Raw genomic sequence first — 60,948 nt, 5'->3', positions numbered from 1 at the left:
TTTATGAGAAATATTCAGTCAGACACACCCAGGCTTTAAGTGTCAGTAAAATGCTACTACTACTACTACTACTTTAAAACAATCAAAATACTTTTATTTTTGTTATTTTTGCTGTGGTTCTTTTGACTTCTTCAGAGAAAAACAGAAGTGAAACTGTGAAACTGAAATATCTTCATGGCAGGCTGGCCCTCAGGGTGGGTGTAACAACATTAGAAAAGACTTCCCTTCAAGCTTTTGTTTCTTTGAAATACGGAAATTCATCATTCTCACAGCATGCTTTTAAATCTCTGCAGTGAATCTTTGAAGTAAGTCATTGTTTTCATCATGACACCTTTTTCATGGTTTTTCTTCACAGCTGCTCTGAGCTGTGTGACAGATGCAGCAGTGATCCATGTGTCTGGATATGAGGGGAGTGATGTCCATGTTTCCTGCTCCTATGATCAGGGTTATGAGTTTTATGAGAAGTACCTGTGCAGGAACGACTGTGGAGACAGTGATGTTCTTATTACAACATCAGAAACAAAGAAGAACAAATACTCCATCTATGATGACAAAAGAACAAGAAAATTCACAGTGACCATCTCTGATCTTCAACACAAGGATGCTGGAAAATACTGGTGTGGAGTGACGAGGGCTGGGAAGGATATCTATACTGAAGTCAGCGTGTCTGTAGTGGCAGGTAAGTCAGAATTTACCACACATGAAAATAAAATCGAAGGAACAAATGAGATAGATTGAAAACAGAGTGTTTTTAGTCTTTTTCTGAACTTGATTATCTTCCTGACAGACAGCTGCTGTGACAGTGTGACTAAAATCCAAAGTTATGATGGAGGTTCAGTGTCCATCAGCTGCCCATATGAGTCTGTGGACCAGAACAACCTGAAGTACATCTGCAGAGGAAACCAGCCCTCCACATGTCTGCAGCAGGCTGTGGTCACCCCTGACAGCAAACAAACCACACAGTTCACACTGACTGATGACAGGAAGTCACAATTCACAGTGACTATTTCTAATCTGACCCAAAAGGATTCTGGGTCGTACCTTTGTGGTGTCCATAGAAACACTGGACTGGATGTTTTCTCTGCTGTTGAGCTGGAAGTCACAGGTGAGGGTTATACATCATGCTGTTGTAGTAAAACTGTTTTTTTTTAAATATAGTAATTAACACATTGGTAGGATAACAGAACTCTTGAAACATGCATGCAAGCTTTTAATGACCTATAGGCTGCACTACTATTCTTAAATCATGACAGCCGTGGATGTTAAGCTTCTGTCCGGACATTGATTTGACTAATTCGGCAGTTTTTTTTAATTCAACCCTGCATTATTGGGGATATAGAGCCTACAGATAAAGACAGGGTAGCAGCTACAAGTACCAGGTAGAGGTCTAAGCTTGCTCAAAATACTGTGCGACTGGATAACATCCATGGGTTCCCAGGACATATCTGAACAATTGACGGTTAGCTGACAACTGAAGTAACATCAGTAGCTAGCTCACTAACCATCAGTGTTGCACAGGACTAATACAGCACTTTGTCAATCATTGGTATCATGCATCACATTAGCTTGTGAAGTAATATAACAAGCTAGCAAACTATCACTTTGTTAAAGGGAAAGACAAGCTAACCTTATCCAGCTAACAGTTTTAGTTACACTGCATTTTAAGTTAATCATAAGGTAAACCACAAAAGCAATCTAGGCTCTAGGAATTAGATGCCATTATTCACTCAGCATAGCTTTCACTGAGGCAAGGTCCATGAAAGTGAATCATTTCCTCTGAATTCTCTCTAAATAGACATTACTCATATGATTTTAATAGAAATCAGCTGACAGGGTTTAAGCAACTCAGTTTTGCTCACCATCTTCTTTTTGAAGACATGTGACATCACACTGAACCAATACAAATAATAGTGAAAAACTATAAATACACATAAATGTGTTTGAATCCTTACTTGTAAAATTTCTAAATAACGTCCCCTTCACTTTCTGACAGAGTGGTGCTGTGTGAGATCCAGCACTGCAAATGGCTTTGTGGGACATCCAGTGACTTTACAGTGTCCTTATCCACCACAACACCATGATAACAGAAAGTTCCTCTGTAAAGGAGACCATCGCAGCACCTGCACAGACATGCCGAGGAGTCAGAGTCGATACACACTGCAAGAAGATGCTTCTTCCAGCTCTTTCTCTGTAACAATCACAGAGCTGGAAGCAGGTGATGCTGGGACATACTGGTGTGGCTCAGACTCACAGTGGAGTGTTGCAAACTACACAAAAATTCATCTGTCAGTAGGTAAGATCAATATCAGTGAGCTCAGGTCTAAGACATGGTGTTTTAATGTGTTACTAAAGGGGACTGTGCTAAAAATAGGAATGAGAGGCCCACAGAAACGAAACCTGTCAAAACCACTCTATCACCTCTGTATCAGGATCTGTGTCAACAGCTAGTTTTAACAAAGGTATAAGCTTCTCTGTCTCATTAGTCATACTTATGTTTTAAGGCATTTTGTGACTTCCCTTAAGAAGTCTGTATTCTCTCTCTTCTCTGGTAGGTTTTTAATTGGCAAAGCGAGGCAGCTGTATTTGCACTGCAAAATTTATCACAATTGTCCATGTTCAAAAGTCGGGAATTAGTTACCAACTAATAATAACTAGTTATTAGTTATATAGAGTCAGGGCCTATCATCATCTGTGAGTTTACTCCAGGTTTTTGTGGCATGAAAGTGAAAGGCTGTTTCACCATGTTAGTTCTCCCTTACTTGTGGCGACCGGCAGGTCTGTGTCAGAGACACACAGTATGTAACTTTTAAACTAATAAGAGATCTATACACAAGCCAGTTCTGTGCAGACAGAGCCGGTGTAGAAATTTTAGAACAGGAATAATGTTATGTGGATGCATCTTGTTAAGTCTTATGACATTAGTGATGGTAAAAGTCTGTTGAAGAACAGAATTTAATATGGCTATGAAAATTTTGGTCCGAGTTCAGGATGACTTAAAGATCATCAATAATACACTCAACAAAAATATAAACGCAACACATTTGTTTTTGCTCCCATGTTTCATGAGATGGACTTGAAGATCTAAACTTCATTCCAGATACACAATATTACCATTCCTCTCAAACATTGTTCACAAATCTGTCTAAATGTGTGATAGTGAGCACTTCTGCTTTGCTGAGATAATCCATCCCACCTCACAGGTGTGCCACATCAAGATGCTGATCTGACATCATGATTAGTGCACAGGTGTACCTCAAACTGCCCACAATAAAAGGCCACCCTGAAATGTGCAGTTTTGTCTCACAGCAAAATGCCACAGATGCCACAAGCATTGAGGGAGCGTGCAATTGGCATGCTGACAGCAGGAATGTCAACCAGATCTGTTGCTCGTGCATTGAATGTTCATTTCTCCACCATAAGCCGTCTCCAAAGGCGTTTCAGAGAATATGGCAGTACATCCAACCGGCCTCACAACCGCAGACCACGAGTAACCACACCAGCCCAGGACCTCCACATCCAGCAGGTTCACCTCCGAGATCGTCTGAGACCAGCCACTCAGACAGCTGCTGAAACAATTGGTTTGCATAACCAAACAATTTCTGCACAAACTGTCAGAAACCGTCTCAGGGAAGCTCAACTGCATGCTCGTCGTCCTCATCGGGGTCTTAACCTGACTCCAGATCGTCGCCGTAACAGACTTGAGTGGGCAAATGCTCACATTCGATGGCGTCTAGCACGTTGGAGAGGTGTTCTCTTCACGGATGAATCTTGGTTTACATTGTTCAGGGCAGATGGCAGACAACGTGTGTGGCGTCGTGTGGGTGAGCGTTTGCTGATGTCAGTTTGCTGATGTCAATGTTGTGGATCGAGTGGCCCATGGTGGTGGTGGGGTCATGGTATAGGCAGGCATCTGTTATGGACGAAGAACACAGGTGCATTTTATTGATGGCATTTTGAATGCACAGAGATACCGTGATGAGATCCTGAGGCCCATTGTTGTGCCATACATCCATGAACATCACCTCATGTTTCAGCAAGATAATGCACGGCCCCATGTTGCAAGGATCTGTACACAATTCTTGGAAGCTGAAAATGTCCCAGTTCTTGCATGGCCAGCATACTCACCGGACATGTCACCCATTGAACATGTTTGGGATGTGCTTGACCGGCGTATACGACAGTGTGCACCAGTTCCCACTAATATCCAGCAACTTCGCACAGCCATTGAAGAGGAGTGGACCAACATTCCACAGGCCACAATAGACAATCTGATAAACTCTATGCGAAGAAGATGTGTTGCACTGCATGAGGCAAATGGTGGTCACACCAGATACTGACTGGTTCTGAGTCCCCAGACCGCCAATAAAGCAGAAACAAAATGCACATTTCAGGGTGGCCTTTTATTGTGGGCAGTTTAAGGTACACCTGTGCACTAATCATGATGTCAGATCAGCATCTTGATGTGGCACACCTGTGAGGTGGGATGGATTATCTCAGCAAAGCAGAAGTGCTCACTATCACACATTTAGACAGATTTGTGAACAATGTTTGAGAGGAATGGTAATATTGTGTATCTGGAATGAAGTTTAGATCTTCAAGTCCATCTCATGAAACATGGGAGCAAAAACAAAAGTGTTGCGTTTATATTTTTGTTGAGTGTATATTTGAGCATAGCCACTAGCCACTTCCTGCTGCAAGATAAATGATCACATCCGTTTTTGATAAAGATGATTGACATTCACAGGTATAATTTTAGTGGTGTGACTATACTGCTATTGACAATGTGACAGTGTGCAAAAGCAGCTATTGGTTGAAGTCTGCAGATATGTTTTCATAACACCCCCCCCTCTCCCCTGCCGCCTGTTAACTGCTATGTGTGATAAAGTGTCTACATTAGAATGTGTAATTTTCTCTGACAGTCTTTCCACAGCACACCAGCACTGTGATCCCTTCCATCTCTGTGGAAATAACCGTAACACAAACCCATGGGAAACCTTTTAAAGGTACATGTATGTCTTTAAGGGTGGTGTTAATGTTAAATTCATGTTAAACATTCATTGTGGTTACACTTGATAGTTTATGAAGCGGCACTTCTAATCAACTTCTGCATTTAATACCCAAAAGTATACTGTTACTGTGGTCTGTTATGAAATAACACCCCCACTGTTTCTGTTTTTTCAGATGGCGTGTGGCTCTATGTGGCTGCTGGTGTACCTGCCGTGCTGCTCATACTGATAGTAATTTCCATGGTCACAGTCTGCAAGTACAAATGCTACAGAGTGCAAGGTATAGTTTTCATTCATATGCACGCGCAGGACAGTGCATGAAACCAAAGCTTAACCATGAATTATCGCTGTATGTTTTCAGAACCTGAGGTCACAAGTGGCAGATCCGGGCCAAGCGGGGCACACTGTGCAGCAGATGTAAGCAAAACCAAAACATAAAGTGTTCATAGCTGACAACAGAACTTTCCATGTTTATCCCACATCTCATTTAGAATATAGTGGAGATAATAACTTACTGACAAATGTAATATTAGTCGGGCTTACGTCACAAGTTACACTGCTGATCAAAATCTTAGAACCCAGAGGAAAAATGACAAGTATTCAAATTTTGCTCTGGTGGATTGAAACCAGGCTGCAAGTTAGAGCTTCAAGATGCAAAAACAGAAGATTAAGATAAGGAAACCCTTTATTTATCCCACAATAGGGAAAGTGCATCAATGCAACAGCGCAGATACAGCAGTAGCAAAAATAGGATAAGATAAAAATGAAAGATACAGTATACAGTAAAACTGCCAGCAAAGATACAGAAGAGAAAAACAATTTTTAGTAGCCAAGTTATTTTATATTTGTATTTCATCGAAACTGAAAGAGGCTGGTCAGCATGCCTATGCAAATTTTTGAAGTGATCGGCAACAGTGGTGGGGCTATTAACTACTGAGATCTGTTTTCACAGTTTTTATTTCTGTTTTTCACTTTTAAAGGTTTTGATCAGTTGCTGGACCGCCTCTTTTAGTTCCGGTAAAATGAAAATAAATTAGCCACTACATTTTGATTGTCTCCTACTCCTGTTTCTGCTTTTTGAAGTTCTACTCAAAACTGGTGCTCGATCCACCACAGCAACATTCGAATACTGTTTCCTTGATCCTAGGTTTTTGTTATTTTAGTTTTTTTGTTTGAATAAACACCAAGTGTCCTCATAAGTGTGTGTTCTTTTTTTTAGGTTTATGCAAATAAAGAAGCAATCATGTACTCAAAGCAGAGGACTGGACAGGAGAGTGCCTGTGACCACACTGATGCAGATGAAGACCAGCCAGACTATGAAAACTTCACAGTAACAGAAGAAATCTACTGTAATCAAAACTTCCACAAAGCCAATAATGTATGAAAGACTTCAGAATTTCAGTACATTTTAATTGCTTGTGTTTATATAACTATAGAACAGAATAGAATATACTTTATTAATCCCTTTGGGAAGGTCCCTTGGGGAAATTTGGGATCTGCACTCTATCTATGAAACTGTGGAAAGGAAAACTTTTGGGAAGAGCAGATAAAATACAAGATCCTGTAAATGATATGAATGTATGATTTCTTCAACTCCTGTGGACTTTCTCTAATATATATTTGTACTTATGATCGTTGTGTAGTATTCATGAATCAAAAATCTGCACTCTGCATATGAAGATATGGGTCATCTCTCTCTTTCTATAAATAGTCCAGAAAGTCAGTACAGTTCTGCTTGTAATGTGCTTTTCAAGGTGTTCACTCTGTATTTTTTTAAATTGTATGATGCTTTATAAACAATGACAAATAAGCACCATCTAGACTCTTTTTGCCCCAGGTCATATTTTATAACAGTAGCAGTGGCTTCATCAGTAAAGAGGTAAAATGTCTTGATTGACAGCATCTAGAAGCAAACAATTAAGGCAACACTGAAAAGAAAACCTCCCTGTTTAAGAAACCTGGGCTGGAACCTGGCTTAGAAGGGGGGGGGCATCCTGCTGATGGTCAGTTGGATGATAGAAGGAGTCAGAAGTTATCAAGAAGTTAATATTTCCACTTTGAGACACTTTTAGTTTAGATAAAGAGGAATCTTTGGCCAGCATTTGGGCCACTTTAGGGCCACATACACAATATAGTGTAAAGAAAAACAAACCTTAGCCAAAGGGATTTTGAGCCACATTTGCTCTTTTACATGTTTGCTCACATCTATTTCATCAGAGCCAGATGAAGGCCATCGGTGCAGTATCAATGCCAGAAGTGGGCACATCCACTGGCTATCTGGTTAGTCTGTTAGTTTCTCATAAGAGCTCTACACTTCCTGCAAACAACTAGTCTGACAGGTGTCACACTGCACCCTCTGCTGGTACTGTTTAAACATTACACTCAGTACAGACACCGTTGATGCTGCAGTGCTATATGTAGACTAAAACTCAAACTGCCTGCCATCCAATGTGTAAGCCACCACTTACACAGTCACTTTAAAACAAGCACTGCATTGCTCATGTCTAGTTGTGGTTGTGTCTGCACTTTGGCCCTCCTTCAATACAACAGGAAGTTACACAGCCAGAAAGACCACCACAAGCACACACAGAAACGGAAGCAAAGCAGCTTCACTCTGCTGGAGGTGATTCAGAGATAACACCATGAGTTCACAGGTAAGATCATCATATTCTCATGTACACCCTAAAACATGAGCTAAATATATACAATGACTGAAGACTTAATGTACATTTTATCAAACAGAAACATATCGTATCTAAAAAACAGAATAATGTTACAAAGTTTGATAGTAACAACATCTAATGTATGATAATCGTATATGGCAAAACAAGAGAGATGTGTCGGCGCCGTTACATCATCTGACGGCACAGAACTGCTTCTTATTCTTTGTCAATAGTGTACATAAGAGGATGACCAGCACTGTAAAAAAATAATTTGAGTTCTGAGTTTTTCTAGAATTCTAGAATTCTGAGAAAAAAAGTCAAACATTCTGTGTTGCTGCATTTTCAGTTCTTATTTTTTAGTGTTCATTTGAACACATGTGGGGACTAAAAAATGTACTCAATCGATATTTTTTTAAATATTTGCTTTAGTTTCTGCATTTTTTTATTAAAAAGGTGAAGATGAAGATCCCTCAAAACCTGCTCTTCATCTTCTGCAGTAAGTAAAATTAAAGTAACGGTATGTGTGTGGTGGACATCCCCAAATATTTTGGTCTTAACACAGCTTTAATTATCTCTTGATAATTTATCTCTTTCTTCAGTTTCTCTGACATGTGTGACAGATGCAGCAGAGGTGATCCATGTGTCTGGATATGAGGGGAGTGCTGTCCGTGTTTCTTGTAATTACAGTCAAGGTTATGAGTTTTATGAGAAGTACATGTGCAAAAACGGCTGTGGAGGCAGTGATGTTATTATTACAACATCAGAAACAAAGAAGAACAAATACTCCATCAATGATGACAAAAAGGCCCAAACCTTCACAGTGACCATCTCTGATCTTCAATACAAGGATGCTGGGAAATACAGGTGTGGAGTGGTCGAGGGTGGAAGCAACATCGGTACTGAAGTTAGAGTGGATGTTTTTCCAGGTGAATAAACCAAATGACTATTATTCTTCTAATGCCTGTAGAAGTCTATCAAAAAGTTATTCTGTGGCTGGTTTCTGATGGTGATTATCTTCCTGACAGACAGCTGCTGTCACAGTGTGACTAAAATCCAAAGCTATGATGGAGGTTCAGTGTCCATCAGCTGTCCATATGAGTCTGTGTACCAGAACAACCTGAAGTACATCTGCAGAGGAAACCAGCCCTCCACATGTCTGCAGCAGGCTGTGGTCATCTCTGACAGCAAACAAACCACACAGTTCACACTGACTGATGACAGGAAGTCACAATTCACAGTGACCATCACCAATCTGACCCAAAAGGATTCTGGGTCATACCTTTGTGGTGTCCATAGAAACACTGGACTGGATGTTTTCTCTGCTGTTGAGCTGGAAGTCACAGGTGAGAGGTCACAGTGACACACTTTACAATTGAAACCTTTAAACAGTTGGGTTTTTTTCCCCTCATGGAGCAACACTGTGAAATGCAGCACTGTGTAACCTGACACACACAGTCAATCGCATCACATCACACCACAAACTTCCTGCACAAACCACTGACATTTGTGTGTATAAGCAACTTTTGTATTAATAAAAAAGTCTCTTTACTGGCATGGTTCAGAATCTCCATGTGAACATAGGATTACTTGCATTTTTCCAGGTTCTGTGATTACAGTGAGGTCTTTCACCATCGAGGCAACATCAAGGCCTCATTGTGAGGTAGAATAGGTTCATCTGTAAGCAAGAGAAATGGCCCTAACAGACTTTGACAGGCCCTTTAAGGTGCAGCTCTGGAAACAACTGATCAGTTTTCTAGAAATCAGCTGTTCCATCACCCTTTACATATTTAGGAGGAGCAACAGTTGTAGACATGGCTGTAAAATGGAGTAAGACTATGTTAATATGTCACATGACTGACACAAAAACAGGCTTGCCTTAATGCGTTGCCTGAGCTACACAGGTATAGGTTAGTGCAACCAGGAAGTAAATTATTAACAGTCTGTGTAACAGTGTGAGTGTGTGAATTCTCACAAAGAAACAGAAACATGGCATACAATTGTGGGTGTACATTTGGTTCTGCTTATTTGTCTTTTCAGATGTGACATACCAGGATTATATTCTGCCTGCAGCTCTAACTCCGCTCCTGATTATAACATTAGTCCTTGTTATGGTTTTGATAAACAAAATCTGCAAACTAAAAGGTACATTTACACACAACAAACACACACACACTCAGATCAGCTGTAAAGTCTTTGTTGGTTTCTTTCAGGTGTCTGTAGAGGGGAAAGGAGGACGTTTAATCATGTAAGTAAACACAGACTAATCGATTCCTCTGGTATGGTAGCCTTTTGACACTAGCTTGTGCTGGAGCCACTTAACACAGAATAGGGTCATCACTCCACTGAAATCACAGTGGATGGTTTTAGTTAAAGTGTGTATCCTCTGACTGCACACCCCAATGCTTCTTTAATAGCAGACCACTGAGCAAACAACACTGTAAGACTACTCTGGCCTAAAACTTTGGTCCAGTCATTGAATCAAGTCACCTCTTGGACCCGATGTGCACCACAGTGTACCACCATTACGGCATTAACATAATGTGTTCCTTGTTTTTCTTAAGATTTATGCAAACCAAGATGTTGTAATGCGGTCAAAGCAGAAACAGAAAAGTGCCTGTTAATATGACAATGCAGATGGGGAGCTACCTCACGAGGAAAATGTAAGAGACATGTGCCATAAACTTTTTTCTACATTTACACAAATGTACTACATCTAATCAAAAACTGCTCAACTTTCAGCTTCCTCTTCACACAAACTCTGGCTTGAAATATTGGCTGACAGAATACATAAGGATCTAATGAACGATGCAGCCTGCCTGTAGTGCTTCCTTGTTATTGCTTTTAGCCTGGCAGCTAGGCCAGCCAGCACCCCTTATCTGGTTTCAATCAGACTCACACAATGCCTATAAAGACTGTACGAACAGCTGCACTGACTTCAGCTCTGCATTACACTGTTCACTGGGATCACTTGGCATTCCTCCTGCCCAGTGCCAAAGAACCAACTCCCCTAGGCTGAGGTGGTTATCCACAACCACTGGACAGGATTTTATTTTTGAATCTGTGCGGCTGTACAGGTCATGTTTGTGTGTATTTTTTAATGGGACAGTGTTGACAAAGTTGAAGCACACACACATCAACATTTATATGCCCCATGTCATCACAGCCAAGACAGCACTAATGATCGCAATAATTGACCCGCCATTCGCTTTTGTAGAGAACTCTAAAAGTATCAGATTGGGACTTGATATTGGCAGATAATCAAAATCAAATGAGGCAAAAAAAAAATGATCGGAACATCCCTAGCGACAGATATCCTAAAGAAAAATCCTGGACAATTTTTGGAAATTTGCAATGCACACTGGTCCCAGTGCAAGTGGCAGACACCACACGTCCTGTTTATACACTCCAGATCATTGTTGATCATAAATCAACAATGTTCATACACCACAGGGTGAAATGTATATGGCCTTGCTGTTGAAAGGCTTGTGTGCACACATTCTGGGACTAGTGTACACACTGGACCTCATAGAGGCAAGAGCTACAGGACAGTCTTGTCCTGACGACCTACTGACTGCTGTTACACTGTAGTAGGTAAGCAGTCTCAGCACAGCAAACGATTTGTATAATTGAAAATATGACGTATAAATGGCGTTGTATAAAAAAATCCTCCAAACTTTGTGAGTATACACACTGCTTCAGCATTGTTAGCTTGCCACAATTTAATGGCTTGAAACGAAACTTCTGCACCAGCATAGCACACAGTTCCTATGACAGGGCTGCACAGTTTTAACCCTATAAACTCAAGGTTGTCGCTGCTGTGTAGGCCACAGCTTTAACCTGTTCAATTTATGTTATCTTAAAGTTTATTTAGCTTAACAAGGTAACACACCTGACAACAATTAAGCAACAATTAAGCATTAGCGGCTAACGTAGCTTGCAATCAAGTTATCACTAACCTTTAAGTGAGAGATACAGCTTCCCTTTGAAGTTTGGAACACATCATTCCGTCCCACTCACTGTGGAGCTCCCGCATCTGATGTCCTCACCTGTGGTAGATAAAATTCCCGTAAAGATGTGTGAAGCTCCTGGAAACTAAAACTTCTTCGTAAATGTAAAATGTCGGCGAATCTTGATTTGTGCATGACAAGCCACTAACATGCGAACTGTGTACACAATTTAATGACTTCAAATGAAGCGCCATCAGCTACGACAAAACTAGCAGCTCCTGTGAGGGAGGAACGCAAGAGCTACTGCTAATTACTCATTAGCATAAGCAACGTGATGACGTTGCATGCGTGGCCATACGCACAACTTCCAGGACATAAAATACAAGGAAATAGAATAAAAAGATAAATAAATTATTAGTTATTGATCCCACCATCAGGTGAATTCAGCAGGAAAACAAAATAAAGATAAATTATAATTTAAAATGCAATGAAAAATAAATAGAAAACATAAAATAAAAAATTAAAATACCATTTCAGTAATACGTTAAATTAAAATAACATTTCACTTATACATTACATAATTACATAAAAATAAATTTAAAAAAAATGTGATGAGAACATATAAACTCTGAAAGATAACATTATATTACAAAAACATATATATATATATATATATATATATATATATATTAAAGGGAAATATACTGCCTCCCAGTGGTGAAAAACTATGATGTCTCTTTCAGAAGTGTCCCTATACATATATATGTATACACACACACACAAACACACACACACACATATATATATATATATATATATGTGTGTGTGTGTGTATATATATCTATATATATATATATATATATACACACACAGAGAGAAATTGCGATTACTATATATATGAATATGTATATATATATATATATATATATATATATATATATATATATGTCACACACAGGAGTAACATCAGACCTCTTTTATTTCAATCTCAGACAACGACATGTGTCTTTAGGTACATTGTGGTTTTGGTTAATAATAACATAAGAGGTTTAAGAGCTTCAGACTTTTACTCCATTGCTAGTAAGAAGAAAGTGACCATCATTGGTCACGGTCAGATGCGACGTCAGGTTGGGGCTGCGTCGTTGTGTGTAGGTGCCAGTTCTCCAGACAGGACTGTATTGTTTTGTGTACATCACCAGGATTCTGTCCGTCTGCCAAAGGATTGTACAGGGTCGAGCCAACTGTGTTTGTGGCCCAAACCTTTGACCAGCCGTACAGGACAAAGTTTCCATCTTCCTGTAAATGCAGAATAAGACATACTGAAGTCTCATGTTGCTGATAATATTGCAAAGCTGAATTTATACTTGACAGTACTCTGATTAGCTTGTCTGGCAGGTTCCTCATGCTCTTCCTTCTTCCTCATGTATGTTTGTGAAAATACCTGAAATCAAGGTAAAGAATACAGATTACAAAAAGTGCAAGGGAACACATGAGCCCTGGAATGCTGGAATGCTTGAAGATGACAATGAGGAACATTCTGATGCCTGATGGAGCAGGTTTTACTAGGTAGACACAATGATGTGATTATTGTGCAGCAACGTCTGGTGGCTCTCTACTCATCATTTACAAAACTGTTGTGTGTGACAAGACACACACACACACACACACAAACTTCCTTAGATTTCTCCAGTATCATCCTCTCTCCACAGACTCTTTCATAAAACAGTACATTTAATTGTGTTGTTTTTTGTTTGGATTGTTTCCCCTGATTCACTTTTAGTTGTAACCTAGGTCTATTCAGCATCCAAATGCACATGGAGTCAGCTCCAGACATTTTAACTGCTTAATTGATGACAGGTTAACGAGAGAAGAGTCCATGCAGCCTTGTTATTTACTTATTTTATTTAGTTTGCAGCCTCTAAGTCAATTGTCAATTTTTTCAAGGGACAAAAATTTTCTTTTTGTCCCTTGAAAAAGAGGCAGCCGTGTATTAACTCTTCCCCTTGTTTTTTAGCAGTATATACAGTTAGGCCCAGAAATATTTGGCCAGTGACACATCCAAATTGAAGCAAGGTTTAGGAATTACTGCTCTTTAAAGAACACCATGTACCTCCAAGCCAATCACACTTCTGTGAAATCAGCCTGTCCAGTTAGGAAGCAACACTGACTGTGAATCAGTTTCAGCTGCTGATGTACAAATGGGACAGACAACAGGTGCTGCCTGCAACATCTTCCTGCATGAATATTGTTTTCTAACACATACTTGAGCATGAACATTTGATGCATGGGGTGAGCAATAAACAAGGATGAACAAGAAGGAGAAGGAGAACTGCTTCTTACACAGCCTGAGCGGCCTGGCTGTCACGTGACAAAAGAACGAGGACCTGAGGACGAACGAGTCGTGAACTAATCATTTCTGTTTATGCAGCTGCCTGCCATGTGGCGAGAGAAGTGACCGAACCACTCAGTGAGGGGAAACCATCCAAACAAACAAAAACACAATTAAATGTACTGTTTTATGAAAGAGTCTGTGGAGAGAGGATGATGCTGGAGAAATCTAAGGAAGTGTGTGTGTGTGTGTGTGTCTTGTCACACACAACAGTTTTGTAAATTATGAGTAGAGAGCCACCAGATGTTGCTGCACAATAATCACATCATTGTGTCTACCTAGTAAAACCTGCTCCATCAATCTGCAGGCATCAGAATGTTCCTCATTGTCACCTTCAAGCATTCCAGGGGCACAGCATCAGTTTCCCCTGACTCTAAAAATTCCCCAAGGAAGTACAAACAGTTTTTCTCATTGGTGTAGAGGTGTAGTTAGGGGCTCATGTGTTCCCTTGCACTTTTTGTAATCTGTATTCGTTGTCTTTAATTCAGGTTTCTTCACAAACATAAATGAGGAAGAAGGAAGAGCATGAGCAACCTGCCAGACAAGCTGATCAGAGTACTGTCAAGTATAAATTCAGCTTTGCAGTATTATCAGCATCTGCTTCTCTGACAGGAGGACTTCGCAACTACTGGTAAGTGACACAATGGATAAAAAAGATAATGGTAGTTTTTTATTAATTCCACCCATTATTATTTTAACTATTACTGGAGCCGGCTGGACACATGGTACAAATGGATCCATGTGTGGATGATCAGGTTGGCAGCACCACCACTGTCTCATTTTGGGTCAGGAGACACCCTGATGTGTGAAGACTTCGTCCTCCATCTCAGCTCGTTCTGAGTTTAAACACTCAGCTACAGGAGTCACCAGAGAAGAAAGATTTACAGAGTCACAGTTTGTTCCTTTTTCTTGTTAGAATCATGGCAAGGAACTCCATCAGTACTAACCAGGAGCTGTTCAAGGGAGAGACCCTTCTCAGTGGAAATGGACAATACAAAGCTGTCTTCCAGGTAAGGACACAGTTCTTGGTTTTTATTTTTCTGTCATTTCATTCTTCTAGTGTGAATACACGAGAAACACAAGACTTCAGTATGTCTTATTCTGCATTTACAGGAAGATGGAAACTTTGTCCTCTACGGCTGGTCAAAGGTTTGGGCCACAAACACCGGCGGCTCGGCACCGTACAGAATCCTTCTGCAGTCGGACAGAAACCTGGTGATGTACACCCAACAAAGCAGTCCTGTCTGGAGTACTGGCACCTACGTAACCCAACCTCAGCTGACGATGCGTCTGACCGTGACCAATGATGGTCACCTTCTTCTTACTAGCAATGGAGAAAGAGTCTGGAGCTCTTAAACCTCTCATGTTATTATTAACTAAAACCATGATGTACCCAAAGACACATGTCTTCATCTGAGAATGAAATAAAAGAGGTCTGATGTTACTCTTGTGTGTGTGTATATGTAAATATAGTTATTGACTTATATAGTTATATTTAAATATATACTGCTAAAAAAACAAAACAAGGGGAAGAGTTAAAGAACACCATGTAACTCCAAGCCAATCACACTTCTGTGAAATCAGCCTGTCCAGTTAGGAAGCAACACTGACTGTGAATCAGGTTCAGCTGCTGATGTACAAATGGGACAGACAACAGGTGCTGCCTGCAACATCTTCCTGCATGAATATTGTTTTCTAACACATACTCGAGCATGAACATTTGATGCATGGGCTGAGCAATAAACAAGGATGAACAAGAAGGAGAAGGAGAACTGCTTCTTACACAGCCTGAGCGGCCTGGCTGTCACATGACAAAAGAACGAGTACCCGAGGACGAACGAGTCGTGAACTAATCATTTCTGTTTCCTGTCCTGCCAACTGAGCTTATGCAGCTGCCTGCCGTGTGGCGAGAGAAGTGACCGAACCACTCAGTGAGATGACTTTACACCCAAGTGATATAAAAGATTAGTTCATATTGAACAAGATGTTCACAAATGACACATCAATAGATTCTGTACAGTGTTACAGAAAGTTGTCAAACGATGTACCTGCTTTGTGATCATCTCTTTTTGGCTATGTAAGAGCAGAGTTGTTTTCATCTCACATCATCATTTGGGGTTGTGTAGGCGCCAGTAAGATTAAGATTAAGATTTACTTTATTAATCCCTGTGGGGAAACTAAGTACTCCAGACAGGAATGTTTTTTCAGGTGTACATCACCAGGTTTCTGTCCGACTGCAGAAGGATTCTGTACGGGGCAGGGCCAACGGTGTTCGTGGTCCAAACCTTTGACTAGCCGTAGAGGACAAAGTTTCCATCTTCCTGTAAATGTAGTATGAGAGACACTGAAGTCTCATGTTTCTCGTGTATTCACACTAGACAAATAAAAACCAAGAACTGTGTCCTTACCTGGAAGACAGCTTTGTATTGTCCATTTTCACTGAGAAGGGTCTCTCCCTTGTACAGCTCCTGGTTAGTACTGATGGAGTTCCTTGTCATGATGATCAGGTTGCTCATGCTCTTCCTTCTTCCTCATTTATGTTTGTGAAAAAAGTCTGTTTGTGCTTCCTTAAGGAATTCAGGGGAAAGTTGATGCTGTGCCCCTGGAATGCTTGAAGGTGAGAACGAGGAACATGCTGATACCCATTCCATAACACACTGCATTTAATTGTGTTGTTTGGACTGTTTTCCCTGATTCACTGTTAGTTCTCACATCGGCCTATTCACAACACAATGTTAATGCATCCATCAGTCACACAATTAGCCTTCCTCTTCCTTATTTCGTTTTCTATGTTAATGTTAAAAAACCCTAAAATGAAATTAAAGAAATGAAATCAGTGAACATATGTGCACATTAAAGTGTAGCATAAGTGCAAGTACACACACACACACACACACACACACACGTAAAAGACAACAATACTTCTGCCTTCTAACCGATAAGTCACTATTTACACAGTTTGAAAGCTCTGCTTTATTCTTGTGTAGTTGTGGTTGCGTTCTGCTCTGTGGTCCTGTGACAGGAAGTTATTCAGTCAGGAAGACCCCTGCAGCAGGTTTACACACAAACAGAGAAGCAAAGCACCTTCAATGTACTGCAGGGTGATTCACTGAGGACATGAACATAACGAGAGCCATCTCTTCATGGGTAAGATTTTTAGGACTATTAATCTGTACATGCTAAATTGTCAGCTAAATAAATACAATACACTTACAGATTATTGTTCGAAATGAATGCAGAAATGCTTTGAGAAACCAATGTGAATGGTTTAGGAGTTCTTCAGTAGAATATTGTCATTAGGTTTATACATAGATGATAAGATAAAACTAACTGCTCTTACATCGCTAAAAAGGGATGATCTCAAAGCAGGTACATCATTTGACAATATAGATCTGTAAGACTGTACAGAAAAGTCTGAACTCAGTTATGATTTTAAACAAGGAAATCTCTTTTGGTCTTTTTGTCTCCGTGGTTTCTCTCTGAAGGTGAAGATGAAGATCACTCAAAACCTGCTTTTCATCCTCTGCAGTAAGTTAGTAACACTTGTCTGTGAAAGTTGGAGCTGTGATTATGTCTGCATTATAAAGTAAAAGTTTAGCACATCTTTGTTATGTTCTTTTAATAGATTTAATATTTAAATTATTAAATATCTATCTCCAGATCTGATTTCTTTCTGATTTTTCAGAGATCTTCACAGCTGCTCTGAGTTGTGTGACAGATGCAGCAGAGGTGATCTATTTTTCTGGATATGAGGGGAGTGCTGTCCGTGTTTCCTGCTACTATGATCAGGGTTATGAGTCCTATGAAAAGTATCTGTGCAGGAACGACTGTGGAGACAGTGATGTTCTTATTACAACATCAGAAAGAAAGAAGAACAAATACTTCATCTTTGACTACAAAACAGTAAGAAAATTCACAGTGACCATCTCTGATCTTCAACACAAGGATGCTGGAAAATACTGGTGTGGAGTGACAAGGGCTGGGCAGGATATCTATACTGAAGTCAGAGTGGATATTTTGAAAGGTGAATAAACAAAAGTTCAAGCAATTCTTTATTTACAGTGCATCAACATGGTTATTGATGTGTCTATCAAAATGTTATATGTGAGTGTTTTCTGAACTTGTTTTTTTTCTGATGTTGTCTATCTTCCTGACAGACAGCTGCTGTCACAGTGTGACTAAAGTCCAAAGTTATGATGGACGTTCAGTGTCCATCAGCTGTCCATATGAGTCTGTGTACCAGAACAACCTGAAGTACATCTGCAGAGGAAACCAGCCCTCCACATGTCTGCAGCAGGCTGTTGTCACCTCTGACAGCAAACAAACCACACAGCTCACACTGACTGATGACAGGAAGTCACAATTCACAGTGACTATTGCCAATCTGACTCAAAAGGATTCTGGGTCGTACCTTTGTGGTGTCCATAGAAACACTGGACTGGATGTTTTCTCTGCTGTTGAGCTGGAAGTCAAAGGTCAGATGTCACAGTGACAAATTTAACATCCTGCATATGGAACTTTTTATTAATTGTGTTCTTTCTTTCTGACAGTGTGGTGCTGTGTGAAGTCCAGCACAGAGAAACCTGTCACACACACACAGTCGACAATAAACACCACCAACAAACACATCAACGGTACGTGTTTCTGTGTGTGTGTATCTTCCCTTTACTGCTGTGTCTCAGATTCACAGCAGACTGTCGGAAGCGATTCTAATATTGAAAAGAACATGAAGAGATTAGAGAGAAACATTATTTTGAACAAAGCAACTCATTAACAGTCAGTGTGACAGTGTGATTGTCAGGGGGTTGCGGACGGACTCAAGCGCGAGACGGAAGGCAGGGAGGAGGTTGAGGCTCTTTATTAGACCTGCATCCCCGGAAAAAGTTTATAGGCACAAAAAATCCACAGGGGCAAACAACACAAAACTCGAAGCAAGCCGGCAGGAGGGGAAAAACACACATCAAGGTTGAGTCTATGGTTCTCAAAAAACACATAAGGCCAAACAAGGACTCTAGACACAATAAGGCAAGGTAAAATGTTACTCAGCTGCTGGAGAATAGGTCGGCTGGTAAGTCAGGTAATAGACGAGACGAACTGGCACCGAGTGAGGGGAGGATGCAGAATATATACACAGGGATCAAGGCTGACAAAGGGACACAGGTGATCACCGGGAGGAGGAGGGAGAACATGAGGAGGGGCGAAGTCAAGACCCCTGAAACGAGAGGAGAGTCTGTGATTTTAAAATAAGACAAGAAATAAAGCAAGAACAGACATAATCAAACCAAATACAAAACAAACGCCCTGACTCACGCTGGGACCGTGACAGTGATTGTGTCTTCAGTCGGATCTATTTTAGTTTAGCTGAGATCATGTCTTTTGTCTTTTAGATGTGACTGACTTCCCACATCTGGTTTACATTCTGCCTGTGACTCTGCTACTGATCATTACATTGGTCCTGGTTTTTGTTTTCAAAAACAAAGTCTGTAAAACTCAAGGTACATTTTACACACAGAAACACACAGACAAACTCAGATCAGCTCCAATATTCATTGTTGTGTTCTTTCAGGAGTCTGTGGAGGAGAGAGGAGAACATTTAATCATGTAAGTAAACATTGTTGCCTCCATGTGCTGATATTAAGTTTCAAAATAATCGTTTGTTCTGACCCTATGCCGGACATAGTTATAGTGTGCAAGAGCATTTAGCAATACTTAAATCCTTGGCCCTGAACCTATTCTCACCAGGAAGATGGAGCATGAAGTCGATATTTCAGTACTAGTTGGAACATGTGTCCACATCTGTATGTGTTGATCCTGATGGTAGCTAAAAATGGTTTCCTTGAAAATGAAAATGATGTTTAATTGTATGAATTCATGGGATGATCTTTATCTAACCCCTTACTCTGTTTTTAATGGCTAACCTCATCCAGAAGTTTTTTTTATCTCAAATTCAACTGCGTTAAAAAACACAGAATTAACACTGAGTGAAAAGAAAACGGTTTGCGTTGTCAGGGTGACTAGAACTCAGACTTAAAATTGTATTGGTCTCATGATCGATGGTGATCTGTTGTGGTTCCACTTAGGGGCTGGAGTCATCACTTCACTTCTGCTACATTGTACACAGCAATGTTTTTTTTTTTTAAAGCAGCCTGAATGTCCCTCCATGATAGAATTAATAGAATTTGTTTTATGCTCTTTGTTTTTCTTCAGATCTATGAAAATGGAGATATTGTAATGTCTAAACAGAAAGAGTAGAGCGCCTGTCACCATGACGATGCAGACAAAGCCGTACCAAACTATGAAAACATCACAGTGACAGAAGAACTCTACTGTAATCAACATTTCCATGAAGCCTAATAGCACCAAACTATAAGGATGGCACACAGTCTCTGTTTATTTACTGTAGAGAATATAAAATACTTGTTTCTTAGTTTTAACAGAACAAACTGCATTTTGTTTATGAAACTGTGGATAACTGCTCCAAAATAATACTCCATACTGTAAGTTACTTTCTTATATGAAAGCTGTTACTGAGAGAAGGGAAATAACTGAGCACACTGCACACAATGTGCTCTTGTCATGTTACACTTACAATACTTGTACATTCATTTTAATTATGTGTCAAGTTATGCCTGGTTTTTTTCCTCACCTTCTGCCCAAACTTGAAAAACTGCTCGGCTAACACTTAATTCTCTTATTTTCCTTTATTTAGAAGTCAGTTTGAAGGAATAATAGGTTGATAACCTTTAAAAATAAAGCAAAAAAACAATATTAAATATTTTTAAACCAACACATCACAACAGGACTTAACTAAAAAACATGGCAATGTAGCTCTAATTAAACAAATAAACAATCTTCATTGTTAAACATTTCAACTTAAATTTTCTATATGCATTTATCTGTTTATTAAGTCCAGTCTTTACCAGTTGTATCTTCAGTGTCTTGCCTTAAGCTGAGAGAGTTGTTGAGGTGAGGGTCTGCTGACAGGTAAGGATGGTCCTCTGACACCCGAGGCTTCGACACATGCGCGGTAGCTCATAAAGCAATTGTTTCGAACCACTGTGCCGAGGCTTGCTTTGGTCACGTGACTAGTGACGTTTGAACCACTTCAGTTTGAAGCAGTTGAGTGCTTCGAACCATGTGATTGGTTCGGTTTGTCATGTGAATCACCAATGAACCCCAAAACAGACTTTCCTATGCATTTCAAGTATTCTTAACACAACATATGTGATTATAATTATTATTTTATATTATCAGTAATTATCCATGTCAAATCCCATAGCAGTGCAACTGAAATGTGATATTATTTCTAGGTCCGTCATAGTCACACTTACAGTCGAACGTAAGTGCCTGCTTTAGGAAAAATCACACTTCACTCCTTTACACAGGATCGAAACCCTGTCACTAGGTTTGTGTTACTTACTGCAATTAAACATCTAAACAATATATTAGTATAATGGTAATAACATCTTTCTTTAATATATGTACTGTATTGTGTTAGCTTGAAACCAGTGAAACTTGGAACGAGACTGTGCATGGGCAGTCAAATCCCAAAGATCCATGAACCAATAACACACACCGCAGTTCATTTTATTCACCACTAGATGTCCTACTCGAGCTACTGTGTCAATGAAGCCTCGAGTAATGAACCTTTTTCTTGAATCAGGTGTCGAGGCTTCAACAAAGCCTCGAAAACCCATCACTACTGACAGGTCTGTGTGTCTTCCTTTGTTCTCAAACATTTCCCTGTGAGTAGCAGGCCAGAAGAAACCTACTACAGGAAGTGGGATTCAGGAAGTCCAGCAGTCAATACATTCCCCCACTGCCCCCTGCAGGTTCGGAGGCTTTGTGTGAGACACTTTAATGTCTTGAGTTGGAAACTGACATGACAGTATGAATGTGGAACTTGAACCTGTGTTGGAATAATTTTACAGTGTTCTTTACACTTTTTCCCCAAGTGGTAACCATAACCATACATTCTAGAAAGAGAAGGGAGAGCATGCAGACATGGGCCATACCAACCAGCTTTTCTTAGTCTGATTAGCTCTCTGCTGGTGCTGTTGACTGATACATTCAGTTCAATCATGAGAGACTCAGCGAACTGAATGAGAAAGATTTATTAAATACGAAGTTTGAATGTGCATTGGCGTCCTAGACCCCATCGTGAAGACCACATCCGGAAAGGGGGGAAAACGCAAGAGGAGAGGCCGCTGGATCATAAGATCCCCCCCGGGGTCTAGACCTGGTGGTGGTGGAGAGCTGGAGGGCCGGAAATAGGAGGCCTTACTGGCGTGGATCTGGTGGTGCTTGGGGTGGAGGAGGGTTGCCGGGTTCGATCAGAAGACAGCTGGAGAAGAGACAAAGACTTTTAAATTTCGTGCTAAGCTGTGATTGGTCAGGAGAGGGATGGAAAGCGACAGCTGATTGGTGAGGGAGGTGCTTTCTATTAAGCACCTGACTAAGAGAGTGGAAGAGAGGGGGAGCAGAGGAGTGAGGGATAGAGGGAGAAAGATTAGGAAGCGGATAGGGATAAATGGTGAATGATGGGAAATAGAGTCTTCCTGATTGAACTTACGCTGAGAGCTACATTAGTGTTAGACAACTGTGAACCTGCTTGTACCTGTATCAATCACTTCACAAATATTGCAAATAGTGTTCATATATTTTGTCATTTTGATTGATCCATAGGCAGCATTTTCACAGTCAAAGGTAATCAAGCACTGAATTGTTTCTGCCAACAAGTCATGTTTTATATCACAGTTTTATAATTTACAACTCCCTGCATAACTGGGGGTGTTTTTGTTTTCAGGTTTTCTGTCTTCTTATTGTGAAAATCCCACCATAATGAAGTTTATTAATACACTGTTACTCATAAAGTTTGGATTTGAATTGTGTTTATATTTTACATTGATGACGTTTGGTGCAACTTTTCAGATGTTTTTGGCCATAATTAAAGAATTACTGTGTTATTAGTGCTTATGAAGGGGGAAAGGTCACATGTTCTAATGGAATAAAAACATCTCAAAACAAATATACATAATATTCAACAACATTTTTAGCACAGATTGTCAGTCTGTCTGCACTGCAGCCCTACACACAGATAACAGGAAATTACTACAGAACTAACTGAATGTTTGTGGTGACGAGTGATCACAGCTTTAGTCTGCAAGGCGATGTTTCTTCCGCCTCTTCCACTTCTTTCTATCTGACGATCACACAGCACAGATCTCACAGTGGACTGTTGGAAACTACAGCAAGGTTCAGCAGTCAGTAGGTAAGACCATCACTGCTGTTTATTATAGTTCATAAGATGTTCACATCTTCCATCTTTGTAGGAGGATTTTTTATATGCTGTCAAATAACAACAGAATAGCTGTGACAGAGCAGAAACAACACGTCCATGTTCTTTTGCATATCACATGAACACCACAGGGAAACAGCAGCACATTGTTAGGTTTGATTATTCAACAGGATCAGAACATGATGATGTGTGTGATCCTCAGAGACTCACAACAGGATGAGAGCAGGATTATCCAACATAAAGTGTGTTTATTTCTGGAAGCAATGTTTCCACTCACAGTATGGACCAAATGTCATTTGTGCAGAATCAATACATTGGTGATCAGAATGTTAAAATGCACAGCCTGAATTAACCACTACAGTTACATAAAGTTTATGAAAATATGATGTAGAAATACATGAGAATGTCTAAGGTTGAGCTTTATGGTATGAAAATCAGGCATTATGTTCATGTGTTATTAAACTTTTTTAAAGTGTGTATCTCGGTCTGTACCAACCTCACATCTTAAGAGACCCGGATACAAACACTGTGGTCATTTGACCTAAATGCAGAACTATGAAGTTCTCACATTTACAAACCTGATGATCACACAAACTGTTCCACACACTAAACGCTGAAAAGACTTGAGAGGCTTTAGTTTGTGTGTTTTCTCTCTGAAGATGAAGATGTGGATCCTTCAACACCTGCTCTTCATCCTCTGCAGTAAGTTATATTGTTTCATTTAAAACAAATACAACCTGACTTTACTGTGTAATCATTTTGTTTCTCTCTTCACAGCTGCTCTGAGCTGTGTGACAGATGCAGCAGTGATCCATGTGTCTGGATATGAGGGGAGTGATGTCCGTGTTTCCTGCTCCTATGATCAGGGTTATAAGACTCAAGAGAAGTACCTGTGCAGGAACGACTGTGGATACAGTGATGTTCTTATTACAACATCACAAACAAAGAAGAACAAATACTCCATCTATGATGACAAAAGAACAAGAAAATTCACAATGACCATCTCTGATCTTCAACACAAGGATGCTGGAAAATACTGGTGTGGAGTGACGAGGACTGGGAAGGATATCTACACTGAAGTCAGAGTGGAAATAAAGCCAGGTAAATAAACAAGACAGTGTGTGGACAATTCAGTTTATAATGAACTAATGAGCCATTTATTTAATATTTCAGTCTTTCTGATGTTGATTATCTTCCTGACAGACAGCTGCTGTCACAGTGTGAGTAAAGTCCAAAGTTATGATGGAGGTTCAGTGTCCATCAGCTGTCCATATGAGTCTGTGGACCAGAACAACCTGAAGTACATCTGCAGAGGAAACCAGCCCTCCACATGTCTGCAGCAGGCTGTGGTCACCTCTGACAGCAAACAAACCACACAGTTCACACTGACTGATGACAGGAAGTCACAATTCACAGTGACCATCACCAATCTGACCCAAAAGGATTCTGGGTCGTACCTTTGTGGTGTCCATAGAAACACTGGACTGGATGATTTCTCTGCTGTTGAGCTGGAAGTCAACGGTCAGAGGTCACAGTGACAGTTACACATTTTTTAGTCAAACATCGTAAATGTTGTAAAAGTAAAGATTATTTCTCTCGACAGTTTTTTCACAGCAAACCAGCACCATGACACCAAATAACATCACAGTGGAACCTGTCACAACACAGTCAACATACATGACCAGCAAACCTTTCAGAGGTATGTGTGTCTGTGTGTTTCTTGTGTGTGAGGTGTTTAATAAGTGTATATATGTTCTTCTTTTCTTACAGATGTGACTCTTTTCACCATCTTTAATTACATTCGAGCTGCATTTCTGGCTCTGCTGACACTGCTGTTCATAATGTTCATCTTTGTCATGGTCTATAGAAACAAAGTCCGCAAATTGCAAGGTAGACATCACACACACACACACACACACACACACACACACACACACATAAAAACACACAGAGACAGATCAGCTGTAATCTGTTCTTTGTTGTGTTGTTGCAGGAAGTGAAGTCAGTGTGATGATGCTGAGCAGTACTGAAGCAGTGGAGCAGAGGACGATCAGTCCTGTACGTAAACATGCTTGCAGCACCACAAGTGTTCCAGTTCCTCCTAAAGGCTGTGATGGGGTTCTCTTGAGCACCTCAAACTTTTTCAATGAGAATCAGACCTCGATGGGTGCATGGTGTGACTCCGCTGACCCCCCTCTCTCTTTGAGTATCTTTGGAAGCTTTCATCACAGCCAAGTTTAAACATCTACAAAACCTGCATGGCCTTTCTGAACACATCTGCACGTGTGTTTGACAAAGTGTTGGCCAGAAACACATTGATTTACATGAGTCGCACTAAATGATAACACAGCTGAGGTCACCAGCTGAATAAATCTCTTTTTTTCACATCATGCGGCATATAATCAGCCGGCCTGACACTAGTTTAGTGTCTGTGAGAGACAGAGTCACAATGTAAACTCTTTATCAAACTTCATAAACTTTATAAGGCAAATTTTTAAAACCATAAATGTCTGCCTTGTCTCCATATCTTACATTTCTACTTTCAAGAACAAACCCAGAATTAGTGTCTTTAAAGTAACCACGTCTTCTTGTGTTTAGACATATGAAAATCCAGAGTACACCGCCTGCTGATGTGGATTCAAAGGAGGAGCATCAGTCACAGTGACAATCAGCTGGAAGTGTGTACCAAAGCCTCACTGCAACACACAACATCGACTGTGTTTGTCTCACTGAAAGTAAAAACTATGCTGTACTATAGTGTAGCTGAACTTTGTATTGTAAGATTTTGTACTAAAAGAAATCAACAACAACTGAGCTACTGTCAGTATATTTATGTAAAACTGTAGTTCAACTGCTTTATTGCTGAATTTTGAACAAGGTTTGTCTTTTATTCAAGGATTGTAGCACATTAGCATGTTGACAGAACAGATTTACTCCTTATAATAAAGTTAGAATAACTGTCTGTCATCTTTTTCCAAATTCCTTTTTTTACACATTTTAATAATTTTGACCAAATCAGCAATCTGACCCCAAACTGGTCTGGATAGTTTCTCTGTCACAGTCTGGTCCGTCAGTTTTTTAGGTCCCTTGGAAACATTGTGGTCTCCATTCTTCAACAGTTTTTATTAGTTTCCTTCACTCCTTCATGCATTGTGCAAGCCTTACTGGTGGTGATCTTTGTATGTGAACCTGGGCCTGGTGCAGTGCCATTAAAAAGGCCTTTGGCCCTCAGTTCTCTCTCTCCTTCCTCATCTGTCCAGACATGCTGGATCGCACGGCTGATTTCTTTCTAGATTGCTGGTTTTGTTTCGCAAACACACACACACACACTCCATCAGGCATGCATACATTACTAATACTGATCGTTATTATTAGGATTTGTTATGCTTTCTAATAAATAAATAGTTCAATAAGCACTTAACTTTGTTTCTGCTCCCGTTCTTGTTTGCAGCATTTGAGCCGGGTTGTAACACAATACACCCAAACAACACACATGAGTATTAAAAATAATACATTTACATAAGAGATACAGTTTTTTCTGAATGCTTAAACACTAACAATAATTCTTATCACCGATTTTGCAAAACTAAAAGCAAAATCGCTGCTTTACACTGTAGAGGCACAGGTTGAACCCGTTGGCCAGCTTCTCTCAGGGTCATTCCATGGTTGATCACATGATCCATTATTGTAGCTCTGATGACATCGGTAATTCTATTTCTTCTTACCCTTCCTCCTCTTCCTCTAAATTCACCTCCTAGTCTTCGTCCTCCTCCTCTTCCTCCTGCTTCTTCATGTCCTCATCCTCCTCTAATTCTCACTCTTCTCAGTCTTCTTCTCCCTCCATTGTTCTCCACACTGAAGCTTACCTGTGGCTTATTTACAGAGCTCATGCTGATTGCAAAGTGAACTAATGATGTAAAACAGTTCTCACATGTGACAGTGTAGCCAGACAGTTGGCAAAATAGTGTAAATACCAGCCATAAATGTGTGTAGTTTTACTAGGAGTGTGTTGATCATTTGGAAGTTGTGTGTAAAGCAGTGAGTTGTGTTTACAGTTCAGCAAAAAGAGTGCTGGGAAGTGGATTATATTTATACATTTGCAAATTGTCTGTTACAAAAGTGCAAATTGAGTGTGAAGCAATGTTTCTGCTTTTAGTTTTGTAAACTCAGTGAGTGATTTTTGCTATAACTATTAATAGTTTTAGAAATTGTGCTATAAGAATCATTGTTAGTGGACCAGGCATCATGTCAGGCCAGGTATAATAATAATAATATAATATAATAAACATTCATACGTGAAATTTGAATCCCTGTGTGTTTATAGAACTATTTATGACAAAAGTTTGACCTCACATGGACAGACCTTGTGCACAGAGATTAGCTTTTGCAAGAGATCTACAATATTTTTGCTGATTTGGTGTAAGGTTTTTTTATTTGTGTGTAGAGTTTTGCACAAATAGCCAATAGTTACAGAAATGTGCTTAAGCAATTAGACCCCTTAAAGGCGAGCGCACCAATTTTTAGCCGTATCAAGCAATTCCTCTAGAAGGAGTTCACAGAAGTGCGGGGTGTGCAAATTGAAACATGGCAGGTTTTTTTCAAAATGGCAGACTTCCTGTACGTCGTGGAATTTTCGTCCAAGAGGCTTTAATTTGGTGAGTTTTTGAGTACGTTCAGGAGGTCAAAAATCGCGATACCGGTGCCGGAACCAGAGTCAAGTATAAAGTATAATAAACGCTTGCATTTCAATAGGGCTCTCGCATGTTTCGTGCTCGGGCCCTAATAAGAAACGCTTGCATTTCAATAGGGCTCTCGCACGTTACGTTGCTCAGGCTCTAATTAACAGTAAAACTAACCATTTTTTACCCCTGATTAACATACTCAATCAAATAAAATGAACAAAGCCAAGCAAATTATTTATTTCAAGCAATACATTTGTCTGTTTATGTTCAATAAATCTAACTCTATTCAGTTTACCATCAAATACCCCAAAAATTTGAGACTATGACATATAAATGTTATCCATCCATTAATCAGTGTATCTACTACTTGGGAATGTACTTGGACCACAAACTGCACTGAATGTTGTGTATCTGTGTTGAGGGTGTTGGTGTTCTGTGTTTTTGGGGTGTTGGTTGTTCCTTTTTCCCGTAGGGGGCGCTCGGTCCCCATGGTGGGAGTGCAGTGGAGCTTGGCTGGAGGCGGATCTATGACACCTCACTTCCTGTCGGTCTTCCTTTAAAGCTGGAGCGCGACTTACCTTCGACGCTGGATTGTCTCTTTTTGTGGTACACTCTTGCTGCTGTTCTTAAGAAGGAATTCTATGATCAGTTGTATTTTTGGGAAACAGATGCTGAACAGATGGTTGCTACCGCTATTAAGGTGGATAACCTTAATAGCGAGAGAGAGAAAAGTCGAGAGAAAGGAGCTCCTCAGGGAGCTAGTGCTAATCGTCCATTCACCCGTACTGGCCCTATTGTTCCGGTTTCTACCTCTCATGTTTCTCCGGCGACTGCAGATGAGGAGCCCATGCAGTTGGGCAGAGCTAAGCTGTCTCAGGCCGAGAAACTCTGCCGCTACGAGGAAAAGCTCTGTTTGTATTGTGGAAACGCTGGCCATTTCAAATCCGTCTGCCCAAACCCTCCTGGCTCACCACCAGTAGAGGGAGCTCTGGTGAGCCGAACAGCCTCCCTATCCTCTCCTGTGCAGTCAGGTTCACAATTGACCTTACCTTTTTCCTTCTCAGAATTTTCCCTTGTCGGTTTTGATTGATTCCGGTGCTGATGAGAGTTTTTTGGATGCAGGGCTGGTTTCTAGTTTAGGATTATCTGTGGAAAGATTAGAAACAACTACACTCAACAAAAATATAAACGCAACACTTTTGTTTTTGCTCCCATGTTTCATGAGATGGACTTGAAGATCTAAACTTCATTCCAGATACACAATATTACCATTCCTCTCAAACATTGTTCACAAATCTGTCTAAATGTGTGATAGTGAGCACTTCTGCTTTGCTGAGATAATCCATCCCACCTCACAGGTGTGCCACATCAAGATGCTGATCTGACATCATGATTAGTGCACAGGTGTACCTTAAACTGCCCACAATAAAAGGCCACCCTGAAATGTGCATTTTGTTTCTGCTTTATTGGCGGTCTGGGGACTCAGAACCAGTCAGTATCTGGTGTGACCACCATTTGCCTCATGCAGTGCAACACATCTTCTTCGCATAGAGTTTATCAGATTGTCTATTGTGGCCTGTGGAATGTTGGTCCACTCCTCTTCAATGGCTGTGCGAAGTTGCTGGATATTAGTGGGAACTGGTGCACGCTGTCGTATACGCCGGTCAAGCACATCCCAAACATGTTCAATGGGTGACATGTCCGGTGAGTATGCTGGCCATGCAAGAACTGGGACATTTTCAGCTTCCAAGAATTGTGTACAGATCCTTGCAACATGGGGCCGTGCATTATCTTGCTGAAACATGAGGTGATGTTCATGGATGTATGGCACAACAATGGGCCTCAGGATCTCATCACGGTATCTCTGTGCATTCAAAATGCCATCAATAAAATGCACCTGTGTTCTTCGTCCATAACAGATGCCTGCCCATACAATGACCCCACCACCACCATGGGCCACTCGATCCACAACATTGACATCAGCAAAGCGCTCACCCACACGACGCCACACACGCTGTCTGCCATCTGCCCTGAACAATGTAAACCGAGATTCATCCGTGAAGAGAACACCTCTCCAACGCGCTAGACGCCATCGAATGTGAGCATTTGCCCACTCAAGTCTGTTACGGCGACGATCTGGAGTCAGGTTAAGACCCCGATGAGGACGACGAGCATGCAGTTGAGCTTCCCTGAGACGGTTTCTGACAGTTTGTGCAGAAATTGTTTGGTTATGCAAACCAATTGTTTCAGCAGCTGTCTGAGTGGCTGGTTTCAGACGATCTCGGAGGTGAACCTGCTGGATGTGGAGGTCCTGGGCTGGTGTGGTTACTCGTGGTCTGCGGTTGTGAGGCCGGTTGGATGTACTGCCATATTCTCTGAAACGCCTTTGGAGATGGCTTATGGTGGAGAAATGAACATTCAATGCACGAGCAACAGATCTGGTTGACATTCCTGCTGTCAGCATGCCAATTGCACGCTCCCTCAATGCTTGTGGCATCTGTGGCATTTTGCTGTGAGACAAAACTGCACATTTCAGGGTGGCCTTTTATTGTGGGCAGTTTGAGGTACACCTGTGCACTAATCATGATGTCAGATCAGCATCTTGATGTGGCACACCTGTGAGGTGGGATGGATTATCTCAGCAAAGCAGAAGTGCTCACTATCACACATTTAGACAGATTTGTGAACAATGTTTGAGAGGAATGGTAATATTGTGTATCTGGAATGAAGTTCCGCCCAATACGCACAGACACAGACACACTTACACACACACGGCATGTGCATAAATGCGCACAACTCTCTCTCTCCCTCTCTCAGTAAGAATTTTATTGCTCAGTGTAACCTCTGCTGTGCATTTGACAATAAACTTCTTGAGTCTGGAATCTTGAATCTTGAATCAGCGGATTTTGGGTATATCCATGTCTTTATCTTTCTAAGCCTTTTACAGGGTAGTGTTGGAAACTATACACCAGGATACAACTTATGATAGATCAGCTGTCTCAGTTCTAATCAATAATAGAGCCAGCATGTTTTTACAGTGTGAGACAGGTGAGAAGCCCAGAGGACCAACAGCAGGTTTTGGTGTATCCACGTCTTCATCTTTCTAAACCAGCTTAAACTCCTGTATATTAAAAACAATAAGTCTCTTGGAAAACATGCGTTGTGTTTACATATCAGATGCAGTTCATGGCCTCTTACACTGATGTGCAGGTCTGATGCCACAGTACTATAACAAACAGCAGTTATGATCTTATCTACTGACAGCTGGCTCTTGGTGCAGTTTTCAGTGTCTTGCTGGGTGATCTGCGATCATCACACTGCAGCAAGAGTTTTCATACATCACCATTAGTGTGTATTTGTTACAGAGGAACGCCCTGATAGGAAGTGCAGGGTCAAAGCACAGACAGGCTTTGAACGCCTCACCTTACAGGTCAATGTCATATGTACAATGTCCTGCTATCTCAATGCACTGTTTAAGTACGATTTAATGATCTGATGACTTAGTCATGAAGCTGAATACAGTGGCAGCACTCTGCATTGACTTAGCTAACTTCTTACATATGTGTAGAACAGGACACCAGCTGTGATCATCCTGCTTACAGTGTGCCATTCTCACGTTTTGACCTTACAGGTGCTATTTATTGGCTTCTTGGAACTATTGATTCATGTAAAATTCTTCTGTTACTGTGATATTTTTATAGCCTGGCAGGTCTTCAGCTGCACCGTCATGGTGACAGGAGCTCAGCACTTCTTCTTTTTAATAAATCTAAATAAATGGCGGTAGACAAGACATCAAGAGGAAGGCCAAAGAGGTGATATGTGGATGTACAAAGAGAGGACATGAAGTTAGTTGGAGGATGCAAAGTATAGTGAGAGGTGGAAACACATGATTGGCTGTGGCGACCAGCCAAAAGCGGAAGGAGGGCCAAAAACACACAGACTTGTTGAAGTTTACATTGTTTTATTTAAATGAAAGATACATTTCATTGAGTTTGTCCCAATGATTAGAAGGCCCCACAGTTGTCCATATTTACATTCAAGGAGTTCAGACACATTCAACATCACTGTCTATCTGTTAAAATAAAACAAGCAGTGTTCAGCTGTTGTAAGGTGAGAATTATTTAGAACAGTCTAGTTTTCTCCTGCTGTGCGGACGTCCTGGTAGATAACCTGTTGGTCATCATCTACACCACCATCATAGGTAAACATGGTCTGTGGACTGGAGAAGGTAACATCTGCATATGTTACATCTTCTCTGAAGTCATAGATCTGAAAAAGAATAGCACAAAATACTGCTAACTGCTGATTGGTGATTGGTCACAGACTGGGGTTAGGGGTCAATATATTTAAAAGTGACTGAAGCAACTGGTCTTTGTGTGTTTGGAGTGAGACTCATGAAACCCAAGAAAACGGCAGAGAAACTTGTTGCCCGCAAACAAATGTAGCTCTTAGCGTAAGTTCAATCAGGAAGACTCTGTTTCCCATCAGTCACCATTTATCGCTATTCCACTATCCGTCAGGTGCTTAATAGAAAGCACCTCCCTCACCAATCAGCTGTTGCTTTCCATCCCTCTCCTGACCAATCACTGCTTAGCACGAAATTTAAAATCTTCGTCTCTTGTCTAGCTGTCTTCTGATCGAACCCGGCAACCCTCCTCCACCCCAAGCACCACCAGATCCACGCCAGTAAGGACTCCTATCTCCTGCCCTCCAGCTCTCCACCACCACCAGGTCTAGACCCCGGGGGGATCTTCTGATCCAGCGGCCTCTCCTCTTGCATTACCCCCTCTTTGTGTGGTCTTCATGACGGGGTCTAGGACGCCAATGCACATTCAAACTTTGTACTTAATAAATCTTTCTCATTCAGTTCGCTGAGTCTCTCATGATTGAAATATCTTTACACGTACAGACCAGATTTACTCTTCATGCTGAGCTAGAAGATTGAGGTAAAAGGTGGAAAAAGATGCTCTTTGAAGAAGTGATGTGTGTTTTCTTTGATATTCATGAATAAATGAGTGTGAACTTGTTCAGTATGTTTCACTGTGTGTTTACTTACAGGACTGACCCTCCTCTCCTCTCCTGTCTCAGCAGTGTTTACACTGACTCTACTTCCTGAAACAAAATTAAACAGAACTTTACAGATTATCAGTGTGTGTGTGTGTGTGTGATCCTCTACCTACCTTGCATTTTGCAGATGTCGTTCTTAAAAACCATCAGGAGGACAAATATTATGAACAGAATCAGAATCAAAGGCAGGATGTAAACCCAAATCATGAAGTGAGTCACATCTGAAAAGAAAAATAAACACAACACAGTAAAGATGTCGATACACACACACTCATCCTGATGTGTCTGTGTCTGTGTGTGTGTCTGCTGTGAGGGTTATCACATGGTAGATTGTTTTTAACCACACATACCTTTGGGGTGTTTGCTGGTGATGTATGATGTCAGTGATGTGACAGTGATGTTTGGACTCACAGTGCTGGTTTGCTGTGGAAAAACTGTCAGAGAAAGAAATATAAAGACACAAACTGAACTTTTATTTTGCACAAAATGTTTCATCCAATTCTTCCTTCACATTACCTACTGACAGCTGGATCTTTGTGTAGTTTGCAACACTCCACTGTGAGTCTGAGCCACACCAGTATGTCCCAGCATCACCTGCTTCCAGCTCTGTGATCGTCACAGAGAAAGAGCTGGAAGAAAAATCTTCTTTCAGTGTGAACCTGCTTTGATTGTTTAGCATGTCTGTGCAGGAGCTGTGATGGTCTCCTTTACAGAGGAACTTCCTGTTACCATGGTGTTGTGGTGGATAAGGACACTGTAAAGTCACTGGATGTCCCAAAATGCCACTCATGTTACTTGACTTCACACTGCACCACTCTGTCAGACAGAAAGAGGAACAATATTTCAGTGTTTGGTATGTAAGATGCTGAATGTATCACTGTGTCCTCTGACCTTTGACTTCCAGCTCAACAGCAGAGAAAACATCCAGTCCACTGTTTCTATGGACACCACAAAGGTACGACCCAGAATCCTTTTGAGTCAGATTGGCAATAGTCACTGTGAATTGTGACTTCCTGTCATCAGTCAGTGTGAACTGTGTGGTTTGTTTGCTGTCAGAGGTGACCACAGCCTGCTGCAGACATGTGGAGGGCTGGTTTCCTCTGCAGATGTACTTCAGGTTGTTTTGGTCCACAGACTCATATGGACAGCTGATGGACACTGAACCTCCATCATAACCTTGGACTTTAGTCACATTGTCACAGCAGCTGTCTGTCAGGAAGATAATCAACATCAGAAAGACTAAAATATTAAACAAAGGGCTCATTAGTTCATTATAAACTGAATTGTCCACACACTGTTGACTTGTTTATTTACCTGGCTTTATTTCCACTCTGACTTCAGCATAGATATCCTTTACAGCCCTCGACACTCCACACCAGTATTTTCCAGCATCCTTGTGTTGAACATCAGAGATGGTCACTGTGAATTTTTTTGCTGATTTGTAGTCACCGATAAGGTATTTGTTCTTCTTTTTTTCTGATGTTGTAATAAGAACATCACTGTATCCACAGTCGTTCCTGCACAGGTACTTCTCATGAGACTCATAACCCTGATCATAGTAGCAGGAAACACGGACATCACTCCCCTCATATCCAGACACATAGATCACTGCTGCATCTGTCACACAGCTCAGAGCAGCTGTGAAGAGAGAAACAAAATGATTACACAGTAAAGTGAGGTTGTATTTCTGATTAAGATTAAGATTAAGAATACCTTTATTAGTCCCACAACGGGGAAATTGCATCTTTGTACTGGCAGATACAGAAAGCAAAACATAGGAGAATCTATATACATAATAAGATAAACTACAACAATAATAATATTATATAGTATAGTAATGATAGTATTTGTTTAAATGAAACAACATAACTTACTGCAGAGGATGAAGAGCAGGTGTTGAAGGATCCACATCTTCATCTTCAGAGAGAAAACACACAAACTAAAGCCTCTCAAGTCTTTTTAACGTTTAGTGTGTGGAACAGTTTGTGTGATCATCAGGGTGTTTGTAAATGTGAGAAATGCAAATAGTTCTGCATTTAGGTTTAATGACCACAGTGTTTGTATCCGGGTCTCTTAAGATGTGAGGTTGGTACAGACCGAGATACACACTTTAAAAAAGTTTCATGACAAATAAACATAATGCATGATTTTCACAACATAAAGCTCAACCTTTGATATTCTCATGTATTTCTACATCATATTTTCATGACCTTTATGTAACTGTAGTGGTTAATTCAGGCTGTGCATTTTAACATTCTGATCACCAATGTATTGATTCTGCACAAATGACATTTGGTCCATACTGTGAGTGGAAACATTGCTTCCAGAAATAAACACACTTTATGTTGGATCCTCCTGCTCTCATCCAGTTGTGAGTCTCTGAGGATCACACACATCATCATGTTCTGATCCTGTTAATGAATAATCAAACCTTCTAACAATGTGCTGTTGTTTCCCTGTGGTGTTCATGTGATATGCAAAAGTGCATGGACGTGTTGTTTCTGCTCTGTCACAACTATTCTGTTGTTATTTGACAGCATATAAAAAATCCTCCTACAAAGATGGAAGATGTGAACATATTATGAACTATAATAAACAGCAGTGATGGTCTTACCTACTGACTGCTGAATCTTGCTGTAGTTTCCAACAGTCCACTGTGAGATCTGTGCTGTGTGATCGGCAGATAGAAAGAAGTGGAAGAGGAGGAAGAAACATCACCTTGCAGACTAAAGCTGTGATCACTCGTCACCACAAACATTCAGTTAGTTCTGTAGTAATTTCCTGTTATCTGTGTATAGAGCTGCAGTGCAGACAGACTGACAATCTGTGCTAAAAATGTTGTTGAATTATATGTATATTTATTTTGAGATGTTTTTATTCCATTAGAAAATGTGACTTTTCCCCCTTCATAAGCACTAATAACACAGTAATTCTTTAATTATGGCCAAAAACATCTGAAAAGTCGCACCAAACGTCATCAATGTAAAATATAAACAAAATTCAAATCCAAACTTTATGAGTAACAGTGTATTAATAATCTTCATTACGGTGGGATTTTCACAATAAGAAGACAGAAAACCTGAAAACAAAAACACCCCCAGTTATGCAGGGAGTTGTAAATTATACAACTGTGATTTAAAACAATTCAGTTCAGTTCAACTCAGTTTTATTTATATCTTACAATCAGAAATTGTCTCAAAGCACTTCATAGAGACCCAGAGCCTGAACCCCCTTAAGAGCAATAGTGGCAAGAAAAACTCCCTTTTAACAGCAAGAAACCTTGAACAGGACCCGGCTCATAGGGAGAACCTTCCTGCTGACAGCCGGCCGGGTAGAGGAGGAGAAGAAGAGGTAGACAGGACAGAGAGGATCAAGGAGAGAGAGAGAAAGAGAGAGAGAGATCAATAGAGGAGCAAACATGCACAAACATCATACATGACAGGTTGTTGATGTTGACAAGCAAGATGAAACAGTGATTATATTATAATGGATATCTATATATATCGTCAGTCCATACATACTAAAAGTAATTTGACAGTAATTAGAACAAAGATGAGCAGCAGAGACTGGTGTAGTCAATGAGCACAGGAATATTCAGGGTCCGGACTGCAGGTCAGCATGCAGACACAGGGGGCACTTCCTTTTATTAACATGTAAAAAAACAGGGCCGCAGTGTGAACATGACAAGAGCACATTGTGTGCAGTGTGTTCACTTATTTCCCTTCTCTCAGTAACAGCTTTCATATAAGAAAGTAACTTACAGTATGGAGTATTATTTTGGAGCAGTTATCCACAGTTTCATAAACAAAATGCAGTTTGTTCTGTTAAAACTAAGAAACAAGTATTTTATATTCACTACAGTAAATAAACAGAGACTGTGTGCCATCCTTATACTTTGGTGCTATTAGGCTTCATGGAAATGTTGATTACAGTAGAGTTCTTCTGTCACTGTGATGTTTTCATAGTCTGGTACGTCTTCATCTGCATCGTCATGGTGACAGGCGCTCTCCTCTTTCTGTTTAGACATTACAATATCTCAATTTTCTTAGATCTGAAGAAAAACAAAGAGCATAAAACAAATTCTATTAATTCTATCATGGAGGGACATTCAGGCTGCTTTTAAAAAACATTGCTGTGTACATTAAGTGAAGTGAAGTGATGACTCCAGCCCCTGAGTGGAACCACAACAGATTACCATCGATTATGGGACCAATACAGTTTTAAGTCTGAGTTCTAGTCAACAGTCTGACGGTCTGACATTGCAAACCGTTTTCTTTTCACTCAGTTAATTCTGTGTTTTTTAACGCAGTTGAATTTGAGAACTGAACACAACAATGAATGGTACAGCTGATCTGAGTTTGTCTGTGTGTTTCTGTGTAAAATGTACCTTGGGTTTTACAGACTTTGTTTTTGAAAACAAAAACCAGGACCAATGTAAGAGTCAGAGTCACAGGCAGAATGTAAACCAGATGTGTGAAGTCAGTCACATCTTACAGTTTTTTCTGATTGCTTAAACACTAACAATGATTCTTATAGCACAATTTCTAAAACTATTAATAGTTTTAACAAAATCACTCACTGAGTTTGCAAAACTAAAAGCAAAAAAACTGCTTTACACTCAATTTGCACTTTTGTAACACACAATTTGCAATTGTATAAATATAATCAACTCCACAGCACTCTTGTTGCTGAACTGTAAACACAACTCACTGCTTTACACACAACTTCCAAATGATCAACACACTCCTAGTAAAACTATACACATTTATGGCTGGTATTTACACTATTTTGCCAACTGTCTGGCTACACTGTCACATGTGAGAACTGTTTTACATCATTAGTTCACTTTGCAATCACCATGAGCTCTGTAAATAAGCCACAGGTAAGTTTCAGTGTGGAGAACAATGGAGGGAGAAGAAGACTGAGAAGAGTGAGAATTAGAGGAGGATGAGGACATGAGGAAGCAGGAGGAAGAGGAGAGGACGAGGAGGTGAAGAGGAAGGAGGAAGGGTAAGAAGAAATAGAATTACTGATGTCATCAGAGCTACAAAAGTGGATCATGTGATCAACCATGGAATGACCCTGAGGGAAGCTGGACAACGGGTTCAGCCTGAGCCGCTACACTGTAGCAACCATCATAAGGACATATTGATGAGACTCGGTTAGTACAGTTCCCTCACACTAAGTTTTGTAGGTGTACCATACTCTAATGAGAAAAACAACAATACTGTACATGTAAAACTGAAACTGTTACTCCACAGAATTGCTAGACATCCAGCATCTGGAAGGAGGCATGCGTGGATATGGACCAGGCATCATGTCAGGCCTGGATACTGCACTCCAGGAGACATGTTCCCCGGTGCCTTGGACTAGAAGACATTGCATGCGACATTGATGAAATTCTGTGGCCGGACCCAGAGAGACAATGAGACTGATTTTCTCTCTCTTTCAGTGAAATTGTATGTTTTCTTGTGTTTGTTTTTATGTGTGTGAATAAACATTCATACTTGAAATTTGAATCCCTGTGTGTTTATAGAACTATTTATGACAAAAGTTTGACCTCACATGGACAGACCTTGTGCACAGAGAAAGCAAAAGCCAGATGTGTTTTCAGTTAATACCATCAGTGTGTAGTTGGCACATTGTGTGCTTAGTAATATGATGGTTTGTGTTAACTGTGTGGTACAAAAATACCATTTTTACAAAGGTTTGAAGAGTTAAGCAACATGTATTAGCTTTTGCAAGAGATCTACAATGTTTTGCTTATTTGGTGTAAGGTTTTTTTATTTGTGTGTAGAGTTTTGCACAAATAGCCAATAGTTACAGAAATGTGCTTAAGCAATCAGAAAAAACTGTAAGCAATCAGAAAAAACTGTAAGTGCTTTTATGTTACAGTTTTTTCTGATTGCTTAAGCACATTTCTGTAACTATTGGCTATTTGTGCAAAACTCTACACACAAATAAAAAAACCTTACACCAAATCAGCAAAACATTGTAGATCTCTTGCAAAAGCTAATACATCTTGCTTAACTCTTCAAACCTTTGTAAAAATGGTATTTTTGTACCACACAGTTAACACAAACCACCATATTACTAAGCACACAATGTGCCAACTACACACTGATGGTATTAACTGAAAACACATCTGGCTTTTGCTTTCTCTGTGCACAAGGTCTGTCCATGTGAGGTCAAACTTTTGTCATAAATAGTTCTATAGAAACACAGGGATTCAAATTTCAAGTATGAATGTTTATTCACACACATCAAAACAAACACTAGAAAACATACAATTTCACTGAAAGAGAGAGAGAGAGAGAGAGAGAAAATCAGTCTCATTGTCTCTCTGGGTCCGGCCACAGAATTTCATCAACATCACATGCAATGTCTTCTAGTCCAAGGCACCGGGGAACATGTCTCCTGGAGTGCCGTATCCAGGCCTGACATGATGCCTGGTCCATATCCTCGCATGCCTCCTTCCAGATGCTGGATGTCTAGCAATTCTATGGAGTAACAGTTTCAGTTTTACATGTACAGTATTGATGTTTTTCTCATTAGAGAAAAACTTAGAGTGAAGGAACTGTACTAACCCATTCTCATCAATATGTCCTCATGATGCTTGCTACAGTGTAGCGGCTCAGGCTGAACCCGTTGTCCAGCTTCCCTCAGGGTCATTCCATGGTTGATCACATGATCCACTATTGTAGCTCCGATGACATCAGTAATTCTATTTCTTCTTACCCTTCCTCCTTCCTCTTCACCTCCTCGTCCTCTTCCTCTTCCTCCTGCTTCCTCATGTCCTCATCCTCCTCTAATTCTCACTCTTCTCAGTCTCCTTCTCCCTCCATTGTTCTCCACACTGAAGCTTACCTGTGGCTTATTGACAGTGCTCATGCTGATTGCAAAGTGAACTAATGATGTAAAACTGTTCTCACATGTGACAGTGTAGCCAGACAGTTGGCAAAATAGTGTAAATACCAGCCATAAATGTGTGTAGTTTTACTAGGAGTGTGTTGATCATTTGGAAGTTGTGTGTAAAGCAGTGAGTTGTGTTTACAGTTCAGCAAAAAGAGTGCTGTGAAGTTTATTATATTTATACAATTGCAAATTGTGTGTTACAAAAGTGCAAATTGAGTGTAAAGCAGTTTTTTTGCTTTTAGTTTTGCAAACTCAGTGAGTGATTTTGCTAAAACTATTAATAGTTTTAGAAATTGTGCTATAAGAATCATTGTTAGTGTTTAAGCAATCAGAAAAAACTGTAACTCTTCAAACCTTTGTAAAAATGGTATTTTTGTACCAAACAGTTAACACAAACCATGATATTACTAAGCACACAATGTGCCAACTACACACTGATGGTATTAATTGAAAACACATCTGGCTTTTGCTTTCTCTGTGCACAAGGTCTGTCCATTTGAGGTCAAACTTTGTCATAAATAGTTCTATAAACACACAGGGATTCAAATTTCAAGTATGAATGTTTATTCACACACATCAAAACAATCACAAGAAAGCATTCAATTTCACTAAAAGAGAGAGAAAATCAGTCTTGTCATCTCTCTGGGTCCGGCCACAGAATTTCATCAACGTCGCATGCAATGTCTTCTGGTCCAAGGCACCGGGGAAAATGTCTCCTGGAGTGCCGTATCCAGGCCTGACATGATGCCTGGTCCATATCCTCGCATGCCTCCTTCCAGATGCTGGATGTCTAGCAATTCTGTGGAGTAACAGTTTCAATTTTACATGTACAGTATTGTTGTTTTTCTCATTAGAGTATGGTACACCTACAAAACTTAGTGTGAGGGAACTGTACTAACCCATTCTCATCAATATGTCCTTATGATGCTTGCTTCAGTGTAGCGGCTCAGGCTGAACCCGTTGTCCAGCTTCCCTCAGGGTCATTCCATGGTTGATCACATGATCCACTTTTGTAGCTCCGATGACATCAGTAATTCTATTTCTTCTTACCCTTCCTCCTTCCTCTTCACCTCCTCGTCCTCTTCCTCTAAATTCACCTCCTAGTCTTCGTCCTCCTCCTCTCCCACCTGCTTCCTCATGTCCTCATCCTCCTCTAATTCTCACTCTTCTCAGTCTTCTTCTCCCTCCATTGTTCTCCACACTGAAGCTTACCTGTGGCTTATTTACAGAGCTCATGCTGATTGCAAAGTGAACTAATGATGTAAAACAGTTCTCACATGTGACAGTGTAGCCAGACAGTTGGCAAAATAGTGTAAATACTAGCCATAAATGTGTGTAGTTTTACTAGGAGTGTGTTGATCATTTGGAAGTTGTGTGTAAAGCAGTGAGTTGTGTTTACAGTTCAGCAAAAAGAGTGCTGTGAAGTGGATTATATTTATACAATTGCAAATTGTGTGTTACAAAAGTGCAAATTGAGTGTAAAGCAGTTTTTTTGCTTTTAGTTTTGCAAACTCAGTGAGTGATTTTGCTATAACTATTAATAATTTTAGAAATTGGGCTATAGGAATCATTGATAGTGTTTACGCAATCAGAAAAAAACTGTAAATTGTATTGTACTGATAATCATCTACATTCGTACTTTTTTATTAAATAGGAATTTGAATAGGATATTTTATATTGTGCCTCAGTTGTCTTCCTTGCATGGAGCATGACAACATATTGTGATAAACAACCAGTACACCCAAAGAAAACTGTTACATTTAGTACAGCTGTGGTGCTGCAGCACTGTGCACAGACGAGAAATCATGCTTTTTCCTCTTTGGCCCACTGAGCCACTGTCTATTCAGTTTAAAAGACGAAGTTACTTCCTGAACAACACCACTGCAGCAAGTTAGCACACAGATACAGAAGTAAGGGAGCTTCACTGTGCTGGAGGCGATTCACGGATGAGTCATTTCTGTATAGGTAAGATTACTTACACTTAGTCTATTGATAGATTTTTTGTAGAGTTGAATTTAGAAACGCTTTGAGAAAGCAGCGTAAACAGGGTTAACAACTTGTTTTTATGGGTATGAGGTTTAAATCTGAAACTGTAACTTTGCTGTTTCATGGACAAAAAGAGATGACGTCACATCCATTGTGGACAGTATCAATCTGCATTAGAGTTTTGTTCATTAAAAAAAACTGCATTATTGTTGGGTGGTACGGTGGTGCAGTGGTTAGCACTGTCGCATCACAGCAAGAAGGTTCCTATTCTGTAGAGTTTGCACGTTCTCGCTCTGCCTGAGTCCCTCCATGTCCCACTTTCTAAAGACGTGCTTGTTAGGTTAATTGATAGTGGCTGGCTGCTTTGGGCAAGGGCAGACCGGGCGGTCGCCCGGGGCGGCATCACACAGGGGGCGGCACAAGCAGTTTGAAAAAATATCATCTGCGCGGCGGTTTTTTTATGTATATTATGGATCACTGTGTGGAGAATTGGCAAATTAGCGCCCCCTGCAGCTGCAGGCGCCCATGATGCTGACGTACAGAAGCTGTGAGAGGAGGGGAGGGGGCGCGGGGGACAGCTCACCTCTGGGTCTCCAAACGGAACCGACAGGGAGAGAAGGAGGGAGGTCTCACTCTGTCCTAATAGCGTGCGTAACTGCGTGTTTGTGTATAGCAGCGTGAATGATCGAAGGAGTGAGAGGTCTTACCGTTAAGATCAGTAAACAACACGGAAGTTTTGGGGCCAAACCAGACAGACAGCAGTGCTGCAGGCAGAGAGACAGAAACTGTAGGCTGATGCTGGACTGGTTTAATGCTGGACTGTGAGTTTGATGCTGTGCGCTGTGTTTTTATAATGTCCATCCATGACGCTGCTCTGGCTCGTCGTCAGCGAACAAGTTAAGTCCATAAATAAGTCCGATAAACAAGTAAGAATACTGCTCACTGTCAGCTGGTTTTATTAGTTAAATACAGGGTAAAAGTGGGGAATGATAATTTTTCATCCATATTTATCATCCATTCAGCCTCTCTTCACTCGATGCCCACAGCTTACTGAAATCTGAAAGCACTATCATTGCTAACAAAGAATTATATTTATGTATACAATGCAGTCCTATTTTAGTACAGTGAAATATTTTTGTTTTGTCTGAATAAGCAAGGGCATATTTTTGATCCAGTACACTTGTAGTGCTCTAGTTTACATGCCTTATGTTTAATTTAAAAAAAAATATAGACAATGGGGATTTATTTTTTATACAATTTGTCATCATATTATCCATTTTGCAACCCGTCATGTTTGTTTTCTCTCTCTCCTTCATCCTCTCTGTCCTGTCTCCCTCTTCTTCTCCTCTCTCTCCTTCATCCCGGCCAACTGGCAGCAGGAAGGTTCTCCTTATGAGCCAGATCCTGCTCAAGGTTTCTTCCTGTAAAAGGGAGTTTTTCCTGACGCTGTGGCTCTTAAGGGGGTTCAGGCTCTGGGTCTCTGTGAAGCGCTTTAAAACAATTTCTGATTGTAAAACGCACTATATTAATAAAACTGAATTGAATTGAATTGCAGCCTTCCTCCTTATTTAATGACATGTGCTTTTTTTTGGGGGGGGGGGGGGGGGGGGTCTCGCCCAGGGAGTAATTCAATGTAGAACCGCCACTGTTAATTGGTGACTCAAAATTGTCTGTGTAAGTCTGTGTATGTTGCCCTGTGATGGACTGGTGACCTGTCCAGGGTGTACCCCGCCTCTTACCCTGGAATAGGCTCCAGCACTCTGTGACCCTACACTGTAAAGCGGGTTAATAGAAAATGGACGAATGGATGCTCTTTTGTATGACAGAAAATGGAGGCAGAAATTGGTTAAATTGCTGGTGGCTTTGTTTGATTTGTCTTACATTTATATTAGGAAGTTCTTAATACTTTCTTATTATTCTTCTGTGGTCATTTGACTCTTTAACATGCTGGGAAATGCTGACATATTACTGACTCTTCTGGGAGTTATTGAGAATGTTTTTATATATCTGTTTTAGTCTCTGTGTTGTCTTGTTAAAGGTGAAGATGAAGATTCTTCAGAACCTGCTCTTCATCCTCTGCAGTAAGTTTGTCATAGACAACATCAAATTGTTCTGTGACTGTGAGAGCTGTTAATCATGCCTGCATTATAAATAAACGATGAGCCCTTCTTTTGTAATGGATTTATTATTCGAATGAATGCAGTTGTCATTTCCTATTTCTGTCTTTTTGCAGCTGCTCTAAGCTGTGTGACAGATGCAGCAGTGATCCATGTGTCTGGATATGAGGGGAGTGATGTCCATGTTTCCTGCTACTATGATCAGGGTTATGAGTCTTATGAGAAGTACCTGTGCAGGAACGACTGTGGAGACAGTGATATTCTTATTACAACATCAGAAACAAAGAAGAACAAATACTCCATCAGTGACTACAAATCAGCAAAAAAATTCACAGTGACCATCTCTGATCTTCAACACAAGGATGCTGGAAAATACTGGTGTGGAGTGACGAGGGCTGGGAAGGATATTTATACTGAAGTCAACGTGTCTGTAGTGGCAGGTAGGTAAAAAAGTCAGAATTTACATTGAAATAAAATAAAATCCAAGGAACAAATGAGATAGATATGAAAACTGAGAGTGTTTTTACTCTTTCTGATGTTGATTGTCTTCCTGACAGACAGCTGCTGTGACAGTGTGAATAAAATCCAAAGTTATGATGGAGGTTCAGTGTCCATCAGCTGTCCATATGAGTCTGTGGACCGGAACAACCTGAAGTACATCTGCAGAGGAAACCAGCCCTCCACATGTCTGCAGCAGGCTGTGGTCACCTCTGACAGCAAACAAACCACACAGTTCACACTGACTGATGACAGGGAGTCACAATTCACAGTGACCATCACCACTCTGATCCAAAAGCATTCTGGGTCATACCTTTGTGGTGTCCATAGAAACAGTGGACTGGATGTTTTCTCTGCTGTTGAGCTGGAAGTCAAAGGTCAGAGGTCACAGTGACACATTTAACATCTTACATACCAAACACTGAAATATTGTTCCTCTTTCTGTCTGACAGAGTGGTGCTGTGTGAAGTCAGGTAACATGAGTGGCGTTATGGGACATCCAGTGACTTTACAGTGTCCTTATCCACCACAACACCATGGTAACAGGAAGTTCCTCTGTAAAGGAGACCGTCACAGCACCTGCACAGACATGCTGAACAATCAAAGCAGGTTCACACTGAAAGAAAATGTTTCTTCCAGCTCTTTCTCTGTGACGATCACAGAGCTGGAAGCAGGTGATGCTGGGACATACTGGTGTGGCTCAGACTTACAATGGAGTGTTGCAAACTACACAAAGATCCAGCTGTCAGTAGGTAATGTGAAGGAAGAATTGGATGAAACATTTTGTGCAAAATAAAAGTTCAGTTTGTGGCTTTATATTTCTTTCTCTGACAGTTTTTCCACAGCAAACCAGCACTGTGAGTACAAACATCACTGTCACATCACTGACATCATACATCACCAGCAAACACCCCAAAGGTATGTGTGGCTAAAAAAATCTTTTGTGTGATAAACCTCTCACTGTCAGCTGTGTGTGTGTGTGTGTGTGTGTGTTTAATAAGTGTATATTTGTTCTTTTTCTTTTCTTACAGATGTGACTCTTTTCACCATCTTTAATTACATTCGAGCTGCATTTCTGGCCCTGCTGACACTGCTGATCATAATGTTCTTCTTTGTCATGGTCTATAGAAACAAAGTCCGCAAATTGCAAGGTAGACATTACACACACATACATAAAAACACACAGAGACAGATCAGCTATAATCTGTTCTTTGTTGTGTTGTTGCAGGAAGTGAAGTCAGTGTGATGATGCTGAGCAGTACTGAAGCAGTGCAGCAGAGGACGGTCAGTCCTGTAAGTAAACATGGTCGCACTAAAACATAACACAACTGAGGTCATCAGCTGAATAAAACTCATTTTTTCATGTCATGCTGCATATAATCAGCAGACCTGACACTAGTTTAGTGTCTGTGAGAGAGTCACAATATAAACTCTTTATCAAACTTCATAAAACCATAAATGTCTGCATTGTCTCCATATCTTACATTTCTACTTTCAAGAACAAACCCAGAACTAGAAAAGCATTTCCTGAAGAAAATGCAAGTTTGATTGCCGCAGCTGAAGCATTGCTTTGAACGCTGATGTGAGTGATTGCTCTGAATTGCTGGAGAATCTGCAATCTGAACTTAATTTGCTGAAACACAGTTAAGAATTTAGAAAGATGAAGCTCTTATCTGGAAAAGTAGAAAATGTTTTAATATTATGAAGATATGAAAGAGAAACAGCTGAAGACAAGAACATGGCATTAGTTTGATTGCCATGGCAATCAAACTAATTAGAGTCTTTAAAGTAACCACGTGTTCTTGTGTTTAGACATGTGAAAATCCAGAAGTCACCGCCTGCTGACTTGGATTCAAAGGAGGAGCATCAGTCACAGTGACAAGAAGCTGGAAGTGTGTACCAAAGCCTCACTGCAACACACCACATCGACTGTGTTTGTCTCACTAAAAGTAAAAACTAGGCTGTACTCTAGTGTAGCTGAACATTTTATTGTAAGATTTTGTACTAAAAAAATATCAACAACAAATGAGCTACTGTCAGTATATTTATGTAAAACTGTAGTTCAACCATTTTATTGCTGAATTTTGAACAAGGTTTGTCTTTTATTCAAGGTTTGTAGCACATTAGCATGTTGACAGAACAGATTTACTCCTTATAATAAAGTCAGACTAACTCTGTCATCTTTTTCCAAATGTCTTTTTTTACACATTTTAATTATTTTGACCAAATCAGCAATCTGACCCCAAACTGGTCTGGATAGTTTCTCTGTCACAGTCTGGTCCGTCAGTTTTTTAGGTCCCTTGGAAACATTGTGGTCTCCATTCTTCAACAGTTTTTATTAGTTTCCTTCACTCCTTCATGCATTGTGCAAGCCTTACTGGTGGTGATCTTTGTATCTGACCCTGGGCCTGGTGCAGTGCCATTAAAAAGGCCTTTGGCCCTTAGTTCTCTCTCTCCTTCCTCATCTGTCCAGACATGCCGGATCGCACGGGTGATTTCTTTCTAGATTGCTGGTTTTGTTTCGCAAACAAACACACTCCAGGCATGCATACATTACTAATACTGATCATTATTATTAGGATTTGTTATGCTTTCTAACAACAAGCATTTAACTTTGATAATTAAGATATTATAAGATTAAGGAGCACATGGGCCAGTAGGGGTCCCTCTACAGACATAAACCCTCCAAGCTAGCAACAGTGGGCAGAGGAGAAACATTATTAAATAATGGCAACAGCTCAGGTAATGCTGTGACAAACACATATTAAGATAAGATAAGATAAGATAAGATAAGATAAGATAAGATAAGATAAGATAAGATAAGATAAGATAAGATAAGATAAGATAAAACTTTATTAATCCCGAAGGAAATTCTTGTGCCAGAGGTATCAAGTTGCATTACATGCAGTTAAGTACAGAGTATAAGTGTCACTATAATCCAAAAATAAGAGTACAGTATGCAGTAAGAGCACAATATATGATACATGGATACAATATGGAGATGTAAGGTGCTACGTAAGCATAAATGTAGACAAGTGGAGGGAATGACAGTGATGCCTGACATGATTATCTAGCGCTTCTCCCTACAGAAAGGGGAGGAGTTATACAGTGGTGACGAGTGTTCACATGAACGTTTCTTTCACCTCTTTCTATGTGACGATCACACAGCACAGATCACACAGTGGACTGTTGGAAACTACACCAAGGTTCAGCAGTCAGTAGGTAAGACCATCACTGCTGTACACAGACTGAAGTCATGCAATATATGAATTCATAATCATTACAGTTAATACAATCTACAGCTTCCTCCTCTATTTTATTGTTTACAAAGAGTTGCAACATTGTAGTCTTTTGACCTAAATGTTCACACATTTGCAAACGCCCAAATGATTCAGCAAACTGTTTCACACATTCTAAACTTAAAGACTGCTTTAGTTTGTGTGTTTTCTCTCTGAAGATGAAGATGTGGATCCTTCAGCACCTGCTCTTCATCCTCTGCAGTAAGTTATATTGTTTCATTTAAAACAAATACGACTTGACTTTACTGTGTAATCATTTTGTTTCTCTCTTCACAGCTGCTCTGAGCTGTGTGACAGATGCAGCAGTGATCTATGTGTCGGGTGATCCGGGTTATGAGTCTTATGATAAGTACCTGTGCAGGAACGACTGTGGAGACAGTGATGTTCTTATTAAAACATCTGAAACAAAGAAGAACAAATACTCCATCTTTGATGACAAAACAACAAGAAAATTCTCAGTGACCATCTCTGATCTTCAACACAAGGATGCTGGAAAATACTGGTGTGGAGTGACGATAACTGGGAAGGATATCTATACTGAAGTCAGAGTGGAAATAAAGCCAGGTAAATAAACAAGTCAACAGTGTGTGGACAATTCAGTTTATAATGAACTAATGAGGCATTTATATCGACATCTTTACTGTGTTGTGTTTGTTCTTCTTTTCAGATGCAACTCACTTCATGATTTGGGTTTACATTCTGCCTGTGATTCTGATTCTGTTCATAATATTTGTCCTCCTGATGGTTTTTAAGAACGACATCTGCAAAATGCAAGGTTGGTAGAGGATCACACACACACACACACACACACACAATGATGACCTGTAAAGTTCTGTTTAATGTTGTTTCAGGAAGTAGAGTCAGTGTAAACACTGCAGAGACAGGAGAGGAGAGGATGGTCAATCCTGTAAGTAAACACACAGTGAAACATACTGAACAAGTTCACACTCATTTATTCATGAATATCAAAGAAAACACACACCACTTCTTCAAAGAGCATTTTTTCCACCTTTTACCTCGATCTTCTAGCTCAGCATGAAGAGTAAATCTGGTCTGTACGTGTAAAGATATTTGTTTGCGTGCAACAAGTTTCTCTGCCGTTTTCTTGGGTTTCATGAGTCTCACTCTAAACACACAAAGACCAGTTGCTTCAGTCACTTTTAAATATTGACCCCTGACCCCAGCCGGTGTCCAATCACCAATCAGCAGCTATTAGTATTTTGTGCTATTCTTTTTAAGATCTATGACTTCGGAGAAGATGTAACATATGCAGATGTTACCTTCTTCAGTCCACAGACTATGTTGACCCATCATGGTGGTGTAGATGATGACCACCAGGTTATCTACCAGGACATCCACACAGCAGGAGAAAACTAGACTGTTCTAAATAATTCTCACCATACAACAGCTGAACAGTGCTTGTTTCATCTTAACAGATAGACAGTGCTGTTTAGTGTGTCTGAACTCCTTGAATGTAAATATGGACAACTGTGGAGCCTTCTAATCATTGGGACAATCTCAATGGAATGTATCTTTCATTTAAATAAAACAATGTAAACTTCAACAAGTCTGTGTGTTTTTCCCTCACTTTTGGCTGGTCGCCACAGCCAATCATCTGTTTCCACCTCACACTATACTTTGCATCCTCCTCTCTCACACCAACTAACTTCATGTCCTCTCTTTGTACATCCACATATCACCTCTTTGGCCTTCCTCTTGAGATCTTGTCTAACAGCATCTTTCTACTGCATTTATTTAGATTCATTAAAAAGAAGAAGTGTTGAGCTCCTGTCACCATGACGGTGCAGATGAAGACCAGCCAGACTATAAAAATATCACATTAACAGAAGAAGTTTACATGAATCAATAGTTCCAAGAAGCCAATAACTAGCACCTGTAAGGCCAAAACGTGAGAATGGCACACTGTAAGCAGGATGATCACAGCTAGTGTCCTGTTCTACACTGTGCTGCCACTGTATTCAGCTTCATGACTGAGTCATCAGATCATTAAATCGTACTTAAACAGTGCATTGAGATAGCAGGACATTGTACATTGACATTGACCTATAAGGTGAGGCGTTCAAAGCCTGTCTGTGCTTTGACCCTGCCCTTCTTATCAGGGTGTTCCTCTCTAACAAATGCACACTAATGGTGATGTGTGAACACTCTTGCTGCAGTGTGATGATTGCAGTTCAAACAGCAAGACACTGAAAACTGCACCAAGAGCCAGCTGTCAGTAGATAAGATCATCACTGCTGTTTGTTATAGTACTGTGGCATCAGACCTGCACATCAGTGTAAGAGGCTGTGAACTGCATCTAATAATTAAACACAACGCATGTTTTCCAAGGGACTTATTGTTTTTAATATACAGGAGTTTAAGCTGGTTTAGAAAGATGAAGACGTGGATACACCAAAACCTGCTGTTGGTCCTCTGGTCTTCTCACCTTTACACTGTAAAAACATGCTGGCTCTATTATTGATTAGAACTGAGACAGCTGATCTATCATAAGTTGTATCCTGGTGTATAGTTTCCAACACTACACTGTAAAAGGCTTAGAAAGATAAAGACATGGATATACCCAAAACCCGCTGTTGAGTCAAGATTCAAGATTCCAGACTCTAGAAGTTTATTGTCAAATGCACAGCAGAGGTTACACTGAGCAATGAAATTCTTACTTTGCGAGTTCCCTTCACATGACTTTGTACACAACTAAACTAAGATAAAAGACAATATACTTATTTTAGGCATAGTAAGAATAAATAAAGATAAGAATAAGCAATAAGAAAAATAAAATAAGCAAAATGTGCAGTTCTATGTACAGAGGGTAAAGTGTTATCAGTGTTTAAGGTGCATTGTTTGTGCATTATTGTCAGAGGCATTGGGGGCGTGCTGGTCTCTCTTCTTCCTTGGGTCAATTATCATCTCCTTAGTCTTCTCGGCGTTTAGAGATTATCTAATTATCATCTCCTCCAGTGATCAGCCCGATGACGGTTGTGTCATCAGCAAAATTGATGATGGACGTGTTACTCTGGGAGGGGACGCAGACGTAGGTGATGAGGGTGTACAGCAGTGGACTGAGCACGCAGCCTTGGGGGGTTCCTATGCTCACAGTCTTTGTGGCTGATGTCCTGGCACCAACTCTGACAGTCTGAGGTCTTTCCAACACTCCACTCTATGAATCTGCATTGGGAGTTGTAGCTTTTCATGCCACAAGAGGGCAGTGCAAACGAAATAAAGAAAATAACAGGACTTGATCTACATTACAGTTGATCATTTTGAGGACAGCAGGATGATGTGCAGAACATAGTTATCAGACAGATCTGACCCTAAATCTTAAAGAGCCACATCAGTCATTCATACAGTTCAGTTTATATTGTCATGTTGACAAACAGGGTAGATGTCTTGTGCCACAGTCAGGCTTTGGTGCACATTTTCAGCTGGTTTGTCACCGCAGCTGGTTCTCTGCTGTTTACTTGAATCCAGCTCTGAGCAAGCTGCAGCTTCTGGACTCACACATCTAAAAAAAAAAAGAAACAGTTTACTAAGTGTAATTAAAGCAGGGTTAGGATTTAAACTGTACTGAATATAGAAATTGTGTTGTTGTGTTGTCAATCCACAGATCACACTGTGAGTCAGCAGCAGCCGATCAATCAAAGCAGTCACACCCATGATTTTGCAAAATTTTAAGGCATAATATATTAAAAAAAACAACTAAATATTAAACAAATATTAACAAAATATTAAAAAAACAACTCTACATCTAACACCATCTGATGCTTCAGCTGTGTATCTGTAATTTTTTTCTGATGACCGTTGTTCAATATCTTGACATATAATAAATAGTCTACAACATGACCAGTTGATGGAGGCACAGAACCACACAGACAGATTGTCAGTCTGTCTGCACTGCAACCCTACACACAGATAACAGGAAATTACTACAGAACTAACTGAATGTTTGTGGTGACAAGTGATCACAGCTTCAAACTGCAAGGTGATGTTTCTTCCGCCTCTTCCACCTCTTTCTATGTGACGATCACACAGCACAGTGGACTGTTGGAAACTACAGCAAGGTTCAGCAGTCAGTAGGTAAGACCACTGTTTATTATGGTTCATAAGACGTTTTTTTCTGGAAGCAATGTTTCCACTCACAGTATGGACCAAATGTCACTTGTGCAGAATCAATACATTGGTGATCAGAATGATAAAATGCACAGCCTGAAATAACTACAGTTACATAAAGTTCATGAAAATATGATGTAGAAATACATGAGAATGTCTAAGGTTGAGCTTTATGTTATGAAAATCAGGCATTATGTTAATTTGTTATGAAACCTTTTTAAAGTGTGTATCTCGGTCTGTACCAATCTCACATCTTAAGTAGCCGGATACAAACACTGTGGTCATTAAACCTGAATGCAGAACTATGAAGTTCTCACATTTACAAACACCCTGATGATCACACAAACTGTTCCACACACTAAACGCTGAAAAGACTTGAGAGGCTTTAGTTTGTGTGTTTTCTCTCTGAAGATGAAGATGTGGATCCTTCAACACCTGCTCTTCATCCTCTGCAGTAAGTTATATTGTTTCATTTAAAACAAATACAACCTGACTTTACTGTGTAATCATTTTGTTTCCCTCTTTACAGCTGCTCTGAGCTGTGTGACAGATGCAGCAGTGATCCATGTGTCTGGATATGAGAGGAGTGATGTCCATGTTTCCTGCTCCTATGATCAGGGTTATGAGTCTCAAGAAGTACCTGTGCAGGAACGACTGTGGATACAGTGATTTTCTTATTACAACATCAGATAGAAAGAAGAACAAATATTCCATCAGTGACTACAAATCAGCAAGAAAATTCACAGTGACCATCTCTGATCTTCAACACAAGGATGCTGGAACATACTGGCGTGGAGTGACGAGGACTGGGAAGGATATCTACACTGAAGTCAGAGTAGAAATAAAGCCAGGTAAATAAACAAGTCAACAGTGTGTGGACAATTCAGTTTATAATGAACTAATGAGCCCTTTGTTTAATATTTTAGTCTTTTTTTTGATTATCTTCCTGACAGACAGCTGCTGTCACAGTGTGACTAAAGTCCAAAGTTATCATGGAGGTTCAGTGTCCATCAGCTGTCCATATGAGTCTGTGGACCAGAACAACCTGAAGTACATCTGCAGAGGAAACCAGCCCTCCACATGTCTGCAGCAGGCTGTGGTCACCTCTGACAGCAAACAAACCACACAGTTCACACTGACTGATGACAGGAAGTCACAATTCACAGTGACCATCACCAATCTGACCCAAAAGGATTCTGGGTCGTACCTTTGTGGTGTCCATAGAAACACTGGACTGGATGTTTTCTCTGCTGTTGAGCTGGAAGTCAAATGTCAGAGGTCACAGTGACAGTTACACATTTTTTAGTCAAACATCGTAAATGTTGTAAAAGTAAAGATTATTTCTATCTCGACAGTTTTTTCACAACAAACCAGCACCGTGACACCAAATAACATCACAGTGGAACCTGTCACAACACAGTCAACATATGTATGTCTGTGTGTTTCTTGTGTGTGAGGTGTTTAATAAGTGTATATATGTTCTTCTTTTCTTACAGATGTGACTCTTTTCACCATCTTTAATTACATTCGAGCTGCATTTCTGGCTCTGCTGACACTGCTGTTCATAATGTTCGTCTTTGTCATGGTCTATAGAAACAAAGTGTAACACTTGTGTCGCTGAAAACAAGTGATGGACCAGTTCTAGGTTCGTGGAGTGGTGTAATTAATAATATTAGGAACAGAGACTTGAAGATTTGTATAAGCCGGCAGTTTACTTAACAACAATAAATATTTAACAGGTTAATAAACAGATGAATAGATAATGAAATAAAATATCAATAAATAGAATAATAAAAGTATCAATAAATAGATCAATAAAATATGTACTAAAATATCAATAAAAATATCAATGAATATTTACAGTGCAAAATGAGCAATAAACAGTATAAAATAACCCGTTTGGTCCTTCTTATTTAAATAGAGTTTAAAAAGATTTAAATACTGGTTTGCTCTAGTTCTTTCTGTTTCTCTTAGACCGGTCTTTTATATTCTGTATAGCTAATTTAGAACAATTGCTTTAACTAATTTTCAGCTATTTATCTTTGTTTGTTCTGTTTTTCTTGGAGTTAACTCTTTTCTTTAGGGAACAGGTAAGTATTTAGGTTAGTTTTAGTGTGATCTTTTCACAAAAGGTAAGTATTCAGGTACCCTTTAGCAGGAAAACACATAAAAAAAATAAAATACCTTAACCATGTCGCATATACATTTACCTATTCACACCTCAATAATTCCTAAATAATTGTGTTGCAACACAATAATTTCAATTTGGGGATCCCCTTCTAATTTGATCTGTTAAATATCACAGTTCAGTTCAGTTTGTCTTGGTCTAACCGTGACAGTGGTCCGTTTGCGGTGTTTCAGTCCTTGCAGGTTATCCTTCCTTGGGTAGGCTCGCCATCATGCTCACGTAACGTCTTTCAGTTGGTGTGCGCTGTCTCGCGGCTAACTGAAGGTTCCAATGAGTCTGGTCTGTATCTGAGCTGTCCTCAACTCTCCCGGGGGTAGGAAAAAAAACCTGGCCTGCACAACAGGCCACAAATACATAAAATAAATAAATGAACCCTCTAATCATTTTACACACTCGTTTCAGACTAATTTAGAGGAGAAACACCTCCTTTCTCGCTACTAACTGTTACTATGGCAACGCCAAATCAACTGTAACTTTAGACGCAAAATAATCGATCAATTATCAAGAAACAGGGAACAACATTACATAAATTTCCTTCTTTAACATAAAACAGTGTGGATACATTGAGTAATTTAGTTTGATAGGTCTTTGTGACAGTTTTACATCGCTAGCTTGTTACATTGCAATGCGTCCATTCAATTCAATTGAGTTTAAAAACAAAGTAAACTTACCAAAACCGTCATCAAGCACTCGCATCAAAATCACTGTTTTGATGTTGGAGGGTTGCCTAAATATGTTAAATAAATGTACAAGATGTTGGATAAACTTAATTTGAAGGAGGTCTTTAGATTTTGCGTGTATCAGTTGGTCAGCGTCTGTTTCTATCCGTGTCTTCAGGAGCTCGCACACAGCGCCTGGGACAGCGTCTTAAAGGGACAGTAACATTAAATTTCAACTCACATGAAAGCTGTGAGAAAATAAACGGGAGCTTTAGAGTATGTTAACAGGGTTATTTATTAAATAGTCATTGCTATGCTTTCACCGCTATTTATTAACTGTATATATATATTTGTACTTGCGATATATATATATATTATTCATGCTATTTAATTGATTTTAATTATTTATTACCCTATTTGGACCATGGGTTACAAAAGTCCGTAAATTGCAAGGTAGACATCACACACACACACACACACACACACATAAAAACACACAGAGACAGATCAGCTGTAATCTGTTCTTTGTTGTGTTGTTGCAGGAAGTGAAGTCAGTGTGATGATGCTGAGCAGTACTGAAGCAGTGGAGCAGAGGACGGTCAGTCCTGTACGTTCTGTTCCAGTTCCTCCTAAAGGCTGTGATGGGGTTCTCTTGAGCACCTCAAACATTTTCAATGAGAATCAGACCTCGATGGGTGCATGGTGTGACTCCGCTGACCCCCCTCTCTCTTTGAGTATCTTTGGAAGCTTTCATCACAGCCAAGTTTAAACATCTACAAAACCTGCATGGCCTTTCTGAACACATCTGCACGTGTGTTTGACAAAGTGTTGGCCAGAAACACATTGATTTACATGAGTCGCACTAAATAATAACACAGCTGAGGTCATCAGCTGAATAAATCTCTTTTTTTCACATCATGCGGCATATAATCAGCCGGCCTGACACTAGTTTAGAGTCTGTGAGAGACAGAGTCACAATGTAAACTCTTTATCAAACTTGTCTCCATATCTTACATTTCTACTTTCAAGAACAAACCCAGAATTAGTGTCTTTAAAGTAACCATGTGTTCTTCTTGTGTTTAGACATGTGAAAATCCAGAGGACACCGCCTGCTGATGTGGATTCAAAGGAGGAGAATCAGTCACAGTGACAAGCAGCTGGAAGTGTGTACCAAAGCCTCACTGCAACACACAACATCGACTGTGTTTGTCTCACTGAAAGTAAAAACTATGCTGTACTAGATTTTGTAATAGATTTTGTACTAAAAGAAATCAACAACAACTGAGCTACTGTCAGTATATTTATGTAAAACTGTAGTTCAACTGCTTTATTGCTGAATTTTGAACAAGGTTTGTCTTTTATTCAAGGTTTGTAGCACATTAGCATGTTGACAGAACAGATTTACTCCTTATAATAAAGTCAGAATAACTCTGTCATCTTTTTCCAAATTTCTTTTTTTACACATTTTAATAATTTTGACCAAATCAGCAATCTGACCCCAAACTGGTCTGGATAGTTTCTCTGTCACAGTCTGGTCCGTCAGTTTTTTAGTTCCCTTGGAAACATTGTGGTCTCCATTCTTCAACAGTTTTTATTAGTTTCCTTCACTCCTTCATGCATTGTGCAAGCCTTACTGGTGGTGATCTTTGTATGTGAACCTGGGCCTGGTGCAGTGCCATTAAAAAGACCTTTGGCCCTCAGTTCTCTCTCTCCTTCCTCATCTGTCCAGACATGCTGGATCGCACGGCTGATTTCTTTCTAGATTGCTGGTTTTGTTTCGCAAACACACACACACACACTCCATCAGGCATGCATACATTACTAATACTGATCGTTATTATTAGGATTTGTTATGCTTTCTAATAAATAAATAGTTCAATAAGCACTTAACTTTGTTTCTGCTCCCGTTCTTCTTTGCAGCATTTGAGCCGGGTTGTAACACAATACACCCAAACAACAACACACATGAGTATTAAAAATAATACATTTACATAAGAGATACAGTTTTTTCTGAATGCTTAAACACTAACAATAATTCTTATCACCGATTTTGCAAAACTAAAAGCAAAATCGCTGCTTTACACTGTAGAGGCACAGGCTGAACCCGTTGGCCAGCTTCTCTCAGGGTCATTCCATGGTTGATCACATGATCCATTATTGTAGCTCTGATGACATCGGTAATTCTATTTCTTCTTACCCTTCCTCCTCTTCCTCTAAATTCACCTCCTAGTCTTCGTCCTCCTCCTCTTCCTCCTGCTTCTTCATGTCCTCATCCTCCTCTAATTCTCACTCTTCTCAGTCTTCTTCTCCCTCCATTGTTCTCCACACTGAAGCTTACCTGTGGCTTATTTACAGAGCTCATGCTGATTGCAAAGTGAACTAATGATGTAAAACAGTTCTCACATGTGACAGTGTAGCCAGACAGTTGGCAAAATAGTGTAAATACCAGCCATAAATGTGTGTAGTTTTACTAGGAGTGTGTTGATCATTTGGAAGTTGTGTGTAAAGCAGTGAGTTGTGTTTACAGTTCAGCAAAAAGAGTGCTGGGAAGTGGATTATATTTATACATTTGCAAATTGTCTGTTACAAAAGTGCAAATTGAGTGTGAAGCAGTGTTTCTGCTTTTAGTTTTGTAAACTCAGTGAGTGATTTTTGCTATAACTATTAATAGTTTTAGAAATTGTGCTATAAGAATCATTGTTAGTGGACCAGGCATCATGTCAGGCCTGGTATAATAATAATAATATAATATAATAAACATTCATACGTGAAATTTGAATCCCTGTGTGTTTATAGAACTATTTATGACAAAAGTTTGACCTCACATGGACAGACCTTGTGCACAGAGATTAGCTTTTGCAAGAGATCTACAATATTTTTGCTGATTTGGTGTAAGGTTTTTTTATTTGTGTGTAGAGTTTTGCACAAATAGCCAATAGTTACAGAAATGTGCTTAAGCAATTAGACCCCTTAAAGGCGAGCGCACCAATTTTTAGCCGTATCAAGCAATTCCTCTAGAAGGAGTTCACAGAAGTGCGGGGTGTGCAAATTGAAACATGGCAGGTTTTTTTCAAAATGGCAGACTTCCTGTACGTCGTGGAATTTTCGTCCAAGAGGCTTTAATTTGGTGAGTTTTTGAGTACGTTCAGGAGGTCAAAAATCGCGATACCGGTGCCGGAACCAGAGTCAAGTATAAAGTATAATAAACGCTTGCATTTCAATAGGGCTCTCGCATGTTTCGTGCTCGGGCCCTAATAAGAAACGCTTGCATTTCAATAGGGCTCTCGCACGTTACGTTGCTCAGGCTCTAATTAACAGTAAAACTAACCATTTTTTACCCCTGATTAACATACTCAATCAAATAAAATGAACAAAGCCAAGCAAATTATTTATTTCAAGCAATACATTTGTCTGTTTATGTTCAATAAATCTAACTCTATTCAGTTTACCATCAAATACCCCAAAAATTTGAGACTATGACATATAAATGTTATCCATCCATTAATCAGTGTATCTACTACTTGGGAATGTACTTGGACCACAAACTGCACTGAATGTTGTGTAACTGTGTTGAGGGTGTTGGTGTTCTGTGTTTTTGGGGTGTTGGTTGTTCCTTTTTCCCGTAGGGGGCGCTCGGTCCCCATGGTGGGAGTGCAGTGGAGCTTGGCTGGAGGCGGATCTATGACACCTCACTTCCTGTCGGTCTTCCTTTAAAGCTGGAGCGCGACTTACCTTCGACGCTGGATTGTCTCTTTTTGTGGTACACTCTTGCTGCTGTTCTTAAGAAGGAATTCTATGATCAGTTGTATTTTTGGGAAACAGATTTTGAGAAAACTCACGGTGCTCTCCCCTCTGTTTCAGGTACGAACCTTTGGATTCATTTTGCTCCTCCAGCCAGTGGCCTGCGCCTCGCCACCCCATCTTCACAAACTATTTTATAATCACTTGTAAATATTAAACTCACCGTAAAACGCCACCCTCTCATGTCCTGCTTTTGGGTCCTACACTGAAAGCCTTACAGTACAATCCAGCCAGCTATGGACCCAGCGGACACTGACCCAATAACCAGGGCCCTGAGCGCCCAGGGCATAACCATCGGCAGACAGGAGACTGAGATTCTGGAAATGGCTGAAAGCATCCACGGCCTAACCCACGCTGTCACCAGGATGCAGGCCCAACTCACTCAGCTGACTTCTCATCTGCTAGGCCCCGAGGAGGCCTCACCGGCACCTGGTCCAGCGTTACCTCCAGCCCTGGCTTCCACACAATCACGTGAGCCAAATGTCCCCCCCCCCCTGAAACCTACTTGGGGGATCTAGGGACTTGTAACCGTTTTCTTTTTCAATGTTCGATTCTGTTTGGTCAGCAGCCAGCTCAGTTTTCCTCAGATAATGCTAAGATCAGTTATATGGTGAACCTATTGAGGGGCAAGGCTAGTGATTGGGTAGCAGCTCTGTGGAAAGGGAATTCCCCTGTGTTACACTCCTTTGATTCGTTTGTCACCGAGACATCCAGTTCAGGGTCGCGAGGCAGAGGGACGTTTGCTGAGTATCCGCCAGGGGGCAAGATCAGTGGCTGAGTTTGCGGTGGACTTCCGCATTTTAGCTGCAGAGTCCGGTGGAGAGGATCAAGCGTTACTGGGAATTTCCGGGGCTCTCGGATAGGATTAAGGATGAACTCTCACACAGGGATGATAGCTCTTCTTTTGATGCGTTGGTTGCTACCGCTATTAAGGTGGATAACCTTAATAGCGAGAGAGAGAAAAGTCGAGAGAAAGGAGCTCCTCAGGGAGCTAGTGCTAATCGTCCATTCACCCGTACTGGCCCTATTGTTCCGGTTTCTACCTCTCATGTTTCTCCGGCGACTGCAGATGAGGAGCCCATGCAGTTGGGCAGAGCTAAGCTGTCTCAGGCCGAGAAACTCTGCCGCTACGAGGAAAAGGTCTGTTTGTATTGTGGAAACGCTGGCCATTTCAAATCCGTCTGCCCAAACCCTCCTGGCTCACCACCAGTAGAGGGAGCTCTGGTGAGCCGAACAGCCTCCCTATCCTCTCCTGTGCAGTCAGGTTCACAATTGACCTTACCTTTTTCCTTCTCAGAATTTTCCCTTGTCGGTTTTGATTGATTCCGGTGCTGATGAGAGTTTTTTGGATGCAGGGCTGGTTTCTAGTTTAGGATTATCTGTGGAAAGATTAGAAACAACTACACTCAACAAAAATATAAACGCAACACTTTTGTTTTTGCTCCCATGTTTCATGAGATGGACTTGAAGATCTAAACTTCATTCCAGATACACAATATTACCATTCCTCTCAAACATTGTTCACAAATCTGTCTAAATGTGTGATAGTGAGCACTTCTGCTTTGCTGAGATAATCCATCCCACCTCACAGGTGTGCCACATCAAGATGCTGATCTGACATCATGATTAGTGCACAGGTGTACCTTAAACTGCCCACAATAAAAGGCCACCCTGAAATGTGCATTTTGTTTCTGCTTTATTGGCGGTCTGGGGACTCAGAACCAGTCAGTATCTGGTGTGACCACCATTTGCCTCATGCAGTGCAACACATCTTCTTCGCATAGAGTTTATCAGATTGTCTATTGTGGCCTGTGGAATGTTGGTCCACTCCTCTTCAATGGCTGTGCGAAGTTGCTGGATATTAGTGGGAACTGGTGCACGCTGTCGTATACGCCGGTCAAGCACATCCCAAACATGTTCAATGGGTGACATGTCCGGTGAGTATGCTGGCCATGCAAGAACTGGGACATTTTCAGCTTCCAAGAATTGTGTACAGATCCTTGCAACATGGGGCCGTGCATTATCTTGCTGAAACATGAGGTGATGTTCATGGATGTATGGCACAACAATGGGCCTCAGGATCTCATCACGGTATCTCTGTGCATTCAAAATGCCATCAATAAAATGCACCTGTGTTCTTCGTCCATAACAGATGCCTGCCCATACAATGACCCCACCACCACCATGGGCCACTCGATCCACAACATTGACATCAGCAAAGCGCTCACCCACACGACGCCACACACGCTGTCTGCCATCTGCCCTGAACAATGTAAACCGAGATTCATCCGTGAAGAGAACACCTCTC

General features: G+C 40.4%; 6 protein-coding genes across 8 annotated transcripts; 5 read left to right on the top strand and 1 right to left on the bottom strand.

The window, feature by feature from the left end:
- The first annotated feature begins 258 nt into the window (after positions 1–258).
- Positions 259–6,788, top strand: LOC114434778 (polymeric immunoglobulin receptor-like). Its single transcript, XM_028404170.1, has 7 exons — positions 259–679; positions 788–1,105; positions 1,994–2,293; positions 4,920–5,003; positions 5,182–5,286; positions 5,368–5,423; positions 6,226–6,788. Exons 1-7 carry the CDS (start codon positions 325–327, stop codon positions 6,388–6,390), a joined length of 1,383 nt encoding a protein of 460 aa, XP_028259971.1. The 5' UTR covers positions 259–324; the 3' UTR covers positions 6,391–6,788.
- An 830-nt stretch (positions 6,789–7,618) lies between these two features.
- On the top strand, positions 7,619–14,615 carry LOC114434785 (polymeric immunoglobulin receptor-like). Of its 2 annotated transcripts, none has more exons than XM_028404191.1 (8): positions 7,619–7,660; positions 8,123–8,165; positions 8,269–8,595; positions 8,695–9,012; positions 9,707–9,811; positions 9,880–9,914; positions 10,231–10,329; positions 14,494–14,615. In XM_028404191.1, the coding sequence occupies exons 1-7, from the start codon at positions 7,649–7,651 to the stop codon at positions 10,288–10,290; spliced, it is 900 nt and encodes a 299-aa protein (XP_028259992.1). In that variant the 5' UTR covers positions 7,619–7,648; the 3' UTR covers positions 10,291–10,329; positions 14,494–14,615. The 2 variants fall into 2 exon arrangements, with proteins under 2 accessions (XP_028259992.1, XP_028259984.1); XM_028404183.1 differs by lacking the exon at positions 14,494–14,615 and adding an exon at positions 10,409–10,426.
- On the top strand, positions 14,507–15,361 carry LOC114434796 (mannose-specific lectin-like). The gene is made up of 3 exons (XM_028404202.1): positions 14,507–14,636; positions 14,922–15,015; positions 15,119–15,361. Exons 2-3 carry the CDS (start codon positions 14,926–14,928, stop codon positions 15,359–15,361), a joined length of 333 nt encoding a protein of 110 aa, XP_028260003.1. The 5' UTR covers positions 14,507–14,636; positions 14,922–14,925.
- Positions 15,362–17,042: 1,681 nt separating this feature from the next.
- Positions 17,043–20,811, top strand: LOC114434933 (polymeric immunoglobulin receptor-like). Of its 2 annotated transcripts, XM_028404398.1 has the most exons (8): positions 17,043–17,152; positions 17,491–17,533; positions 17,691–18,029; positions 18,163–18,480; positions 18,556–18,639; positions 19,393–19,500; positions 19,572–19,606; positions 20,213–20,811. In XM_028404398.1, exons 1-8 carry the CDS (start codon positions 17,123–17,125, stop codon positions 20,255–20,257), a joined length of 1,002 nt encoding a protein of 333 aa, XP_028260199.1. In that variant the 5' UTR covers positions 17,043–17,122; the 3' UTR covers positions 20,258–20,811. The 2 variants fall into 2 exon arrangements, with proteins under 2 accessions (XP_028260199.1, XP_028260206.1); XM_028404405.1 differs by lacking the exon at positions 19,393–19,500.
- A 2,398-nt stretch (positions 20,812–23,209) lies between these two features.
- Positions 23,210–26,265, top strand: LOC114434946 (CMRF35-like molecule 3). Its single transcript, XM_028404417.1, has 8 exons — positions 23,210–23,276; positions 23,963–24,005; positions 24,081–24,404; positions 24,507–24,824; positions 24,907–25,002; positions 25,074–25,193; positions 25,297–25,361; positions 25,902–26,265. Exons 2-8 carry the CDS (start codon positions 23,963–23,965, stop codon positions 25,932–25,934), a joined length of 999 nt encoding a protein of 332 aa, XP_028260218.1. The 5' UTR covers positions 23,210–23,276; the 3' UTR covers positions 25,935–26,265.
- Positions 26,266–32,100: 5,835 nt separating this feature from the next.
- Positions 32,101–34,963, bottom strand: LOC114448265 (polymeric immunoglobulin receptor-like). The gene is made up of 8 exons (XM_028425158.1): positions 34,927–34,963; positions 34,367–34,690; positions 33,944–34,261; positions 33,569–33,868; positions 33,403–33,486; positions 33,166–33,273; positions 33,042–33,097; positions 32,101–32,254 (listed from the first exon to the last, which is right to left on the bottom strand). Exons 1-8 carry the CDS (start codon positions 34,961–34,963, stop codon positions 32,117–32,119), a joined length of 1,365 nt encoding a protein of 454 aa, XP_028280959.1. The 3' UTR covers positions 32,101–32,116.
- Between the last annotated feature and the right edge of the window lie 25,985 nt (positions 34,964–60,948).

Source organism: Parambassis ranga, chromosome 1, assembly GCF_900634625.1.
Source record: "Parambassis ranga chromosome 1, fParRan2.1, whole genome shotgun sequence".
In the NCBI taxonomy this organism is placed as follows: domain Eukaryota; kingdom Metazoa; phylum Chordata; class Actinopteri; family Ambassidae; genus Parambassis; species Parambassis ranga.
Note: the sequence above shows the minus strand (reverse complement) of the source record. Positions and strands in the feature narration are given on the sequence as shown.

Excerpts from the sequence above, each read along its gene's own strand:
- LOC114448265 (XM_028425158.1), bottom strand. The coding sequence starts at position 34,963 with ATGTGGATCCTTCAACACCTGCTCTTCATCCTCTGCA. Across the intron at positions 33,487-33,568 it reads AAAGATCCAGCTGTCAGTAG|TTTTTCCACAGCAAACCAGC; the intron begins GTAATGTGAAGG and ends TTTCTCTGACAG. Across the intron at positions 32,255-33,041 it reads AGGAGAGGAGGGTCAGTCCT|ATCTATGACTTCAGAGAAGA; the intron begins GTAAGTAAACAC and ends ATTCTTTTTCAG.
- LOC114434946 (XM_028404417.1), top strand. The coding sequence starts at position 23,963 with ATGAAGATGTGGATCCTTCAACACCTGCTCTTCATCCTCTGCA. Across the intron at positions 24,006-24,080 it reads CCTGCTCTTCATCCTCTGCA|CTGCTCTGAGCTGTGTGACA; the intron begins GTAAGTTATATT and ends CTCTCTTCACAG. Across the intron at positions 25,362-25,901 it reads AGCAGAGGACGATCAGTCCT|ACATATGAAAATCCAGAGTA; the intron begins GTACGTAAACAT and ends TCTTGTGTTTAG.
- LOC114434796 (XM_028404202.1), top strand. The coding sequence starts at position 14,926 with ATGGCAAGGAACTCCATCAGTACTAACCAGGAGCTGTTCAAGGGAGAG. Across the intron at positions 15,016-15,118 it reads AATACAAAGCTGTCTTCCAG|GAAGATGGAAACTTTGTCCT; the intron begins GTAAGGACACAG and ends CTGCATTTACAG.
- LOC114434785 (XM_028404191.1), top strand. Across the intron at positions 8,596-8,694 it reads TAGAGTGGATGTTTTTCCAG|ACAGCTGCTGTCACAGTGTG; the intron begins GTGAATAAACCA and ends TCTTCCTGACAG. Across the intron at positions 9,915-10,230 it reads AAAGGAGGACGTTTAATCAT|ATTTATGCAAACCAAGATGT; the intron begins GTAAGTAAACAC and ends GTTTTTCTTAAG.
- LOC114434778 (XM_028404170.1), top strand. The coding sequence starts at position 325 with ATGACACCTTTTTCATGGTTTTTCTTCACAGCTGCTCTGAGCTGTGTG. Across the intron at positions 5,004-5,181 it reads CCATGGGAAACCTTTTAAAG|ATGGCGTGTGGCTCTATGTG; the intron begins GTACATGTATGT and ends CTGTTTTTTCAG. Across the intron at positions 5,424-6,225 it reads GGGCACACTGTGCAGCAGAT|GTTTATGCAAATAAAGAAGC; the intron begins GTAAGCAAAACC and ends TCTTTTTTTTAG.
- LOC114434933 (XM_028404398.1), top strand. The coding sequence starts at position 17,123 with ATGAACATAACGAGAGCCATCTCTTCATGG. Across the intron at positions 17,153-17,490 it reads CGAGAGCCATCTCTTCATGG|GTGAAGATGAAGATCACTCA; the intron begins GTAAGATTTTTA and ends TTCTCTCTGAAG. Across the intron at positions 18,481-18,555 it reads TGTTGAGCTGGAAGTCAAAG|TGTGGTGCTGTGTGAAGTCC; the intron begins GTCAGATGTCAC and ends TCTTTCTGACAG.